Source organism: Sorghum bicolor, chromosome 3 (assembly GCF_000003195.3).
Source record: "Sorghum bicolor cultivar BTx623 chromosome 3, Sorghum_bicolor_NCBIv3, whole genome shotgun sequence".
NCBI lineage: Eukaryota > Viridiplantae > Streptophyta > Magnoliopsida > Poales > Poaceae > Sorghum > Sorghum bicolor.
Genome location: NC_012872.2, coordinates 13,467,205 through 13,539,293, shown reverse-complemented (window position 1 = coordinate 13,539,293; position 72,089 = coordinate 13,467,205). Strand labels below are relative to the sequence as shown.

Sequence of the window (72,089 nt, the reverse complement as noted above, 5' to 3'; positions counted from 1 at the left end):
GGAGTGCAGGCATAATTGCCGCAGGTGATGATGACCTACGTTTCTACAAGTCTAGCAAGTGTGCCGGCGATATCTGTCTTTAAGTTGTACTAACTCTTTTCTTTTTCTCTCGATAAAAAAATGTGCAAAAATTGTGGATTTGATCTAAATCAAATTATATATAGCTTAACTAAGTTTGTACAAAACAATATTGATTATATACACTTTGTAAAAAATTAGTCATGCATTCTAAAGATGGGTTGACTTGGTATTTTCAAGATGGGGGACGCGCTATTTAACTTAACGTGTACTGGTCGACAAAGCTAGCGTCGAAGCTAGCTAGCAACTCAAGCAAGGCAATGTGCTAAGGGTGTTTGTTTGGATATGTTAAAGTTTAACATGTATTATAAAATTTTTGTTTTATTTAATAATTATTGTTCAACTATAGATTAATTAGGTTTAAAAGTTTTGTCTCGTAAATTACTTTGTAACAGTGTTTTTAGTTTTATAAATAGTTTATATTTAGTACGTACTTTATATATGTGTTCAAACATTCAATGTAACGGAGAATTAAAGTTTAACTCCAAACCAATCGGGGCCTAATAAAATGTTCGGTACTAGCTAGCATTGTGTTCATTGGAGCGATCGAAGGATCGGTCCACAGCTCATGCACACAGAACTGAAGAGCTAGCTGCAGTTTTTACTTATTAACAAATAACAACCAAACAAACTAATTCCTTCCCTTGTTATATTACTCCTTCGTTTTCTAGTTATGGTACCGTAGAACCATATATTCGATTATCTTGCACTCAATTATTTTATCATTGAATTGTTGTTATCTCAATTTCAAACTTTCATTTACATTTATTTCAATTTTTTATGTGTTTAATTTAAGAAATTTTTTGTAATAATTGCTCAGTTCGTTATCTAAATAAACTTTTTTGTAATAGGAAATGCTAATAATTTAGATTTATATTTGAGGGCATATTTAATTTTTCTAATATTGAGATGAAAGTTGAGTTATGTAAATTATCAATCATAATCAGAGGACGTCGAGTGCAAATTTAGATATTGTAATACCCGATTTTAAGAATAAAATCAGATATACACCATATGTGAGTTTTAAAAGCCAAATCTCACATATAGCTACAAATAAGGTGTAATATCAAAAGACAATGCATAAATATAGAACATACTTAGTGTAAAAGAGATAACCTTTGATAGCAAACAACGGATAGACAACTCCAAACTTCTGGTATTAACTTCTCTCTACAGGATCCAACTGACTGGTTGATCACAAGCCTAACACTCTTCCTGAAGTTTGGGGAAAATAGCAAGAGTGAGTTCATGTCGAACTCCACAAGTATAACAACTAGATTGTATAGCTCCCACAATCTCATGATCAATGTAACATAAATAATGTAAAGCATTAAACAATAAATACTTAGTATTTTAACACAACAAGAATTATCACCCTTAATGTAAGAATACCCAAGGCCGCTCTTGACCGTAAGCACGGCTAGTATACTAGTTTTAAACACTCTGCAGAGGTTGTACATCTTTACCCATAAGTCATGATTTACCCTTTCGTCCGAGGTCGCGAGTCTCTTAACCCCCTTCTTAGGGAGGTCGGCAGGGATCACTATGAAGCCTTTCAAAGGTTTCGTGTAACAAGTTAGGGCCACTAGATTCAATCGGCAGGCAGATATAGAGCCCCCCTTCCATGGCACATAACCCGCAGCCTATACACACGGACAGAGGCCGCACTATACCCAACGTGTCTAGCCATTCTTACGCCATTTAAGGTAACCGCTAACAAGCTAGAAAAAGGGTCCTCATACTGAGCTAAAGCCAGAGCCATTATAACCCTCATAGTTGCATTGTTGTCCCAGTTATCACTTACAGATAAATCATCAAGTTGCTTAAAAGTCATTTTTATCATTTATTACTTAACATTAACCTAGTCACAGGATCATGGTTACAAAAATAAAACCCAAATACTATACTTGCCTTAATCCAAATGCTCTTGTTGATCCTGCTGGTCTTACTAGTTGTCCAAGGTTCTGATCTTATCACTGAAGCACTCTTGATCACCACGAGTTGCTCACCGTCTAAACTCGATCATCAACACACAAACAAACGGAGACAACATACACGAAGCAAACAAGGCTACAATTAGAACAGTACACCAATCATATAAAAATAGTATGAAAAGTTTAAAAAATGATTCTACGCAGCGCTACGATCACACAAACGTAAAGATCACAAAAATCGGAGCTAAAACGGAGAAAATATAAATTTTCTAAGATTTTCTATAGAAAAGAAATTAATTAAATAGGGTCACAAAATTAAAAAGTTTCAACCTGAGTAAACAATATTACTAACATGTAGATCTTGTGATTATGAATCCAACGCAATTTGAACGGGTCAAATCGGAGTTAAAATAAATATTTTATGAGCAAAAGAATATCAGTGGCAAACTTGTAATTACTGAAAACGTATTTTGAACCAACTCGAGACCTTTTACGTTTTCAAAAGGGGAAAGCGTACTCTTGGAATCTGTTTTGGACCGCGGTTTTTAATATAGAAAAAGACAGGGTCTCTTTAGAAAGATTTACCCTGAAGGGGTAAGTTCTATTTGTGGTCGTTGGTTTTCCATCCGACGGCCGAGATCGATCCCAGGGAACCCGCGGCGAGCCGACCGTCTCCCAGAAGTCCGGCGTGGCGGCGCCATGAGAGAGGCTCGCCGGAGTTGTCGTATTCACGATTCAGAGCGCTAGGGAGTGAAAAAAGTACACCGAGCGGAGGAGGAGCTTACCCCGAACTCACCTATTGTTGACGGTCCTTAATGCTCACATTTAACCATCAATTAATCATAGAAAAGGATCCAAATGCAACCAACACCTAGACTTAGGGTTTTATCTAACAGAATTCCACAAGTTTTGGTGTTTGTCTATTTTTGCAGGGGGTTATCAGGAAATACGGAAGAAAGGCCCACACGTCGGGTTTACATAGAGATATTAACGTGCCGCGCAATTTTCTATCATCTAGAAGACTCCAGAAGCCACGGGAACGAACGGGAAGGAAATCGGGCTCGGAGGCAGGGCGCCCGCCCAACTCTCCTGGGCGCCTGGCTAGCTACAGTGCCCAATCAGGACACGTTTCGCGGATTATGCTCCACCGACCTAAAGGATCAAGGAAAACCGTGCGATCAATGTCGGTTTGATCCGACGGCCCAGATTCATCTGAAAAGACTATATAACCAGACCCCCTGGCCCCTGGAGATCATACCTCTTCTACAGAATCAAAGCTAGGGTTTCAATTCTTCATCCAAGTAGAGAGGATCCCTCTAGTTCTTCTAGTTCTACCTCTAGTTCATCTAGATCTAGTTCTAGTTCATCTAGTTCTAGTTCTAGTTCCTCTAGTTCTAGTTCTAGTTGTAATCTAGAAAATAGGGAGAGAGAAGAGGAGAGCGGAGGAGGAGCCGGATCTGTCGGATCTTCCTCAACATTGTACTTGTGCAGCAACTGGTTCGTTCTTCATCGTTCTCCAGGTTCTTCAATTCATAATTCCTGAGTTCTTTAATTACTTTTATTTACATTCAAGTTATTTATTGGATTCCCGCTTGCATCAAGTGCTCTAGTCTTTATAACGCTAGAGTAGTAATTAATAGATTAGACGTGGTGTTTAGTCTTGCGATTACCTGGAATTGCACCCAATCCTGCGGATTGTTGTGGTAGCCTTAGGGTAGTGACAACCCTAACGGTCGACGTATTCCACCTCGTTCGGATCGGTGTTTGTAGGACCGTAGTCAGACCTTCCTAGCCCCCTTCTCATCTCTTTCTGTGGTTAGTGCTCTGATGTCCCGAAATAGATAATCTTGAAGTAATTCTTGATTCTTAGATCAACTAGAGAACTCTCAGGAAACTTCCTCTCTTCCCACCAAAAATAATTATATAGTTATCCTTGGGCGATCTTGGATCTTAATTAGTACACTCACGTTCCCTGTGGAAAATCGATACTCTAGAATACTCCCGAGTGAAAGCTACATCGGTATCTGTGCGCTTGCGGATTTTTCTGTTTGCGTTTAAAATACCCAACACCTATGCTTTTGGCTCGGCCCGAGAGACAGCGTGGAGAGCTCGCCGCGGAGGCGCTTGAATTCAAGCTCAGCGAGATCTGGTCCGAATTGAAACGGTGGCTAGGGCTCGAGATCGGCGACTTAGAAGTGAAAATGAGGCTGCGAAGAAGTCACGAAGCTTTATAAAGTGCTCGCTAACCGATTAGGCAACACAATCCCGAGTTCAGGGGGATCGGTTTCCTCTGGGAGAGTCCCAGTCGAACCCGACGCTAGGAGGAAGAAGGAAAGGGAGAGGACAACGTTGACTAGTGGGCTCGGGGTGTCAGCGACAGGATCAGAGGGGAAGGGCAAGGATGCGGGCCGGCTGGTTTCTTAGGCCGAACGCTGGGAAGAGAGGGGAGAGAAGCTGGGCCGCGCGCGCTGGGCCTGCGAGGGGAGGGCGCCGAGCTAGGCCAAGTGGCGAGCCAAGGGGAGTAAAGATGTGCATGCAGCCCGTGGGCCCGAGGCACGGCCCGTGGCACGGCAATTCGGCCTGGTCCGAGCACGGCCCAACACGATTGGAAACGGACGCGTGCCGGCCCGCGGCACGTAGCAGGCCGTGCCTGGGCTGATGCCTCGACATGGCGGGCGGCACGACACGACCCGCAAACAACGGTCGGCCCGTTAGCGGCCCGTGCCGTGTATAAGGGCTTCTCCAGTGGCTTTCACCAACCGACTCATGCTCCGACGTGGAACCTGATGAGTCAACTTTTATCATTGGAGAATGCCAACTCATCGAGGAGAGAGAGAGGAGTCGATGCAAGATCTTGCATCAGTTCATCCAAATAAACAAATGAATCGAGTACGCGCCGCTTGAGCCCTTCCTATCCACGACGTTCGCTACGCCGTCGGAAGAAGAGAAAGGGGGAAAGTAGAAGCCGATAAAAAAAAGGATGAGTCAGTTGGTGGGCTCCACACCGTTGGAGAAGTTTTTTGAGCGTATGAGTCGACTTCCCTAGGATTCTGTTTTGGGCGGACGTGGCCCTCTCTCGTAAAAACGTGACTCAACGACTGCGGTTGCCCTAAGCCGAGGGCCGAGGCCGGGGGAGGGGACGCCCTAACCCTAATCTCATTCGGCGCCGCTCCCCCTCCCCACCCGCGCCGCTTCTCCGCACCCTGCTCCAAATGACCAAACCCTAATCTTCGCCTACGCCACCGCTCCCCACCGGCCACCGGTCGTCTTCCTGCACTCCAGTGAGTTCTCCACCGCCGGATCTACAAGATCCTCATTCGTCTTGCACTCTTCTCTGTCTCTGCCGCTCGTCTGCTCCATTTCTTCGTCGCCGGGCTCTGTCTCAACTCTTCCCCATCTATCTGCCACTCTTCTTCTCCATTTCTTCGGCGCCGGGCTCTGTCTCCGAGCAGGTAAGCACGACCGCTCGTCTTCTTCTTACCCTTCTTCGACTAAACCCTAGATCCATCCATCTAACCCTAGTTCGTTTCTCTGTTCGCAGGTCGTCGGCGTGAAGCTGGTGCCGCCGGAGGCATTGAGGAACGGTGCCTAGTGGTGGCCATGGCGAACAACGATTGTGAGGACGGCTACTCGTACTTGCCAACCTTAGCCGATGAGCTCAGGGATTGTGGGATGCCCGGAGAAGACGACAACGACATGACCGATGTCGCTGACCTTTTGTTCGGTGCAGTGCCATCGGCTACCTCTGGTGCTGGTCGTGCTTCTGCTACGACTGGTGTTGGACGTGGCCGCGGCCGTGGCCGTGGCCGTGGCCGTGGTAATGCGGCTGATGCTGGTGCTGCTGGCCGAGGCCATGGTGCTCCTGCAGTGGCAACGCCCGGCGCTCCTGTAGTTGCAGTGCCCGGCGCTCCTGCAGTGGTAGCGCCTAGTGCTCCTGCTTCAAAGACTTAAGATGATTTAGGCAGTGAGATGAGAGACATTAAAAACATTTGAATGTTGGCTTGTAATAACTTTGATACTTGAATCTTTGATGATTCAATATTTTCATGAGCTGGCCCTACTCTTTTCCTTTCTAGGGTTTTATCTCACAATGTGTGAGTTTTACCTAGAAAGGTTTTTAACGAGGCGGCATTGCAGACAGCTCATGGAGATTATTTTGGGTACATCTTGTTTATTTGCTCTATTTGTGTTTCCTGTGATCAAATATGGTATTTTAAAATTTGACATTCAAGCTGCTTTGTCAAATTAGTGGTGTGGGCTGCGGGCTGACCCGAAGGCCTGCTGGGCCGCGTGCCAAACGGGCTGGCACGACACGTAAAACGGCCCACGAACCGTGCCTGGGCCGTTAGCTAGGCACGGTGTCCTGTGTCGGCACGACATGGCGGCACGCGGGCCATGCGGGCCCGTGCCTTAACGGGCCGTGCCTAGCACGGGCCCGTGCCGTGTCGGACCGTGCCGGCCCGTTGCACATCTTTAAAGGGGAGAGGGAGTGTGGGAAGGGTGGTGCTGGGCTGAGGGCCAGGCTTGCCTGCGTGTGGAGCTGGGCCAGAATGGCCAAGGATAAGGTTCTCCCTTCTTTTTAAAAAAAAAAATCAAAACCATTTCAAACTCAGTTTCCAAAGCATTTAAATACATTTTTGAATTTTACGTTCAAATACACTCATCACAACAAATAAAATGCAGAAGCATGAGTGCATAAGAATATTGCTAGGTCCTATGATGAATTTTAATTTAATGAAAAATATTGTTTTCCCTATATTCTATGAGCATAAAAATACAAAATTAAATCATTTTTCACCTATCTCAAGAGTTGTAAATTTTAGGGTGTTACAAATCTACTCTCTTAAAATGAATCTCGTCCTCGAGATTCGAAAGAGACACGGATCCTCTGAGAGAAGACAGAATGAAGATCTTGATAACTCTTTCAACTTTACAACTTACATACCAAAGATAAACTTAAATTTTCCATAGAATGTCTATTATTCGTATTTGATCAAGGTCCATCATGACTACCAACTTTTTGATTTATACAACTCAAGGACATGATAACTTAGCATGGATATGCCTCCTCAGGTAGGAGTGGACCACCTTGATACTTAATTCTTTTCCCTGATGGTGCGGTTAAGAAAATTTTCCACTGGGTAGCATAGATCACTCCTGTGTGTGCACATAGCCATCCATTGCCAAGAACCAAAGGAATGTCGAGTGACACTAGCACAATGAGGTTTACAGTAAAGTTTTCCTTGCTTTTGACCAGATTGATATTTGGGCACACTTGTTCTGCCTGTACTTCTCCTGCTGGGGTTTGAACTAGCAAAGGCTTTCTGGTTAGACACTTCGCTCTCTCGATCGTCTTTACCCAGTTGGCGGATACGAAAGAATGCGAAGCACCCAGGTCAAACAGAGAAAAAAACTAGCACTAAGTCCACTTGAATATATTCTCCACCACTTTGGTGGCTCCTTGGATGTTATTCCTATCCACATTGCTCAGTCTTCCATTGATATAATTTCGCTGCACTTTACTTCCGTGAGCAGGCTTCTTACGGGCTTTCCTTTTTTGCTTTCGTCGTTCTGAATTCTGAATTGATTCGATGCCAACTTGCTCTTCAATATTATTATTTTGATAATACTCAGCTTTGTCATACTCATAACATCTTTCTTCAAAAGCAAGATGATCATACTCTTCCCACATATCCATGAGAGGCGTCATATTGGGCTCCTGATCCATGGGACACTACACTCCCTGTCATTAAGTGACCAACGTCAGTAACACGAGCAAGGATAGATGATCATAACCATAAGATATCTCGTAAGACAATTATCACTTCAAGATAATTTTAAAATGCGTCATCTTGTGATATCAAGGTACTACCCCCTTAAGACGAGGTTGATTGGGCGACACTAGGGACTAGTTCTCCTATCCTTTTTGGACGGTACACATCATAGTCTTTTAAATCCATTGTACCAAGTCTCCTAATCCAAGGTTGGTTTCATCACTAAGTTCCATCTATTGGTACCTTTATCACAGTTAAGTTGTTCCACTCTCATATTGTACATGTAACTTTGTAAACTTTGGTGTCATCTGATCCTCATAAGCATCACTCTCAATCTATGAGTATCAGCCATGACATAAACCTCCAATGATATTCTCCAAGTGGGTTGACATCTTGAAACAAAACCAAATTCACCAAGCGCTTGTGATCCTCACATACGATCTAACACTAGCCAATCCTTTTTATTGTAACTCCTTTATTTAGGCTACCCCCTTAAGAAAGGTCAACTAGGGGACACAAGAAAGGTAGCTTGCACTTTTTCCAGACAAGTTGACTAGCATTGAGACCTTCTCACATCCCAAGGCACTTATGTGTAAGAGAAGAATAAATATCCTGAAACTTTCTCAGGATATGAAAAACACCAGCATAGTAAAATAGACAACTCTTATTCTGTTAATCCAATAGAGTTGTAGCTTATACCGTTAGAAAACTTATGAAATTCTCTACAACTTTCGTATAGAAGACCTCCTTAGATTCTGTATTTAAGCTTAGGTAAAACAACCAAACATAATATCCATCCTAACATCATCATCATTATTATTATTATTATTATTATTATTATTATTATTATTATTATTATTATTATTATTATTATTATTATTATTATTATTATTATTATTATTATTATTATTATTATTATTATTATTATTATTACTACTACTACTAATAATAATATTATTATTATTATTATTATTATTAATGGTGTTTATGTTATAACTAATTAATGGTAAGATATTTCTGATTTTTATGAGAATTTCCAAGATCTATCTTTTGTTTTTCTATCAAGTCTTGTGATGATTAACATGCAGGCTCCAATGGGACCTCTAATTAGAATTTCTAGTATTTATCTTTTCTCCCTAGTGTAATATGTATTTAGTCAAAATCTAGTATTAAGATATATAAGCTCTTGATACAACCCTTTTGTGAAATAGTAAATCTATAGTTTATCTTTCAACTTTCAATCAAGTTCTTGCAATTTTTTCACATGTTAATTGGCAATCATAGTATTCTTTATCTTTTATCCAAAAAAATTACTAAAAGAGTCTAGGTCATAGTAGTATTGTTTTCTATATAAGTTGAAACTTGGCTTGCATCTTGACAATAAACATGTTGAATTTGTTATATCGTAGGATTAATTGTGTGTAGTATTATTTATGTATCATAGTGTGCATAAAATTAAATTAACTATGAAATTTGTTGGCATGGAGTATAAATACAAAGTGTTATTGCGATGTGGTTTGTTAAGTGAATATTTTTTCCATGTTTCATAAGTTGTTAAAATAATTATTTATCCTAATGTATACATGTTTATTTGATATACATGGTGGATAATTATTTTATTTTAGGATTATATAAGTATGTGAATTAGGAATATTATATGTATCGTACTTTATACTTTTTAAATAATATATACTACTATTTATGTGTAGGTTTTGAAGATTTTTGTTTATTTTTTATAATGACTGTACCTACAAAAGCTAAATATAATACCTTATATTATCTTTCATAATGTCATGTAAGGCATTTGTTAAATGTAAACTTAGAAAATTATTTTGCATTATCTTTCATATTGATAGATGTAGATAATTTATAAAATCATTAGAAATTATTTCAAATTTTCTTTCATAATGGTTTATGTGGTAATTTAGATACAATGTTTGAGGATTAAATTATCTTTCATAATGGTAAAGTTGGGTAATTTAGACGCTATGTTAGGATGCTATTTTAAACTATGTTTCATAATGGCCAAGGTGGGTAATTTAGATGCAAATTTAAGGGGTTATTTTGAATTATCTTTTGTAGTGACAAAGATGGGTAATTTACATGCAAAATAGGGGGTTACTTTATGTATTTTTTTTTATAATAGCAGTGGTGGGTAATTTTTAATAAACTACAGATCTAATGGATGTTATCGGCGATGATGACTAGAGTCTACCAAATCAAAAGCTAGATATTTCTTCTTATTATTAAAAATGTTAGGATTTATTTTTTTTCTAACGTGTCTGGGGAGCATTAACGTAATGTCTCCGTTGGTGCCTCTAATCAATAAATAACAGGAAGATTACTTCGTTTGGTGTGAAAATGAGAGCTAGCTCCCGGCCGCGTGCCACATTAAATCGAGTAGTAGCTGGAACTTGATGGAAGCAGCCCGCCAGCCCTCCCAATCGATCGCTTTCCGGTATTATGTGTTTTTGTTTTGCAAAGGATGAAAGGAATCTATATCTATGTGTGTCTTCAAAAGTCATGCACCGGCCGGACCAGCGGACGGCGACGACGAACCTGTCACGAGCTTTGGTCTCAACTCTGGCAATCTTCCCTGGCGTCTTGTGTGCAGTGCAGATCGTTGCCTTTGCCTAATGGCCTTTGGGAGGCCTAGCTTGGACCAAACACACCGTCCGGCCGGTTTGGTTCTCGTGAGACACGCGCGCGTGCAGTGCAGCGATGGCCTTGCAACCACCGCTATCTTGTTTAATTTTGCCGTCCATATCGGCGGACACCTCCCTCCACCAGCCCATATATCTGATCCTGCACGTATGTACTGGCCGTCGCTTTCCCTTCCACGAACACAAAGCCTTATTTAATTTTACGCCTCCTAATTGGGTACAATACTCACCATTGTGGCACCACGCATGTTACCGATCGAGCTGGCCACAGTCTCAATGATAGTTTCATATGAGTTCTACTTATATTAAATAAATTGTTACATAGATATTTTTTAGGCTTTGTTACATAGATATTTTTAATAACATGATAGTAGTATATTAATTTACAAAGAGAGAGAGAAAAAAAAAGAGTTTTATTTCTTGGTATGATTACCAACTCTCTATGAATCTTAAAATTTAATCGTTATAAAACTTTACATTAAGAATGAGTGTTTTATCTTAGTTCAACTCATTATTGTATATGAATGCCTGTCTTGAAAAGAATACGATGAAACTATCCACGAAGACTATTATTCGAGTGTGCAGTTGACTGCTACCTGTTTGAACAAACGTGAGGGATCCGACATGTGAGATGTACGTGTGGCGGACTCATCGATCCGCTGGTTGGTACACACACAGCACAACTAACACACAGGCCAGCCGTGCAGTGTATATATAGGTTGATCGATCATCAATAATGCATGCATGCACGCGTGGCCCTCATCGCTCTCTAGCACATGGATGTCGTCCTTGGCTGCTTAGGAGCACTCACAATGCAGACTCTATCATAAAGTCTAAAGTTATTTATTATCTCGAATAACGTAGACTTGGAGTCTAAATAAGACTTGGAGTCTTATTTTTTCTACCTCTTTCTTCAATAAATATGCTGCCACATCAGCAAAATACTATAAATAATATGTAATTAAGTGTCTTGGACTCTGTGATAGAGTCTAGCATTGTGAGTGTTGCTAATGAAGCTTGTTGTCCGGTCCCAATGCCGTGATAATTGACGAGGTGCGCGCTCGACCCGCTAGTACGTACTACGAATTAGACAGGTGTAGTGTGTGGCCTGACGCTGACCCCGCGCGCTAGCTAACGTGCGTGCCGGTATCACGGGAGATGCACGTCTCTGCATTTTATAATATATACATACACTCTTCCAGCTGATCTCTGGATGTTCCGTACGACGTAATCGTCTCTAAGAGTATGTTTCAGCTCGGTTCAGGAATTAATCCGGCCGGCCTACCATCGACACCAATAATTGTAGTTATCCGTCACAATGATCAGTGCAGCAAGATACGGGCCGGTCTTCAAAAATTTTGCAAAATTTTTCAGATTTTCCGTCACATCAAACTTTTAGACGTATACATAGAGTATTAAATATAGATAAAAATAAAAACTAATTGTATAGTTTGGTCGGAATTGACGAGACGAATCTTTTAGATCTAGTTAATTCATAATTAGACAATATTTGTCAAATACACACGAAAATATTACTATTTATATTTTGCAAAAAATTTTGAAAATAAACGAGGCCACGGTTTATCCGGAAGCTTCACCTGGCGCACATGCATATGTACTATACAGCAGACAACGCCAGCGGCAGATCCGCAGATGGCCAGTCTGTGTATTTGCCTTTACATTTTTTTTAAGGGGCGGACATGGGCGCGTTGTGTTCCACGTATCATATTGTTTTTCTTATTTATATTAAAACTCGCTGCCTTTTATTTCATCATAGGATGATGAGTGAGATCACAGTCCAAGAAACTTAGAACAAAGGTCGGGATGGGATCAATCCAATCCAAATCTGATAATATGGTCAGGGTCCATGGGCAAGTTGATGGGCAACTGAATTACAAGAGCGTGAAACTACAGAGATAGTATTCGACACAAAACTCATATGAAGAAAATCATGAATTTCATGAAAGACAGTCCCTCCTAGAGATTGATCAAAGTAGTCTCCTCTGATGCAGACAAGTTAGGGGCATGCATGTTTGATTGAGTTGTTGTGGCTGTTAAAAAAGATGCCATGAGCTATGCGAGTTATAAATTGTGACTTGTGAGAAACCTGAAAGTCATTTGGTTGGTCGGACATAGCTTCTGAAAAAATTATTGAGCGGATTGATCACATGCCACTTAACTCTCTCCCTCTCTCCATGACGAACGGATCCAAACGCCAACCTGTTCCTTCTAAACATGTGCGCAATGGGAAGAGAGCTCACGATGGCGCTCCGGTCTATGGTTGTGAAGCTTTGACCCTTGAACCATGGTCGAGCTCGCGCCCACAGCGGCCCGCATGCCTGGGAGGCCGAGCATGCGTCTGCGGGGGAACTCATGCTCCCAAGGTCAAGCACACGCTTGGGGCTGGTGGCCCTAGTGGTGGCCCTCGCTCGAGGGCATGTCGGCCTAGGGCGTGCTAGCCTAGGCAGCGATAGAGAGAGCCACCGACTTGGGAGTGGTGGAGAGGGGAAGCCGCTAGCTAAGGAATCCAAGCGGGAGGAAGACGACAGAGGCAGAGAAGGGAAGTCGACCGCTTGCTCGGTTGAGAAGATGCTCGCTCGAAAAAAAATGAACCGGTATGCTTCATAAAGAGTGGCAGGTGGATAATTTGGGTGAAAGTTTCACCTCAAAGCCCGTGCAAGCAGGTTGCCAAGTGTTGCGAAGTTTGTATTGTGCAAAAGGTGATTGACACTAGGGGCACCATTGCCTAATTTTACCCACCAGTTCACCTCATCTCTCAGTTTCATTTAGAAGACATGAAAATGCCTAGATCAAGAAGAGATAAGGTGAGAGGGTATACCTGCCTTTGTGAGACCTCTTTCGGGAGATATTACATTAGTTAGCTCATGAAAGGATCTGGCCAGACAGAGGGTAAATAACCTATTTAAAAAAAATCTAGTGGCCATTAGAGTTTTCTGGTGGGTTCAAGGATAGGCCATTGAAATACACCACCACTTGTAGCTCCATTCACTTCTCGTTTACTCCACCACTTGTAGTCCCATTCGGATGGCCATGAAATACTCCACAAGCGATAGTACTTATTGTTTCATCCGGAGTTTCCACTCCAACAGAGATGCCCAAGGTACCAAATTATGAGATTAATCAAGTCTAAAGTTAGAAAAAGATTGAATTAATTGCATGTAAGGTCATAAGGACCATGTCAAAATATACAAAGGAACATGACAAAATCGACAATAAGTATATACCGAAGATAGAAACAACAATCAAAACAAACAATATGTATGATTATTAAAAGCATAAAAGCATAATATATGTTGCATAACAACAAGACAAGGCATATATCTCATAACAGCGATAAACATGAGACAACATGTGAAATGATGAAATAAAACTACTGAAACAGATAGGCAATGATATACGAAACGACATGACTGAACCTACGAAACAAGCAGACAAAGCATATATCTTATAGCAGAAATAGACACATGATATAAAAAGAAATGACATGATTGAACTTATGAAACATACTCAGGGCAGAACACGAAACAACATGGATGAATTACTGAAACATGTACGATCTGGAAGACGAAACATAGCAAGAAGATGAACAGATCATACCCTCCCATGCACTCCGAGGATCCCGATCATTGTCCAACTTCCATGATGTAGACGATGAAGATGATCTCTCCACCGGGAAGGAAAAATCCATCCGCGCCCGAGTGAGGAAGACGGTGACGGCGCTCGAAGACGACTACAAACAGTAGCAGCGGTTTGGGCAGTTGCGATGACGCTCCCCAAAAACCTAATTGTTGATCCCCGTGCAAGGTCTCGAACAGCAAGGGCTTTGGAGGCACTTGCCCTCTCGCTCCTCCATGCGCGTGGAGTTACGAGATGAGGATTCCTTCTTTGCTACGAAATTGTGTTTTGAGTTGTTCTCTCTCGTTATACCGAAGAGATCAGGGTCTCCTATTTATCCTTGTGGCTAGAGAGGAAAGGAGGAGGAAAAGGGTTCCCCAGTTGGCGGCTGAGGAGACGGGCATCTAATGGGTTTAAGTCGGAGTTAAAACTCCCTTAGTAGTGAGTTGAAACTCCCGCAGAAGTGAGTTGAAACTTCCGCAGTTAGTGGATGCTAAAAATTAACACAATCACACCACGCTTCACCCGCTCGCTGCCTGCCTGCAACGCCACGCCACGCCATGCCCTGTCGTTTTATTAACTTCTTAATTTAAGTGGAATAACTCTCACCATATAAGTCAAGTCAAGGACTCTTGGAATTTTAATCCGATACAACTCATATTGTCCACAATTACACACTATAGAATTTATTAATTTATTAAATCTAAATAAGCCTAGCTTATAGTAAATCCAACAGGCAATCCTAACTTCAAGGTGTAGGTGTGGCTCTCTAAAATATTTATCATTCATAGCTATAAAACAAAGGTGCTGCAAAATTCTGGAGTTAATCCTAGTCCATCTAAACATATCTTTCCCTAGGATGATTAAAAATGGTAGGGAAAGAAATATACCCTAGGGAAACTCGTGGATTCTAGTAGTGAATACTAATCCATCTAACCAGGCCCTCAGCTAGGATAAATGTCCTAATAGCATGATCATTGGATTTTAACGAGGTGTAACAATTATGAGATTTATTTTTTCTTATGTAGGTTTAGTCGGTTAGGCTTACTGGACCATAAATATAAAATGTGAAGATGTTTTTGTGCATGCTAGCTGAACTAATAACTATCAATATCAAGTCTTTTTTTTACTGATATGGCGAATCGAATGGAATGCCGGTTGTATAGGCTGGTGGGGTGGGGGGTATTGAAGACTTCGGCTGCTGCAGCATCTGGTTCTCACAAAGTACTGTGCCAACAGCTAGCACCAGCGCAGGATATGTACGCAGCCAACACAGGCGTCTTGTGAAGATTTACATTTTCATGCCTATATTCGCGTGACGACTTTTTGTTTTTTAAACTTATTACAATGGCTCTAGGGCCTTGACGAGAACTCAGCATAATCGCGAGTTATCATGAGGCTTACAATGGCTGGAATATTATCCAGCCATAACATTGACTAACTCATGTCACACACCATACCTATCTTCGCAAGCTCATGCATCGGCATGTTACAAGACCTTAGTATATTAGAAATATTAGAACATACAAAATGACCAGCCAAGAACTTCAGAATGTATTTAAATAGCATCCCACTGGGTTCTAGGTCTCTATCATTTGAAAGGAGCGCCTCACGAAGACAGGATGAGTCAGTCTCTATTCGGATTCCGGAAATTCCTTGTGGATTTGCAGTAGCCGTTGGGCTTGAGTCAGTCTCTATTCGGATTCCGGAAATTCCTTGTGGATTTGCAGTAGCCGTTGGGCTTTGACACATGCCATCATCTCTGCCATCAGAGCATCATACACAGGGGACAAGGATTAGCAAGTCACAATGTAACTTACCTCTTTCATCCATTCCTCCAAGGCCTTATTTAGTTCCATTTTTTTTTATAAAATTTTAAAATTTTTAGATTTTTCATCACATCGAATCTTACGACACATACAAGGAGCATTAAATATAGATAAAAAATAACTAATTGCACAGTTTGTCTGTAATTTACGAGACTAATCTTTTCCACATGTAATTTGCGAGACTAATCTTTTCCACATGTAATTTCCTTTTTTTTGGCGTGACGACTGGATGAGTGGCATGGCATGATTGCCTAAATGATTTTTTTCCAATAAACCGGTGCTAAAGGGTCCCTGCTCCGACAGCACTGGTTAGTAGCTCGTGTTATAAACCGGTGCTAAAGGGGTCTTTAGCCCCAGGTCGCAAAAGGGACGAGACTTTTGACGATTTTAGACATCGACCAATGCCTCGTTTTGTAGTAGTGAATTGTGTCAGGCCTTGTCTAGTTCGGAGTTGTCATATCGGGTGTCACGTAGAGGTATTGTATGGGGTGTTGAGATCCTAATAAAAAACAAATTACAGAATTCATCGCTAAACCGCAAGATGAATTTATTAAGTCTAATTAATCTGTCATTAGCACATGTGTTACTATAACACTATATATTATCAATTCATGGACTAATTAGAATTAAAAGATTTATCTCACAAAGTAATTACAATTTATGTAATTATTTATTTTTAGTTTATATTTAATACTCTATATATATTCTCTAAATATTTGATGCAATAGAGTGTAAATTTTTTGAGAGGAACTAAACAAGGCCGGAAATTTGGGTTGGGCTTACACGGGCTGACCTGAGACACACGTGTCTATGTCCTCGATTGAACAGACTGAATCGGCCTACCCCGGCACGTGGACCGGGCCAGAGGCACGTCGCAGAGCCGAGGCCCATAAACAGGGCCCAGGTGGTATGTGTCTCCAGGTGCCCGTATTCCTTCTTTGGTAGATTGCTCTGCGTTGGGCCGATGGCCCGAGCTTGCGGGCCCTGCTGTGCTAAGGTCCAAACCAGAATTAGGACCAGCTTCTGAACTGAACAGCCCGTTTGTTCTCTATACAAAATAGCGGATCGGATTGTAGTGCCAAGGACCGTTGTTGCTAACACCTCAAATTGCGAAGTGATTACACATATATAACCGCTTGTTGTTTAGCCTTGGCTAGAGAACCTGGCATGGCATGATACATGCGTTTACTACAACTTGACTTGAACAGAGAACGTAGCTAGAAGAGGGGCACGCAGAATATATGATGGCAGGCAAAGTGACGTGTACACATGGACTGAATGAATGCAAGAAAGCCTAATTAATGAACCCGAGAGTGTGAAACTTAACTTTACTAACCCGTGACCAAGTGACAATAGATAGTTACTTATCACTCACCTGACGCTATCGTACGTCCAGTAGTTCTGGCTCATTCAGGTCGTCCACGTACTCCCACAAGGACGTTCCAGTTTTTACCATTCCCACTCGACGACCTCCTGTGTGTACGATCCGGTCAGGGTCCGGCGGGAAACGAAGAAAGCGAGGCCTTGTGTAGTTCACCCCAAAAATGATTTTTTTTTTAAAGATTTCCATCGCGAGATGAATCTTTTAAACCTACTTAGTTTATGATTGGACAATGTTTGACAAAAGTGCTACAATTTCGAAAACCAAAAAATTTTTAGAACTAAACAAGGCCCGAGTCCGAGACGACAAGCCATTATCCATGCACGAAAATGACACGCACGACGCTCATGAAATCTAGTCTACACACACCACTTTGATTGTTTTTCTTGCTAATAAAGCATAGTATTATAGACTATATGAGTGAGAGACCAACGACGTACACAAATGATGAGAACTCTTGATGACCAAGTGGATTTTTAATGAGTTGTGCTCTGAATTGAAGCAACGCAAGTGCGCCGTCTTCTGTTTTCCCTAGCTACCTGTTACTGTAATGCGTAGTTAGAGACAACTATTTGTCGGAATCGGATGCCATCTGTAGCTGCATGTCGGTAGCTAGCTAGGTTAATTAGTGAGTGATAATTAACACACGCTCGCATAGTGATTTGATAATGCCGCAGGGGAAATTCCGGCACTTGGCAAGCAGAAATGACTCGTGTAGGTAGTAGGCGTTATGGTGTTCCTAGTCCCACTACTATAAAAAAAAGAGGACATGGCTAATGGCTTGATGGCTAGCTTTGCTGCTTTAGTCAGGTTATTAATTAGGAACACCTCCATTATTCCGTCCACAGGGAAGTAGATTCAGCAGTGAATGGGACTCGTACAGTGCTGCCATGTGCCAACCACCAACAGTGTTCAGTGTCTGATCGGATCGGATGGAGCATGGAAATGCATGCATGCACTATATATGAATGAAAACGTCAGCGTCGTCACTCCAATGGATTGAGATGAAAATGACTAGTACCCGCAACTCGCTTAGTTTAATGGTTGCGTTCTCGATCGTATCACCTAAACCGCAGTGGCGAATCTATAAATGAAAGAAGGGATTTCTTCTCTTTATAAATTATTTTCTACATTTAGACTCTATTTAGATTCTAAAGTTTAGTGGCTAAAATTTAGACTCTCCCTGTGGTCTAAAAAACTAATGTCCCTTTTGTGACATAATGAGGTTATCTAAACTTAAAACATAACTTTAGGCCAAATGAATAAAGAGCCACCAGTACACAGAGGTACTATACCAGACGGTTCATAACCTCTTTCTACAGACGGATTGACGAATCACCAGCGCTGGTGGCCTGTGGAAATAAACTTTTCCATAGGCGGGTAACTGAGAACTGCTTGTAGAAATTCATTTCAACAGGCGGTTCAGTTATGTCACCCGCCTATAAAAATCTTTTTAATAGAAAATACAAAATCAGCTTTTAAAAATAGAAAAAAGAGATTTTTTTTAATAGTGAAGGCCCACTGGCTAATCGTCTATATTTTTTCGCGTAAAATCCCGTGCTATGCAGCCGGTGGAATTCGAACCTAAGAACCTCGCCCTCGCGCGTATCCTCTTCTACAACTCCACCTATCACTTAGTTGTGTCAATATTAGAGTTTAGTTCCCCACATATTATCCTAAACCGAGCATATATTGATTATTTGAGGCCCTAAACGGATTTCAATGGAAAAGTTGTCAACTACAAAGTTTCACAACTTTTCAAGATTTACAACTTTTGTATTTGTAGTTTCTCCATCCGAGGTCATTTACAAAATTTGAATTTAAATTTAAGAAATTCAAATGTAGTTTTCGACGACAAGAAAATTTCAAATGAAAAACTTATCAACTATAAAGTTTCATAATTTTTCTAGATCTACAACTTTCATTTTGACGGTTTTTTTTAATGAGGTCATTTGAAAAGCTCAAAAAATTCAATTTCAAATTATTTCTATAGGCGGTTTTCTTAACAAACCGCCTGTAGAAATCTGATTTTCACTGGCAGTTTCTTAGGAGAACCGTCCGTAGAAATATATGATTTCTACAGGCGGTTTTATTAGAAAAACCGCCTGTAAAAATTAATTTTATTTTCACAGGCGGTTTATTAGCTGGGCAAGCCGATTTCTTTCCACATGCGTTGTTTAATTGAAACCACATGTAAAAATTATATTCTACCGCTAGTGTAGTGCTTCTTTGTACTAGTGAGCTAAAGTGTCTAAAGTTTGGTGGTTAAACTTTAGAGTTTAGACTATGCGATCGAAATAAGCCTTTAGTGTCTCTTTTTAAACTTCAATGACTATATAAATTTACAGGATGCTTGTTAGGAGGAGCTCCATGGTTCCGTATGCTGTGAGAGATTAGCAAAAGCAACTGCCGCTGGTCATATTTCTCAATGTTTATGCACCCAAAAAGAACCCCACCGCTAATCTGTAGACTTGATCACAAAAGCGTAGATGAGGGGATTATATGACCCAAAGACCTGAGACCTTCTAATTTGAAATATGAATAATGAAACTCCAACTTCAATTTGTAGGCTCAGCTTGTCGTTTGCGCCAATTTTAATTTGTGGACTCTACTCCAAAGTCCATAGTCCAATGTAGATGCCAACTAGACCATATATGGTAATATAGCCTGATATATAAGTACATGCAAAATTTCACGAAGACTAGAGACGCTGGGCTAGGTTAGAACCTGCATCATGGTTGGTTATATACTAAAATGGCTCCAGCTCCATCGATAAAACTGTTTATGGAGTTAAATCCTCACAAAAAAAGCTTCACTAGTGAAGTGAAGCTGTGTCAAACGAGGCCTAAAGTGTGGCAACCATTTTGAGAACACATAACCTTAGATAAGTGTGATAAATTATATTTGATATATAGTGGTAATTTGTGGCGGTGAACGAAACTTTTTTTTTATAAAGGAAGCTTTAAAACGTCAAAAGCAATACATTAAGATGATACAAATCCTTAAAGAGCAATTTCCAACCTCTGCCTAATACGAGAGGCACTATAGCCAACAAAAGAACTGAAACCTAACACACATTCCCAGGATTATCAATTAGTACCCATGTAGCTGGAAGAAAACTAAAGTTCTTTGGTAAGTATGTAGGTGGGTTGCCAATAGATAAACTAAAGACAAGAAACATATGTTTTTCTTTTAAAAAATAACATCATTCTTGCTGAGCCACACAGACTCGAACATTCCTTTGTGTTTTGGTAAAGAGTAGGGATGAAAGTGATACGGATATTTATTCGTCCGTCCGTTCGACCGAACAAATATGAACACTAATTTAGATAGTTACATGGATATCCGCAATTTTTTCCGGATATGGATATCTAAAGCGGATAACGGATACGAATACAATATCGTTAATATCCACGGATACCGGATAATCCGAAAAAATATTCAGATACATCCAACCTACTAATTACGGATACTATCCGTATTGTACCGGCCAACAAACAAACGAATGGCTTTCAGTGTTGCTGCATGTCCCTCATTTTATAGCTTTCTTTCTACATGCTCCACTCTCTGTAGTCGATGTGGGACAAAAACTTTGGCTGAACAGCTGAACGGCGACACAGACATGGTTGAGTCTGATGCACAGGCCCCAACGCCATAGGCCCACAGGCCACAACCCACAGACCACGACCACGGGAAACCCTCGGCACTTCGACCGTTCGGCGGCGTCCGCACTCCGCACTTCCGCAGTCTGCACCGAAGAAGCTACTGTGGTCGCGCCGCCGTCGCGATGCTGGTTCTCACTCACAATCGAAAGCAAGCTACCCTACCCTAGCCCCGCCCTCTCTGCTGCACGCATCTCGGGTTAATCGGATCCGCGCCGGCGTCTGGACGCAAGAGCAAGAGGAGGAGGAATGAAGCTGCCGTGAAGTACTCGTCGTCCGTTGTCTTGTCTCTTGTGTCCGGCCAGCCACAGATCAGGTAACGCCTCTCTTCTCCTCTTATCCCAACTCTCCAACTCATGCTAGTGTAGTGTACTGATTTAATAGGCTTTCGATTTAATAAGCTTCTAGCCTTCCGCAATATAATGTCAGGCTCACGATTGTTGTTTTTTCTCTTTGAATATGTTGGGTCTAGGATGGCTGCTGCTAGTGCAAGTGAGAGTGTATGTGCAAGCACGGGAGCATCCCCTGCTGCTGCTCCGGTTGGCACAGGTGAATCAGTACGTAACCCTCTACCTCTTGCTACTGTGGCATTGAAAGAAACAACCACGATTGCTGGAGGTGGAGGTCCTACTCCTACCAATGTTATCATCATCAATGAAGAGATTGGAGAAGATGGAACTTGCAGTGCGGGAGTTGAGCCTGCTGCAAAGAGACAGAAGAAGAGTACCTCAAAGGTTTGGGATTTTTACACCAAGATCGAAGAGAAACACAAGAGAGATGATGGAACGATAGAGATACAAGTTTGGGTGAAATGCAATAAGTGCACCTACAAAACTCGTGGTGAGTCCAATAAGGGAACAACAGTCCTTTGGAATCATGTGAATGCAAGGCACGACGTAAAGAAAGGGCAGCAACAACTTAAAGTTGAAAAGAGTGAAGGTAAAGATAAGTTGAGACTTATAAATTTGATCCTGAAGTTAGCCTGAAAAAATTATATCAAGGAGTGGTTATGCATGAGTATCCCTTTATGATGGTTGAGCATGAGTTCTTTGTTGATTTTATCAAGTCTTTGCGCCCTAACTTTTCATTCAAGAGTCGTATAACCACTAGGAAAACGATACTGGAAATGTATTTATCTGAAAAGAAGTTGTTGTTTGACCAACTTAAAACTATATCTTGTCGGTTTTCTGCAACTATGGATATGTGGACTTCCTTTGTGTTTTGGTAAAGACTAAAGAGCAACGAATGCTTGTTAAAAGGGACATATACTACGTTTAATACATGCACACATGCGGTGGTACTGGTACACACAAGCAGTTCTTTTTTCCTTACTAGGTAGGGTGCCCGTGCGTTGCTACGGGATAGGTAACAATTTATACTAAAAACATATAGGTCGCACAATGAGATAACAATATTATAAAAATTAAATACCAGCATTAAAGTGATATTTAATCTAAAAAATAAATTATGAAATTAACATAGTCACGGAGAGCACGGCGTTGCAGGCTCACAACTCTGCTTTGTAGACCTTTGCAGCTATGATAATATTTTATATCTACAGAAAAAAAATCTTTAATAAAAATTTGTTTCGTGCGCTAATAAATCCACAAATAACCTTTGCCGCATCACATATGTGTGTTTAGTGTTCCAATGGTGATAGCACCAGGGCGAGGAAGAAGGAAACTAAATCGATCATCCATCAGCCCACTAAAAGAGAGGACCTTTTTTTCTTGCCCCTTTGCTTATCCTAGTCGCTCATATCAGTATATCACAAAGGCTATTTAGAAAGCAAGAGTCCTGGTAGTTGATACATACTTGCACAGGCAAGCAAGCCACTAACAACAATAAAAATACCTCTGTAGGCTTGATGATGCAGCTTTCCATACAAGAGGAAAGAGTTATTGAGAGCCAACATTCAGACAGAATCTTACAGTTCAGTAATATAATTTTGTAGATAACATTTTACCGTCTCATATATTAGCAAAAGCATTTTCCAAATATTTAGATCTCAATAGCATTGTAATTCCATTTGCAAGTGTATATATATATTTTTAAATACAATTACATGTATATGAGAATGTATGTTTGAAAGAGTAGTGGAGTGTGAGGGATAGAAGTTGGGGATCGGAGCAGAGGAGGGAGGATTGGGAAGCAAGAACACAAAAAAATAGGAAATAGATCAGAGGACGAGTTCTTAGATGAAAGTAGGATTCGGTTTATGCAAAATAGCATATGTTCTCTCCTCCGTCGCGGCTATATGTATTACAGAAACCCAATGTGCACGCACCTCAGCTCAGCCACTCCTTGCCAATGTACTTGGGGTTGGGCCTCGTGTCATCTTGAGCTGCTCCTTCATAGCTTCTTTGGTAGCAAGCACAACTGGATCAACAGGGGCACTGTTAACATGGAGGTCTGCTATGATGCTGTCACTCTGAAATACTTCAGCCCTGTTGCAATGCATACGGGCCGTGTTTTCCCTCTGGAGGTTTAAAAGGAAATACAAGAATATGGACAGTAATGAGATTGGGAAAAAACGATAATCAAAAGAACTACTATGAAATGTTGATAGCAATTTATCAACACGCTCTCTTGGAGTTATAAATTGCCATACGAAAAAGTTAGCTTTGTATTGTCATCCACAAGTGTATCACCGAGACACAAAAAGAAATTAATAAATCGCATAATGCAATTCAGAGTAATAAATAAAATTTAGGATTCAGATTTGAGCATCCAATCGATGGTTCAATATGGGATGGTCTATAATACATCAATTTAAACACCAAGTATACAATAATATTTCTCTCTACAGATGCTTTGTAGAATGGGTTAAACAATCTTAATTAAAGCAGGTAGCTACTCTAAACTTAGAGGTGCCATGTAACCATTGCAACAGACATGATTTTCAATTGGGACAACCACGAATAATCCTTGGTTTTCTTGCTGCTAGACCATAAATCTTAACCCAAAAAGAGAAACTGAATTTCATATATTTGCGAATGAATCAAGCACATTACCTACACGCACATGGGGACGATGACGAATGTAGACCACCACAATCGCCATTGGTGTCCTCCACCTTGTGGTCCCTGCCTCACCAGATCATGCGCCAGCCATTGGGAGTGAATGATCCAGTATTAGATCAGGATTGGAGAGGGCAACGCCGTATCCAGTCCGCCTGCCATGGATCTGTTAGAGAGAAAGATCGAGACTTGACAGAGAGGAGAGGGAGAGAATGAGGGCAACAGAATGGATCGCACCTTATCCTTGCGGCCAACTACCTAGCCTGCTCGCTCCACAGCGCATCGCCCTTGGCCGCCAACGCCAAGGCTCTCCTCCGCACGCCAGGTCGTGAGTGTGGGGGTGCTCTGACGTGGGGTGGACAGGAGGGAGATGGAAGACGCCGTGTCCGTGCGCGAGGCGTTCGCGCTGGCGGAGGGCTCCCACGGCGGGAGGCGCGACTTCTACGGGGTGTTCGACGGCCACGGCTGCTCGCACGTCGTCGAGGCGTGCCGGGACCGGATGCACGAGCTGCTCGCCGAGGAGCTCGCTGTCGCCGCCGACGACGTCTCCCGGACCGCGGCGATGGAGCGCAGCTTCGCGCGGATGGACAGCGAGGTGAGGGATGCGGCGTGGGAGGAACGGATTCTGACCGCAGGTTGACCACGGGAGAGACGAGGCCACGACGGTTGCGTGTGGGGGGAGGGCGATGGGTCGCGACTCGCGAGAGGGGGGGTGGCGATTAGCGCGGGGTGATTACCGCGAGGGGGGGCGATCAGAGAGGGCTGACGATGACTTCCGACTCTTTTTAGTTGTAGAGATACATAGTACATGTTTGTGTTCTCTATACACCATACACTGTTGAAGCCTTGAAAGGAGCCAAGTGCCAGCGACAAGGAACGCTCGCCATCTAGCCGCCGCGCGACGCCATCCATGGCGCTGGCGCTGTCGCGCCGTGTGGGGGTGTGGACACGGCGCCAAGATTTTCCAAGTCGGTCATCGTCGTGACGGCTGGCAGAATGGACGACGTGCACCTTGTCAAGAATCCTCCGACGACCACTTTGTTGAGCTGAGCCACTGAGCCGGCGCCGCTCATGACACCAACCATGCATGCAAGAGGGAGTAGTTGCTGTGTCAAGCTCCATATATCTGTGTGTATCCACTGATGACTCGCTCTCAGGCGATCAATCGAGCAGTGGACCAACAGTAGGCACACTGGAAGCTGATGACTTCCCCGGATCACTCGATAGCTACTGATTTGACACCGTTTCTTGTTCTTCGTCTTCGGGCCTTGTTTAATTACACTCAAATTTTTTTAAAAAAAAATTAAGATTTTTCATCACATCGAATCTTGTGGCACATACATAGAGCATTAAATATAATTTTTTAAAAAAAAATCAGTTTATCTATAATTTATGAGACGGATCTTTTGAATCTAATTGATCTATGATTAGATAATAATTCACAAATACAAACAAAAAAAAATGCTATAGTACCTCATTTGGTGCAGAGGAGAAGTGCAGCACGCTGCACGCGCAGAGTTTTGTTTGAGATGTCTTCCCTGAAACCTCCGGTGACACATCAATAATAATGGGAGGGAGGGACCGGGGCGCGGGGCATCTGGAAATACGGTTAGCGTCGTCACGTCACGCAAGGTCTGATGACTGTCTGATGAGGAGTAGAAGCTTTAAATAATTTCCAAAGAGATGACCCGTGCCGTGACAATGCGAAATGGTGAGGGTGCTCGATCGATCGAGGGGCGACCGGAGAGATTTATTAGTGGCGCTGGAATAACACGCAATATAAACGCTGATGATGCGTGGTTTCATTTTCATTTCATCAGAGTTGCGTTGTGAGTTAGGCATTCATCAGTGTGTTCCCAGTATGCTCCGGCCCCTAACTTCTCCTTTTTGACAAGGAGGACGACACAGATGGCGACTCGATCCTCCGGCCCAAAAGGAGGAGACCCAAAGAAAAGGTGCTCGTCGACGGGACGACGGCCGTGGGCCGATCGACCAGCCCCGCGGCTACAGCGCCGTATCAACTCCACGGCTGGCACTCAAACGCCCATGTCCAGTCGCCGTCTCCATTTCGCATCAGATGAGACTACGAGAGAGAGACCAATGGAGATTGGACAGTGGACACGGACGTTAATCAGGACACAAGTACTACTGCGTGCTGAAATAATTCTGGTTGACCCGGCGAAGCCGGGTGGTACTCAACTAGTACTACTGATACACTACAGTAGACGACTGCACTGCACAGCGCGTGACGTGCAACGATGATTGGCCCCGTCCGTACGGGTTACATTACTGGTACTGCTAATCGTCCTGCTTCTTGTCGCTTACCAGCGTCACGGATTGGATCAGATCGGGTGAACCAGACAGCCGCCGGATATATTATAACCTGTATTATAGGCTACTCCATTAGGGTGTGCCATGGAGTGCCTAACGACGACGGCTGTTAATCATATACCAATCCATATATCGCTTCTTTTCTTCCCCCAGAAAAAGATAGATTCACGTTGTTGTTACTAGCTTACTGAATAGTATGGCATTGCAATCTTGGAGCAACAGTCGTAGAAAAAACATGTTGAGCGTCTTCATCCATGTTTTATTTTCTGTTTCGTTTGGTCAGCAAGTTTAACCTCAGCGCAAGTGCTGTTATTGCCTCTCATCTCATGACACAAACTAAATGGAGCAATAGCTAGCCAAGCCTCCACTCCACCATCAAAATTTTTTTCATTCCATCACCGAGCCGAGCACTGCTTTTACACGCAAAAGGTTGGAGGCGCTGTATTTCAGGAGACGACGCAAATATACAATTGAGTAGGACGGATTCGTCTTGATGAGGGCAGGAGAAGCGAAAAAAAAAAAATCACAAAGAACAAAAGCTCAGAGTTGCTATCTCCACTTCTCCAGACACGCACACGCCAAAGCAGCGGCAGCTTTATTCATCATTCCAAGGGCAGGAATAATCATTAGTGGTAGCGTAATGATCATCATTACAGCAGCAGCAATAACAATAATCTACACTAATTGAAAGAGTGATTGGCATGGCTTTCCATGATTCCAGTCTCAGGCCAGCACTCTACTCTACATGCCCATGATGATTTCACTAATCTTCAGATACAATCCAAAGACATCTGTTCTAGATGTCAGCAACTCAGAATTTTTCATCAGTACCAAAACCCATACCTCTATTAGTCTAGCAGCTCAAAGAAACTACTGTCGTCCGTCCATGGTCGACTAATCTTCACATACAGTACAGTATAGTCCAAACACATGCGATCGAGTAAGGTGCCAGTAGGCATCACGTTGCAAATAGTAGAAACCTGAACAAAAATAGACAAAGTACCCACGCTACGTCCAAAACGGACTAACGATAAGCAGATGCGGATGCAGGGATGGGAAAGCTACTACATTGACTCACGGGTTAGGGCTGGCCATCCTTTTCTCCTCCACCTAACACCCACATTGGCTTGGGGACACATGCGTCGACGTCTTCGTCGGAGTTGGAGAGATATGATCATCAGCACAGAAACCAGAAAGCTTGCGGGCGGCTAACTGAAAACTAACTATTTGAAGGAGAAAACCATGAAAATGACACCCAAAAAAGTTTAGGTGGCGCTGCCACTTTGGAGGCTATTTAGGCGTTGGTTAACACCGTAGCTCCCACTTCATACCCAAAGTATCCTATGTTTAAGTATGCATGCTCGCTCACTGGCCAAGAAACATGCATGCTCTGGATTCATTCCTTGAGAGAGACGATTCCAACCCTATTACGTTTTTACTTGAATTGATCAGTTGTTTTTTCTTGGAGATGTGAGGCATATATAGTAGGAACTGCACAATGTCGAATTTTCAATTTTTTTTATTACTAGTTTCATTAGATCACAAATCAAGGAGTGCTATAAGAAATAAGGTGTGGCAATAGTGAACGGCTCTCTTAGCTTGTCTTTAGCAACAGGCTGCGCCAGTTATGCATAAAGCATTATACCACGTTCACCCAATCCTTCTTCCCATCTTTTTATAAATTTCTCTTACCAACAACAGTTAAGGTGACATTATGAATAAAACATAGTACCATTTGTGTCTTATTTCAAAATGTCTTTCTCATTATCACAGAACCATGTCTCGCAAGAAGACAATTAATGGCAAAAAATTTCTACGTACCATTGGAGATGACACAAGTCAAAGCCACATCTTACCGGATAAACTTCCACTATTATACCTTGATTTGCTATGTTGATGGCTTCGTGCTTATTCGAGCCATATCCTAGTGTTATACGTTCCAAAATGGGTGAAACGATACAATGGCAGTTATTTCCCCTTGATCTGGGTGGTGTTGGCCAATTTACTCACCATTATTGAAATTGTCATATAAGGTTGCGTTTGGTTTAGAGATAAAGTGAGATGGAAAGGAACTGTTCTATTCTAGTTTTCAAGGATTGTTCCATGCTCGTGTTTGGTTGAAGGGAGGGGGACATCCATGTCTTGTGTTTGGTATGAGGCAAATAAGAGAAAGAATATACAACGGTCTCAGATCCGTTAGGCAAACGCTAAATGAGCCTTGCATGTCATTCACCCTACATCTTCTTCCTCGCTATCTCCCACTATATCGTCTCGTGCAAGGGCACCGCCACATAGGACCTAGACCAAGCTTGGGCCTTGCTGCCACATAGAATGAAGCTCCACCTAACTAGGGTGTGCCGGGTGCCGTGCCACGTAGGAGCTCTACAGAAGCAGTATTGTGGTGAAGCTCCAACCCATGCCCAGGAGACTACAGAAGACCACGTCTCCAAAGGACGAAGACATAACTCCAACTTCTAGGGATGAGCTTGTCATTGATCTGAGGGAATATTTCCTTTTGGATGACTATGTCCCTATATAGTTGTCGGTCCAAACTAAACACCGGGAGGAATTGCGAAGCACATGCCACAAAAGCAACGAGGAAAGAGAGGGAAAGAGGTTGTTGCAAGTTGTTGCAACAATAGCATTTCCTAGCACAGCCACCAGTAGTACTTATTATATAAGATAAAATCTTTTATTTGGCACTTGTCAATGCTCTCTAGTTAAATTTTTATGATTGTCCATATTTAGACTTCTCTGATGTCTGCCTCATCACTCCAAAAAAAAATACAATTGTAGGTTTAGATCAAGTCAAACTTTTTTTTAAGTTTCACTAAATTTATAAAAGCAGCATTGTTAATATTTACAACTTCAAAATAGATATACTCTAAAAATATATTTCATGATGAATCTAATCATAACATTTAGTATCATAAATAATATTATTTTTTTAATACATAGGTCAAAATGAGATAGTTTGACTTGGTAGAAAACTAAAATTGCACTTTTCGGACGGAGGTAGTACTGTGTTGCCATCTAACGTTGATGAAAGACCATGAGATATGCATGCGACAATGATGTGAGATGGTCAGATGGCTAGGTATGAATGTGATCAATGTGAAGTAAAAACAAAATGCCTCGGCGCACAAACAAATAACTTTTCCATCTAAAATGAAGAATATCAATTTGGAATACATCATAGAAGAATACTTTAAGTTAATAAAGCAACCCCAAAGCTGCACCTTTCAATACAAAAACATTAGAGAGCACCCAATTCAAACTAATAATCGTTGTCACTTGTCAGTGCTCATTTTGTCAAAAAAGCAATTTAAGGGGAATGGACCAGCATCAGGTTTCGGACGGCAGCACGATTGGACACTGACAACGATCATTTTCAGGTCGTAAGGCGTCTTACAAGGAGAAGAAGCCTATGAATGTGCGATACGCGTATGACATTACCCAACACCGATGACCGATAATCCCACATGTTCGCATATGGCCGTCCATGTAACTTGACAGTTGTGTCCCTGCTATGCGCAATACGATTTGGTTAATCTTGCACGGAAAAATGCAAAGGAATGTATACTCATTTCGTTTCAAATTGTAAGTTATCTTCTACATAGTTTTTTCTATATACATAAATACACATTATATCTAAAATATAGTAAAAACTATGTATCTGGAAAAACTAAAACATCTTACAATTGAAACAGAGGAGGCATATTTTTTTTTGTCATGGCGACATATAGCATAGGGTACCCTATAGAATATAGGGTATGAGCAGTGTGGATCCAACATTCAACTATAATGATAGTCCGACTTTTAGAAAAAAGGACTATAAGACACTTTTGATACTGAGTAAATCAAACCTCACCCCCACCACCCAGTTTGAAGTGGTTTCTACTATGGATTATGCCGATGAGGCATTATGAAGCCGTATGTAAGCATTAGAAGGGAAATATAGGAAAAAAAATAAACTGTATGGGATAGGCTATTGGTAGCTTGTTTATGCAAAGGCTCATAAGGCCAGTCTCAGTGGGGGTTTCACCAGGATATCATGCACATTTATTAGAGCGCCATATCAGCAAAACTGCACTTTTTACATGAAACGAAGAGGAGAGAGAAGGAAGTAGTTTTACCATGGTGAAACCCCACGGGCGTTGTTACCCACGCGGTGAAACGGGATGAAATCCCCACTGAGGGTCAAATCGTTTCACCATCTTGCATGTGATCCAATCATTTTGCAGCAATTAAATGCTCTGCTTAGCTTTGGAAACAACAAAGTGAAATGCTTTATTGCTGGGGTTATTTCATAGATGGTTTCATTTCAATCTTGATGATGTGTTGGTATGTAAAACCGTGCAGTGACACTGTCCATTGAGACTGGCCTAATTGCATATGTATTAGGAGCTGCTCCTAGAACAACTTGTAGTGAATGACTTTTAGTAATAATTTTGAAGATGATCTCACATAATTAATACTCTAGTGTGGCATGTGCTTTCTAATGCCTATACTTTAGATGACACACCCTTATGGCCTTATCTCTCTGTAGGAGAAGTTGTTTAAGATAGAGGGTGAAAAAAGGTTCAAGGGGAGGCTCATGAACATTGGTAGATCTAGAATTTAATGGAAGAGGGGTTCAAGTCATGTTCAACCTCTAGAGCTCCATGTTTACAAAAATTAGGAGATATATATGGAAGGGCTCCATTGTCATGAAGATGATAGGGGACTTGAGCCCTATCCATCCCACCGCTAGACCTATTTTTGTTCATGAAGAGATAACCATGTCTACCTAGTACTCACGAGGATTTACGTGGGCAATATTATAGAGAGATTACTTGTGTGGCCTTTTAAAAAATGCCTCTTATGTGCTGTACTGTGATGCTGTCTAAATATGTATTGTTATAATATCTAAATTGTCAATTTATTTGTTTACTATTACTCAAAATATACAAGAAACAAACCAAACTTTGTGAATTTTTTTTGACACCAGGGGCATTATGGTCTTTTATCCTCCACTTAACACTGTTAAGTGCTGAAAACGGACGGAAGGCCATAGAATGAATGAAAGTTCGTTTGAGGGCCATAGAAGGAAGTTAAAAAAAAAGAGAGGCCATACAAGGAAGAGACATTTTTTTGAGGGCCATACAAGTAAATCTCTCAATATTATATATAGGATAGCATGGACAATAATACCCCACATGGATACATGGAGGCCAAATGGAAAGGATCAAGTGAAAAACGACTAAGCAAGACACGTGGTGAAAGTAAAAGGTAGGAGAGGTTCGATTGTAGGTGGTATAGGAGGACTAAGCAAGACACATGGTGAAAGAAAAAGGTAGGAGAGGTTCGATTGTAGGTGGTAAAGGAGGGTGGGAAGCTATGAGATGATGATTGAAGGCTGTAGATTTGAGCTTACTAGGGTGCTTGAGGGCAGCAGCAACATGAGCTAATGCTGGTATTGGTTTTGGGAAAAGTTGATAGACACATAGCCATGGAGCACGCGAAGTTATTTCTCTTGCAGTGTAGGCCAATGTTCTAGTGAAAAGTGCATTCTTTCTTTGTCAGAACTTTTTCAGCCTTCTCTGTCTTAGCTCTTTGAAAACACGTGCCAGGGTGATGTCAGCATGTGCCACAATTCATACTAGAGCTTGTGCTTGAAACTTTTGTTAGGTGAAGCGCTTGTTGCTTCTACCGGGTGACTACTTTGCTATGTGGAACAATTGTTTCATATGAGATGGATGTTTGCATCCTACGTGGAGCATGGGCTAACATCCACAGTGTTGCACTGGGGATGGCCTAATAAGAAGCCAAGAGATGGAGTGTGAAGGCACATGATGTAGAAGAAAGTGTTTATGCATGTTATGGAATATGTAAATAGTTTGCTTTTATGTATCATTCCATTATACTAGGAAGGTACACGTGAAACAGGAGAATAACAGGAAAGAAAGAAATGAAAAGGGGAAAAAGAAAGAGAAAAAAATGAGAAGAACAAAAGATAAAATAGTTATGTCTTCTCCAGAGGCCGGTAATCCCGGAGCGTTAAAGAAAGTAGTTATGTCTTCCCCACATATGCTCAGTAATAAACAAAAATTGGTGCTAGACGCTTAAACTACTTATGAGTGCCCCGTAGGCCCTCAGCTTAGTTAGGATTTGTTTGCAAACGCACGTGATACTTGAACAACAGGGAAAAGACAGCAGTCACTCCCGCGATTGACCTCATCAATCACTTCAGCGCAGATCACTACTGTCTGAACTCCGAATTTAGACACTCCATCTAACAGCCACTACATCACTAAGTCGGCCGCCCTCCACTGTAACAGTAAGAGGAAAGCGGGAAAAAAAAAACAATGAGAAATATCTTGCACAATGCACACTCGGGGGTAGCTAGTGGAAGAGCAGGTTAAGATAAGCTTATCCCGATGGTTGGGTTCAGGTTGGGTGCGCAACTGGTCATCTGCTGCAAGCACCCAAAAAACCTCCCCTTTTTCACTGCTTTTTCCTTTCCGCGGCATAAAAACGAGCGAAGCATTTTATATTATTTTCACGGTTCCTTGGGGTCCAGTCCAGTCCAGCAAGCTGCAGCAGCACCAGCATGTGCGGCGGCTGCTTCGCAAGTGGCCTCTCACACTTGTGTTCCGATTTCCATCACTCCGATCCGATGATGAATGAAAGCGAAAAAGGCATCTGTTTCAAAAAAGAAAAAAAAAAGGCGAAAAAAAGCGCCACTCACGTGGATCTCGCCCACCAGCCACCATGGCACGCGGGTCCCCCATGCTTTCACGGACCCACTGTCATCGGCACTGAACCCGCGAGTCCTGCCGTTCTCGCCTGTGCTACACCTGTAAAGAAGACGAACGCATGCAAATGCGGAGATGCGCGACGCATGATCGTGATGCGGTGCAGGGCAGGTCCAGTTTCCGGTGGTTCGCTTCGAAAAAGGGCGGCTTCCGGGGCACCCCCCACTACACCAGATCGACGCGAGGAGGATCGATCCGAATTTTAAAATCGCTCGCTCTGGCACGCACGGTTTCGCCGTTTCGCTCCTGCTCCAAATCCAAAAGCGGTCACCTTTTTCTTCTGGGTTGCCGCACACGTTCGATTATTTGGATTTGGATTAATTTCCCGTCGCGGGACGCGTCGGATTTTGGACCCGTGGTGAGAGATAAGAAGAAGGCTCGTCGTCCACGTCCACACCGGCCGGTCACGTATGTGCGCGGCGCACAAGCCACGCCGGCCGTGCCTCAGTTGCCGCTGACACGACCGTCGTCACGTACCTACTACCTAACGATCGCGTCAGCTTGGTTTGGTTCTATCAAACTCACACACACATGTATCAAATATTAAATATGAACTGTTCATCAAACTAAAAATATAGTTAAAAAAATTGCAGAATAAAATTTTTAAGTCTAATTAGTCTATAATATCTATTAAATTTTAACACCTTCAATCAAACATCATTAAATGTGTCCACTGCTCGTGGTGTGTCTCGTCAGTTCTGAAGAAAAATATAGAGAGATATCGTGTGTGGACTACACAAGTTGAACGTCATTGACCTTGGTAGCAAGAAGGTGATTGGTTTAATTGGCATTTGGATCGACTTTTCTTATCATTGCACAACCATTATATATTATATATATTAATATATAGAGAGATTTCGTCGCCGCCAAGCGTCATCAGTCATCACAGTCAAAGCAAGTTTGAAATTTTGTTCTTGCAGCGGGCGGGCCGGTAGCGAGAGCAAATCACAAAATAAATGGAACGGAACGGAAATGACTTGAATTTGAGAAGATATATACGTACACATATACTGTCCAGTTGGACTATAGCTAACAGGATTTTGTGTTCCCGTTGGTGATGAACGGCACGCGTGCATGCATATGGACTTTTCAGGCGTGCAACGACGACTTTTTGCATGCAGGGGGCGATGATTGAGTTAGCTGATCCATCAGACCATCACAACAAAAAAACGGGGAGGATGGAGGCCAGTTCGGAGACAAGATGGGGAGCAACAAAAAGTGGGAGAGATAGAGATAGAGAGTAGCTAGGACACATTCGAGCTGTCGCAAATAATTGCGAGATGGAGGATCGCCTAACAAACCCTTACATGCATATAGGAGTAGTTGTTGTATTATCTCTATCCTTTCGGCATTACACAATTATTGGATTATCTGTATGCATGCTTTAATATTTTCGTCTGACCACCATCGTCAACAATATATAGTATGATGAAATAAAGAAAAGATAGTATATTTAAATAAATAGTGTTAACAAATAAAACAACTTGGCATGAATTGATTGGTAAGTATATATTGATAAATTAAAGAGAAGCTAGCACACCCACCAATTTAAAAAAAAACATGCAATTAGCATGGGTATCATATATTTGAATTTAATGTAGTTTACATTGTCGTTTCGTAGTATGCTATGCACTTTATCACAAGAAGGAAAAAATACCCTCTTTATGTACTACTTTTTTTCAATAGTGTATATTTTCGTTAGTTGACCACCAACTCTAAGGCTGATGTAGTAAACCCAATGCACAAGCACAACGTCCTATCCTCCGGGACCAAGAATTTGAGCTTGTATGCCAAGTAAATGGGAGGAGCATGCAAGTCGTGTAGAAGAGATGGAGTATAGTCGACCACCAAGGGTCAGTAGTGGCGGAGCTAGAAAAAATTCAAAAAGTTACGCTTACCTTATGAGTGCGTAAACTTGTATTTTAAAGATGCGAATATGGTGAAAATTTAGCTATAATTACTGTTTATCTATATTTTTGCGTGGGTATCTACTATAGTATACATCCGCCCATGTGTCAGTTAGGAAGAAGAGAGTACATCAGTCACTAGAACGCTACAGTTAGAGATCAGGAGAGCAAAATAGAACGTTACATACAGTTAGAGAGCAAGAGAGTACCATCTCGATCGGTGGTTGGTCCAAACTAACGTTGCTCAGTTTCAAAGGAAGGAGAGGCGGACGCGCGATCCATCCAGGGGCGCATGCATGGCCGCCCCCGGCCGTAGGACTAGGAGCCAGGAGGAGGAACGAGACGAAGTGGTGGTTGGCTTCGTTGGGGGGGGGGGTTAGTTGCGTTGCCATCTTGCCCTCTTGCTTGCTGGTGGGCCTCCGTCTCCATCTGCACCTGCTGCATCTCCCGTGGCGGTGGCGGTGGCGCTTTCCTCATGCGGCTACCTCAAACCCTTTATCCAAACCCCGGGCTTTGACCCGTGCGTGGAACGGAAACAACGGAGGACGCGGGGAGACACGGGTCCACGGGTGCGTGACCCCGAAGCAAAAACGCCAACCCCCAGACACAAACAACCAAGCAGCAGGAGCAGGCAAACCGCAAACCCAAACCGCGAGCACTGCAGCGCCGGCCCATCGGCACATGTGCTTGCGCATCCAGTCCCCCACCCCATCCCAGGCCATGCCGACACGCCACGGCTCCGGGGGAACACGACCACGGCCACGGGATGGACCCGACAAGGGATTCATTCTACCGGGCAAATCGGGGCGGAGTGTGGTCGCAGCCTGCCTGCCAGGCCGCGGTAGAAGCGACGATGGAGCCGAGACGCGACCGAGACACAATCACACGACGTACCAAGCCCCCAGAAGCTGTGGCGTGCGCGCCATATCCAAACGTCTCGCAACGTATCGAGTATACCACCGTGTGCCGGCAGGCACAACACGTACACGGGGTATGGCCGTATCGACCGTGGTCATTACCAGAGCAGCTGTTATTACTTTAATGAACTTGGGATATACAGTAGTAGAGATTAGGACATTAGTAGGCTCCGTCGCGCCACATGCTATACAAGTCATGCACGTGATCGCACGACAACGTGCGTGCGTCAGCTCTCAGTCAGTCAGAGACCGCCTAACCGGCGCTGCTTCGCGATCTATAGACTCGACAGAACAAGTACGTATTGGTATTCTACTTGTAGTAGCATCAACCTAGAACAGCGCCATACTACAAGCCTGCAATTACCACCGGAGGCAACCGTATCTCTGTTCTTTCGATCCATGCGTGCTCCAGATACTACTCACGTATCACAATTACCATGTACGTACGGAGGGAAGCGTTGCATATAATGTATGGAGTATGGAGGGCGTCTCGTGCAAATATGAGGCCCGGTTCAAAAGAGGCCTACCATCTATTGTCAAAATATACTATAATATCAAATATCAATATATTATAAAGGCAATGTATAAAATATTAACTAAATAAAATAGAAATTGTGCATAGAATTTATACCAGGAAATGATCATCTGGGTCCGATCGTCTAGGATTGCTACTAGGTCTCGACTCTTGAGCGACAAACAACACCAACGGCGAGGAACAAGTCCAAAAGACGAAGCCACAAACTCACAAAGGGTTACAAACTTAATTAACAGTCGTAGACTTTTCTAACTTACGATCATGGACTCAATGTGCTTTCTTTCGAAGGAAGTAGCAACCCATGTTTATTGAGTCCCTGTGACTAATTTACTAATTAAAATAAATCTAAAATTATTATATATACTTAGAGCACTTAGTAAATGTTGGGCCCGGATCGCACGGTCCGCACGGCTTTGGAACGCCCGACTGGTTCCTTTTTCACCTACGAGCAGTTGACGAAAATACGGAGGGAACACATCATGCACCATAAAATCCTCCCGGTCGGTGCACGGCTGTGCGTTACTCGACTTGGAGGCAGTATTGTGTACCACGACCACTCGTACTGAAGGTTCACAAAGAGTGGCTATTCTATATAGCCAACCCAATATTTACTACAGGGTGTGTTTTCTTCAAAGCGTGCACAACTGGACCTCTTCTCCTTTGAGATTGAGAGATAGAAAGGGGGAAATAATAATAATAATAATACTATAAACAAAAGCACGGCAGCGCCATCGTGGAGATCTGCTGAACTGTGATTTGTGAACGGGAAGCCCCACATCTATAAATACCCAGCATCCATCCATCCAGCCAGCAATTACAACCACCGGCTCGGCTGGGACTGGGAGCACGCACCACTGCGACTGGGAGACGGAGACGGAGACGGACAGGACGGGTTCACGGATGCTTTATTCCTGTGCCCCTGCTGCTGCCATGGTGAGTAGTGCGTGGTGCCGTGGTGGTAGCCTCGCCTTGGCCTCCACATTTTTATATGCTTTTGCTCGCCCGCCCGCCATGGATACCAAAACCACCGCAGCGGCGCCTCCTAGTCCTAGCTTTAATCACTACGCGCCGTTCTCTCCGCCTCTTCAGCTTGCTTTTTCCTCTTTCCCCGGTGGTGCGGGTGCTGGAAGACTGCTGGCCTCCTCTGCGTCCGCGCCCGGCGGCAAGTGCGAAAGGAAAGCTGCCAACTTTTTTTCCTGCGCGGTTTGTTCCTTCTCCAACCAGCCATACCACCACGTCTTCGCAAGTTCGCATCCCAACTCTACCTCACAGCACAGCGCCCTCCTTTTATCTCACAACACAAATCGATCTTCTTGCGATTGCTAGGGAGATTGTAGATTCAGATTTGCCCTGTTCTTGTTGTGCTTGTTTGCTTCCCCAGATTCTAGTGCTATACTTATCTTCTTTCTAGCTGTGAGGCACTGAGACGAATCCGCTGCTGAATGTGTGTGCAATTATTGGGCCGTGGTGTGGCAGGTGAGTGAGGCGCTGCTGCTGGTATGCAGGAGCTAGGAGGTGGTAGGCAACAACCATACGAGGGCGAGCAGCAGAGCAGAGGCCCACTGCGCGTTCCGCGCCGAGCAGCAGCACTGCCCAATCTCGCGGCGCGGGGGACGGATTCGTGAGCCGCGGAGGCGCCAATCAATCTTCGACGCGGAGGCGGCGGCGGCGGCGGCAGCCATGCCGGAGTCCTGGAGACCCGCCGAGGCGAATGCCTCCTCGCAGCCGGCGGCGGCAGGCACGTCCGGACCCTCGGCTCCGAGCCCGGGCAATGGCGCCAAGGGGGGATCCCCCGGCGCTGCGGAGGCGGCGGCGACGGCGACGGCGACTCGGGTGCCGTTCCACAAGCTGTTCGCGTTCGCGGACTCCACCGACGTCGCGCTCATGCTACTGGGCGCGCTCGGGGCCGTGGCCAACGGCGCCGCGATGCCCTTCATGACCGTGCTCTTCGGCAACCTCATCGACGCCTTTGGCGGCGCGCTCAGCATCCACGACGTCGTCAACCGGGTGTCCATGGTCTCTCTCGAGTTCATCTACCTCGCCATCGCCTCCGCCGTCGCCTCCTTCGTCCGTAAGTTCACCTCACCCCCGCAATCGCCAGACACTGAGCACGCTCGCCAGACACTGAGCCGGCTGCTCCACTGTTTGCCGTCCGACCAGAGGTGACCTGCTGGATGATCACCGGCGAGCGTCAGGCGGCGCGGATACGGAACCTGTACCTCAAGACAATCCTGAGGCAGGAGATCGCCTTCTTCGACAAGTACACCAGCACCGGCGAGGTCGTGGGCAGGATGTCCGGCGACACGGTGCTGATCCAGGATGCCATGGGCGAGAAGGTCGGCAAGTTCATCCAGCTGGTGGTGACTTTCCTCGGCGGCTTCATCGTCGCCTTCGCGCAGGGCTGGCTGCTCACCCTGGTCATGATGGCGACCATCCCGCCGCTCGTCATGGCGGGCGCTGTCATGTCCAACGTCGTGACCAAGATGGCGTCCCTGGGCCAGGCGGCCTACGCGGAGTCGTCGGTGGTGGTGGAGCAGACCATCGGTTCCATCAGGACGGTGAGCACACAACCGAATTCATCCCCCAATAGATGCAGACCCTGAAGCGCTCCCAACAGATCCATGTGACCATTACTGCTGCTACAGGTTGCGTCTTTCACCGGTGAGAAACGGGCGGTGGAGAAGTACAACAAGTCCTTGAAGAACGCGTACAAGTCCGGCGTCCGAGAGGGCCTCGCCACTGGGCTTGGTATGGGCACGGTCATGGTGCTCCTCTTCTGCGGCTACTCGCTGGGGATTTGGTATGGCGCTAAGCTGATCCTGGAGAAGGGGTACACCGGAGCCAAGGTCATGAACGTGATCTTTGCAGTCCTCACTGGTTCACTGTAAGTTCAATATTCATTTCTAAGCTGCATATGGTTCAATAATTCTTGTACTCCATACCTAATTAGCAGTAATGAAATATATATTCAGTTCCTACACTTCCAGTTTAACAGTAGGTTCTGTAGTTCAGTCATTTTCTTGTACTGCTACACTGATCCTGGGAATATCCGAAACCACTGCATTTGGTAGTTGGCTCATGGTCAAGGTAACGGTGATGGATGTAACCACTGAGTTAATCATCTGTACTTAGAAGTTGTTACTGCAAAGGGTGGTTGCAACAGATAAAGCATTCGTGTTTATGATGATTTGGATGCATTAGGTGGCCATACGTGCCATTTCAGAAAATAAAACCACCTTGTTATCGTGGGAAAATTGCTTAACGGACTTGAGCAGGTTGACCAGTTCACTATTAGGAAACCACTCATGGACCCATCCCTTCTCTCTCAAGTTAGTAGTACATTGGACTATTGCCTATTGGTACCTAACTAACAACTCCTATCGGCAGGTTCAACAGAACCCAAAAGGCCAACCCAAAATACTTTCCTCATTCAACAAAAATAGATGGCATCCATGTAACCTAAAAATCAACTCAGAACTGTACAGTGTGGCCTAAAACGAATTGGTTTCAGCTGTTGAGAATATATATGTTCTTTTGCCTGTCCTCACCCTCCCTCCCCTGACTCTATAACATCCTGAGTTATTTTTCAGTTAATGTTTGATGCTTCATATGATACCTGACATCTTTTACCGTATTCACCAGGGCTCTAGGCCAGGCGTCTCCAAGCATGAAAGCATTTGCAGGTGGGCAGGCCGCTGCATACAAAATGTTTGAGACGATCAATAGAACACCAGAAATCGACGCGTACAGCACCACAGGAAGGAAGCTGGAGGACATTCGAGGGGATATTGAGTTTAGAGATGTCTATTTCTCTTATCCAACAAGGCCCGATGAGCAAATATTCAAGGGTTTCTCCCTCACCATACCTAGTGGCATGACAATCGCATTGGTAGGCCAGAGCGGGAGTGGTAAATCCACGGTCATCAGCCTAATCGAACGGTTTTACGACCCTCAGCTTGGCGATGTTCTGATAGATGGTGTGAATCTCAAGGAGTTCCAGTTAAGGTGGATCAGAAGTAAAATCGGCCTTGTCAGCCAGGAGCCAGTCCTTTTTGCTGCCAGCATAAAGGAGAACATAGCTTATGGCAAAGACAACGCGACGGATCTGGAAATTAGAGCTGCTGCTGAGCTTGCCAACGCTGCCAAATTCATAGATAAAATGCCTCAGGTCAGGATGCTGTTCAAGCAGCAAGCTTTACATCTCCCAGTGTTTTTTTAATGAAGAAACAGGAGGTGCTTGTGCCCCTACTGGTTATATTTTAATAGAAAAATAAAATACAATTTAACTTCTCAGTGGCTCGGTTAGTTATGCAGCATGCATTGAGATCTCTTCTGTTTCTGATATTTTCACAGGGTTTTGATACTTCGGTTGGTGAGCATGGGACACAGCTTTCTGGTGGGCAGAAGCAAAGAATTGCCATTGCAAGGGCTATTCTGAAAGATCCACGAATCCTACTATTGGATGAAGCTACCAGCGCACTGGATGCCGAGTCTGAAAGGATTGTGCAGGAAGCTCTTGACAGGGTCATGACAAATAGGACAACAGTCATAGTTGCACACCGTCTGAGCACTGTTCGAAATGCTGACACCATTGCTGTTATTCATCAAGGAACACTAGTTGAAAAAGGTATTATTGCGAAACACCAATTTCAAAATCATCATTTGCCAGTCTTTGATTGCTCAATGCATCTTTGCTTAACCATTTAACATTTTGGACCAGGTCCACACAATGAGCTTCTAAGAGATCCAGAAGGAGCTTATAGCCAACTGATAAGGCTACAGGAAGCAAACCAGCAGAACAATCGGAAGGGTGATGCCAATGCTCGTCCAGGCAAACAAACGTCAATAAATAAGTCAGCTAGCAGGAGGTCATCCCGTGATAACAGTAGCCACCATTCATTCTCGGTACCATTTGGTATGCCTCTTGGGATTGATATTCAGGATGGTTCATCTAACAAACTGTGTGACGAGATACCACAGGAAGTGCCTCTCAGCCGGCTTGCATCTCTTAACAAGCCAGAGATCCCAGTCCTTATACTAGGTTCCATTGCCTCAGTCATCAGTGGAGTTATCTTCCCAATCTTTGCGATACTCCTGTCAAATGTGATAAAAGCATTCTATGAGCCTCCACATCTTCTAAGGAGGGATTCACAGTTCTGGGCTTCCATGTTCTTGGTGTTTGGTGCAGTGTACTTCTTGTCACTCCCTGTCAGTTCGTACCTTTTCTCCATAGCTGGGTGCAGGTTGATTAGAAGGATCCGACTGATGACATTTGAAAAGGTGGTAAATATGGAGATCGAATGGTTTGATCACCCAGAAAACTCAAGTGGAGCAATTGGTGCAAGGCTGTCAGCAGATGCAGCAAAAGTTAGAGGACTTGTGGGAGACGCGCTTCAATTGGTTGTGCAAAACTCTTCAACATTAGTCGCTGGTTTGGTAATTGCATTTGTATCAAACTGGGAGCTATCCCTCATCATCTTAGCTTTAATACCACTCATTGGCCTCAATGGATGGATCCAGATGAAGTTTATTCAGGGTTTCAGTGCAGATGCAAAGGTCTGTTCTCTTGTACTGAAATGCTTGTGCCTTAGATTTATTGTCTATTGCATCAGACTTATTTAGTTATTTGTGAATGCAGATGATGTATGAAGAGGCAAGCCAGGTGGCTAATGATGCAGTAAGCAGCATAAGAACAGTGGCCTCATTCTCAGCTGAAGAGAAGGTCATGGATTTGTACAAGAAGAAATGTGAAGGTCCCCTAAGAACAGGAATCAGGACAGGGATTATAAGTGGAATCGGTTTTGGAGTTTCCTTTTTCTTGCTATTTGGGGTATATGCAGCTAGCTTTTATGCTGGTGCTCGGCTTGTTGAGGACAGGAAGACAACCTTTCCTAAAGTTTTCAGGGTAAGTACTGATTTTTTTTTAACTTTGTCTGGCTTTCATATTAAGGAACAAAGAAATGCTTGACAGGACGACATAAATGTGAAGTCAAAGCAACTTGGTTTGGGTTATCCTTTTTTTAAAAAGGTGATTTAGAGTGAGTACCGTGTAGCTTCCCAATGAAGAGCTCTAAAAATGTGTCCTATATGCAGGTTTTTCTTGCTCTTGCAATGGCGGCAATTGGAGTGTCGCAATCAAGTACGCTTACATCGGATTCTTCCAAAGCAAAATCAGCTGCATCTTCTATATTTGCAATTGTAGACCGAAAATCAAGGATAGACCCAAGTGAGGATGCAGGGGTGACTGTTGAGACACTACGAGGAAATATCGAATTCCAGCACGTTAGCTTCAGGTATCCAACCAGGCCAGATGTTCAGATTTTCCGGGACCTTTGCTTGACAATTCATGCTGGAAAGGCAAGTGATCTTCTAATGTATAAATCATGTATTGAGTTAACAATGTTTATTATTACGAGTATAACAATTGTAGTATTTATTTTCAGACTGTTGCGCTTGTTGGAGAGAGTGGTAGTGGCAAATCAACAGCAATTTCGTTGCTTCAGAGGTTCTATGACCCAGATGTAGGCAATATACTACTAGATGGCGTGGACATACAGAAGTTCCAGCTTAGGTGGTTAAGGCAACAAATGGGCCTGGTTAGTCAAGAACCAGCTTTATTTAATGACACAATAAGGGCTAACATTGCCTATGGAAAAGATGGACAAGCAACAGAATCTGAGATCATATCTGCTGCAGAATTGGCAAATGCTCACAAATTTATCAGTTCGGCGCTCCAGGTTAGTTTCTTTCATCTGATGTAGTCAAGAAATATTATATGTGGCTTTTCTATGCAATCAACCAAGGACCCAAAACTGTTGCTAAGGGAAGTGTCTACCTTAAAAATGCAGGGGTATGACACAATGGTTGGAGAGCGTGGAGCTCAGTTGTCAGGAGGGCAGAAGCAGCGTGTGGCGATTGCCCGTGCAATTGTGAAGGACCCTAGGATCCTGCTTCTGGACGAAGCGACTAGTGCACTGGATGCTGAATCCGAGCGGATCGTCCAGGACGCACTGGACAGGGTAATGGTGAACCGGACAACAGTGATCGTCGCTCACCGTCTGTCAACAATACAAAATGCAGATTTGATCGCAGTCGTGAGGAATGGGGTTATCATCGAGAAGGGAAAGCACGATGCCTTGATCAACATCAAGGATGGCGCGTATGCGTCCCTCGTCGCCCTTCACTCGGCAGCCTCTTCGTAGCAGGTGATAGTATGGGATCCTGCAAACGTCTGCTAAAACATATATGAACAGAGCTGGCACAACCTGTGTAGCAAGTCAGGTGCTAGTCTCTGTTCCTCTATTTGATGACATACATAATTGCTTATTATACCTAAGCGGGGAAATGTTACAAATAGCAAGGGCCAAATGTAAATGCAAGGAGCTGGTCCTTAAGATAAATTTTTATAATTCATAAATATAATATGTATATGTAGCTTCGAACATAGAAACCAAATAGATGATGGTTATGGTATAACCTCTGATGTTCTTGCTGTCGTTTCCCCCCGTTTATAGCTTGCATGGAACTAATGATGATCATGCTCAGGAAAGAAAGCAGCTCGGAAAGGTTCAATCTCATCATGCGAATTTATTTATCATCCTCCCCTATTAAAGAAGTCAATCGGAATCAAATTAAGAAAAGGCCAAATTCAATCATTAGAATTTAGAAGAAGTATATAAAACTGAAAGGACTAACCATATGGCTGAAAAAACTGAGATACTATGAAATGCTGAAGAATGGCTTCTGCAGGCTATCAGGTTGCAAATTCCATGTGAAAAGGAAATACTAAACCGAAACACAACTTTTTTAAAAAATAAGGAGAACACAACTTAAGGGGCATCGTGATCGACAACTGACTCTGAAATAGTAATCCAAGTGATTTCCATTTGGCTGACGGCACTGACAACCAAACTATACACACGTCTTCCTTTCTCGTGCAAAAGAGCGCAAGAGTTAATTTCTGGCAAATTTTATTGAAACCTATTGGGGGAAAATTTTATCGTAGCCCTCTCAATTTGCATTTTCTACGAACTAGAAACGCGTAGAACTAATCTGGCAATAGCATAAGCGAGTTTGGCTATCACCAGTAATACAGTAAGACTTGGGGAATTTGTCAGCAAGTAAAACAAAAAACAAGACACGATTGCTTAAGCTTCATCGGATCAGAACTCACCTGAAGTCCTGAACCATGGTTGATTAAGGATGAACGCGGCAGGGAATGGCTCCGACGTCCCTTCCTAATTTTTTCCCCATCAACAGCTCGGTCCCGTTGACAGAGGGCGGATCAGGACCGTCCGGATGTAATATGGGTCTCTCGTCGCCACGGAATTATGGAACCACAGGCCAAAACCGAGGAACAAAGCTCAAAGCAGAACGAACCGAACCTCATCGGCGGCGCGGCTAGGTTGTGAGTTGTGACCGCCAGATCTTAGCGCCGGCGGCCGCCATGCTCTAACGGTCACCGGCGCGCAGTTCTCCGGAAGTCCGGAGAGAACCTTGACCTGGAGAAGAAGAACAGCGCGCAGCGTTGCGGCCGGATCTCTCTCGCGCTCTCTATCTCCCTCCCCTCTCCCGTGTGCTGCAAGGGCAGTAGATGGCGTTGGGCTAGGAATTGTGTTGGTGCCGAGGAGCGTTGACATTGTCCGCCTTGTTTTTGATCGAGGAAGATGAGATGGCGGAGTTGTTTTGACTTTGCGTGAACGGATTCGGTGGGTTGGAGTTGCGAACGGCGATGGCGCCTTTGTTTGCTGCAAGTTGCAAGTTGCAACGGGCGGCAGCTGGCCATGCGGCGGATATTATACCATCTACTGTCATCCTAAAACCCAAAACTTTTCAAAACAGAATTACTATCTGTCAACCGGTTGTTCTAGCTCCCTCCGGTAACCGAATTCTGGGCCGTTAGATATGGCACGTGTAGCGTGCTGCGACGTTTGATCTCGCGCTTTCTGTTTGGCCATCGCTCCTTGGGTCTCCGTGACTCTGTCATGTGGGGTCTGCGCATCCGAAGTTGGAGCGCCCATTTCCCCCTTTCCTCATTTCTCATTTCGTCTCTTCTCCGGGCGACTCGACGTTCCCCGTTGTGGCGGCCGACATTTCTAGGGTTTGGCGAGCTAAGTTGTTTCTGCTCCTTGTTGTGATAGTTTCAACCGTTGCTAGGGTTTGTTCTCGTCAGTGATTTGGGTGTGGTGGTTTATCTTCATTTCTTCTGAATCTCTGATTTCTAGGGGTGGTTTGATGTCTTGTTCATCTCGGGTTTGTCGCCGGGTTTTTGATCCATCGAGGATGGGATTACGCCGGCATGCTCTGGGGATGCTGCTCTTGTTGATTTGGTGTTTGTCGCTGTGGATTTGCTCTAGCGCCGATGCAGCCTCTGTGTCCTTGTTTTTTTGATGTGTTTTGGTTTTTTGGGTAGGTTGTCGAGGTTTTGTCCATTCAGGATGCGGGATCTGCGTAGCCGTGTTCTGTTGTCCCAATGGTTTTGTTCTAGCATAGATGCGGCCTATGTGTCATCATGTTCTATTGAGAGATTGCATCGAGTGGCACTAGGTGTTCGTGTTGCAAGCTGGTGGTGCTTGTTACCCTTGGAGGTTGCCACCTCCTAGACGGCTTGGTGGCTTGTGACTCCGTCGAAGCACGCAAGGAGATTGTGCGGTGCTCCGGAGAAGAGATTGTGAGGGGTACGGTGCTCACCCCGCGGGGATCGCGAAGAGCAACTCTAGTTGAGCGAGACGTGAAGAGCGACAAGTGGTCCGGCTGGGTCAAGTGCTAGAGCTTGTGGTAAGCACTCCACGTGGGAGAGTGTGACTTGTGGGTCACCACTAGCAAGAGGACCGGCGGCAACCTTGGAGCTTGTCTCAACGGGGACGTAGCTTGGTGGCAACCAAGTGAACCTCGGGAGAAAATCATCGTGTCAACATTGTTCTTCCCGTTGGTTTGCAAGTCTCTAACACAAGCAAGTTCTTACGTTCATATACTTGTGCTTGTGTAGTTGCTCTTGTAATTAGTTAGCTTGTGTAGCTTTGTAGGATCTCTGGACGTACATGAAGTGGCCTAGAGGGGGGGTGAATAGGCCTGTTCAAACTTTTTCAGCAAAGTTTATCAGTCACACAGGCAAGGGCGGCAGTGAGGCCCTCCCAGGGCGGCACTGCCGGCCTCAACAGAAAAACAGACAGAAGCTTAACTGAATTGATTCAAACTTTACCCAGGGAAATTTAGATCGACTAAATTTCCAAGCTTCCTGCAAGATGTTAGAGCACAAGTATGTGGCTAGAAAGTGTTGGAGCCTCCCCACCACGTAGATCGGCCTCAAATCCTAACACAAACTCATACACAAGTGAAAGCACACAAGACACACGATTTTTACCGTGGTTCAGCTGTTGTCACAACAAGGCTTGGCCTACTCCACGTTGTTGAGGCGCCCACACTAGGACCGGCTTAGCCACACAGGCTTACCTTCTCCTCGTTCTCAAAGCAAGGATTTTACCCCTTGCAAAGAGTAAAGAATGTATTAGCTGCAAGGGTAACCTTACAAACCTTCCCTTGGCTGCCACACAAGTTGGCAAGCTCTAGGGCGACGCCTAGCCGGCTAGGAGCAAGCTCCAAGAGTAACAAACTCAAGGCTGCCGGCCAAACGTGAACCAAAAGCTCTTTTTGACGCTGGGAAACAATGGATCTACTCTCCAATCGAAGTTTGCTGCATTTTCCCTCAAGTTTTGATGGTTGGAATCAAGGAATGGCTTGGGGGCTTGAGGAGCAACAATGGAGGGAGAGAGAAGTGAGCTCTGGTCAGTTTGCAACGGTTGGGAGCAAGGAAGATGAGCAGGTTACCGTTTGAGACGGTCTGAAAGGGTATTTATACCCAGCTCTCCAACTGTCACAGAGTAGGGCGGCAGTGCCGCCCTTGCCTGAACCAGCCTGAAAACACCAAAGTGTAGAGAGAAAGATATGCTGGCTAGGCTTGGGTCTGAGGATGTTGAGGAGCTTTTGAGCCTTTGGTTCACAATTTGATCAACAAACTTAGAGTCCCTCTTTATAGTACGGCTTTTCCTATACTCAAATTCAAACCGAAAATGAATTAAACCTCTTTTGGAGCTAGGAAAACCATCCTTTAGAAATGGGGGATCCTCCATGGTATTCAACAACCTCTTTGCTATATTCCCTGCTTGTCATCTCAGCAAATCTCATTAGTTCCCTAATTCGGTGGTCATCAACGCCAAAACCCACAATAGGCTTGATTGCACTTACAATCTCCCCTTTTTTGGTGATTGATGACAACCAAATTAGAGCTTACAAATAATAATAATCATAACTGAGATTTAAATGGTCATGGGCATAGGAGCTCCCCCTAAATGTATGATTGGAGTTTTGAATACTCAAACTTGACATGAAACTCAAGCTTCATACATTTAGCAAGTGATGGAGGACCTCCCCCTATGTCCATGACCTCTGTGGGGTGCAACAAACTGTGTCACAAAATAACCGTGTATGCATATGACAGTTTATACAAGCAGGACAGCATGCTGCTGTAGTAGAGGGCCTCACTGCCGCCCTTGCTACACCAGCAAGCTGACAGAAATTTCAAAAAGCATTACACCACACAAACAGGTTAACCAACAGAATTTAAACTAATATTTAAGCCTGACAAGCAGTTCACAAGTACATGTTCACATCCGAAGCAAATAGAGACAAGGAAGTAGCAATATTACAACTTAAAAATAGTTTTTGAAGAAGCACTCAGCTCACAAACTAACAAGTAACACTCTCAACGGATCTGAACATGAAGATCTGCAGCTGCAGTGACGAAGTCCAGTCGAAAGAATTGACCCCTCTAATTTCTCTAATTTTCTCCCCCTTTGGCATTGAAAGAGCATCTAGGCCCCTAGTGGTTTCGGTGATTAATGACATTGTTGATTACTATGACTAACGTGTGTTTTGCAGAGGCAAAGTCATAGGTAAGGTCATGGTAAATAGGTACTCGATGAACAGGGACGTACATGCCTACTTAATAGTGGAAATCGTTTCGGTTTTCAAAGGACGGATGGACATCGTCAAGACTAGACTAGGTCTAAGTGCCATATGGTGAAGAAGGGCACTTAGAGTAGTTTAGGACTTTGTTTTCCTTTGACCGTACTATTAAGAGGGGCTTTGATCTAGTAGCTTGACTTAGGCAAGGCTTTAGGTTTAGGTGTGGTGCACACTGGGTAAACCTAGCACTAGGCAGCTCAGAGTTAGTCCTTAGATCGAGAGGAACCTACTTCGTTTTGGAGCGATCGCGTTTCGACGAAGTTTGGGTGCCCAAAGGGGCACCGGACGCTCTGTGAGTGCGTCCGGTGAGGTCCTTAGCCGTTAGAACAGTGCCGTGCTTAGGGTTAGGCACCGGACGCTAACACCGGACGCACCGGGTAGCGTCCGGTCCCTTACCCAGGAAGGTTGCAAGCCTTCCCTGAGCACCGGACGCACCGGGTAGCGTCCGGTCCCATGCGCAGGGAGCATGTAAAGTTTCCCCGAGCACCGGACGGTGCACCGGACGCTGGGAGTTAGCGTCCGGTGACCTGTCAGAGAAAAGTGCAGGTAGCCGTTATGTCACACCGGACGCTCGGTGCAGTGCGTCCGGTGCAACATAATGTGCGTCCGGTGACCCCGTTTTCAGTGGAAAACGGTTGGCCGACCTTTGGACTTCGTGGATAGTATTTATACTCCACCACCTCGTCCATGAGACCTCTCTTGCCCATTTGAACATCAGAGAACCTTGTTGTGGAGCAAGAGAGTTGCAAGAGCCTAGAGAGGATTGAGATTTGAGTGATTTCTTGAGAGAATCCTCCTCTAGTGAGTTCCAAGAGTCAAGTGTGCATCCACCACTCTCTAGTGCCTTGTTTGGGTTAAGTGAGAGTTCTTTGCTTGTTACTCTTGGTGATCGCCATCACCTAGACGGTTCGGTGGTGATTGACGGCACGAAGATCACCCAGAGTTCTTGTGGGTGGCTCGTGTCAAGCTTGTGAGCGGTTTTGGGCGATTCACCGCGATGGAGTGTCGAAGAATCAGCCCGTAGTGAGCACTTGGTCCTTGAGCGGACCAAGGGGGAGCAAGACCCTTGCGCGGGTGCTCCAACGAGGACTAGTGGAGAGTGGCGACTCTCCGATACCTCGGCAAAACATCGCAGGGCACTTTCTTCCACTACTCCTTTACTTTCTAGCTTTTACTTTGTGCTTTTACATTCTTAGAATTGCCATGCTAGAATAGGATTGGAACTAGGTTGCAAAACTTTTATCCGGTAGCTCTCTAAGTCACACTAGGCACAAGGGGTTGAATTGGAGCTTATAGGTTGCTTAAATTTTTAGAGAAGCCCAATTCACCCCCCCTCTTGGGCATCTTGATCCTTTCAATTGGTATCGGAGCCTAGTGCTCATTATTTAGGCTTCACCGCCTAGAGAAAGATGTCTAACAGGGATGGACCACCACCCATGTTCGATGGGGATGACTTCCCGTATTGGAAAATACGGATGGAGTCATACCTTGAGGCATGCGATGTAAAGTGCCTAAAAGCCGCGACCGAAGGGTTTGCCCCTCCGGAAAGAGCCACCGCTCTTACTCCACAAGAGCAAGAAAACGAGAAGTGGAATGCAAAGGCCAAAAACCACATCTTTAGAGGTCTTTGCAAAGAGGTGTTCAACCGTGTTCGGAGCCACAAAACCGCCAATGAACTTTGGAAGGAACTTTGTGCGCTCCATGAGGGAACTAAGAGTGAACGCGAGGAACGCTATCACCTAGTGATGAACAAGCTTAATACATTTGAAATGCTTTCTAAAGAAAATGCTAATGAAATGTATTCTCGCTTGAATGTCATTGTAGAGGAGCTAAATGGACTTGGGCTTACACAAATGAGTACGGCGGATGTAGCAAGGAAGATACTATGTGTGCTTCCCATTGAGAAATATGGGCACATAGTAATCGTGCTTCATCAAGGCAATCTTTCCACCGCTACACCAACCACCATATTGGGGAAGATCAATGCTCATGAGATGTACATGCACATGAACCCTCAAGATGGCTCCTCATCGGCCAAGAAAGAAAAGAAGGACTTGGCTCTCAAAGCTTCTCACAAGGGCAAAGCCAAGAAGATTGAAGTTGAGTCATCAACTTCAAGTGATGATGATGCATCTATTGCCCTTTTGGTGAGAAGAACCACCAAGATGTTGAAGAAGCTCAACAAGAATGGAGTCAACTTTGACTCCAAGAAGAAGAAGTTCTTCACAAGTAGCAAGAGGAAGCCCATCTCCGAGATGGATTGCTACAATTGTGGTGAGCTTGGTCATCTTGCTCATCAATGTCCAAAGCCCAAGAAGGACAAGTACAAGAAGAAGAACAAAGACCAAGATGACTCAAGTGATGATGAGAAAAATGACAAGAAGCAATACAAGAAGAAAGGTGGCAAGAAGAAGGAGCACTACAAGAAGAAGAATGGCAAGGCTTATATTGTTGGTGATTGGCTCACCGACATTGAAAGCTCAAGTGGTGACTCCTCCAGCAATGAAAGTGATGATGAGAAGGTTGCCGCTATCGCCATCGATGCTCCATCACCATCATCTTCACCACCATCTACATCCTCTACACACCTATGCCTTATGGCCAAAGGTGACCGGAAGGTACAAAGTGAGGATGAGAGTAGTGAAAGTGATAGTGAATATGAATCACCCTCTTATGATGAACTTGTAAAATTGCTAAACAATTTCACAAAAGTCATAAGAAAGACTAGAAGTGAAAATGAAAAGCTTGAACTTGAAAATGATACACTTCTAGCAAAGCTTAACTCTAGTGATGAGCTTAGAGAACAAAATGAGATCATGACCACTAAGCTCAAGGAGCTCAAACTCTCTCTAAAAGAGCTCAAAGAAAAATATGATAAACTTGAGAGTGTTCATGATGAGCTTATCACTAGATATAGAGCAATGAAAGAAGAACTAACAACTCTAAAAGCAAACTATGACAACCTTGAGATTGCTTATGAACTTGCAATTGATGAAACACATGTTGCTACTAACAATGTTGCTAAGCTTGATGTAGCCACATCTTGTGATGACTTACTTGTGGATAGCACAAGCAAATGTGTTGATTGCAAGGGCAAGAAAGTGGTAGTGGCCGAGAGTTGTGAGGACACTATCAAGCTCAAGGATGAGATTTTCATGCTCAAGAAAGAGTTGCAAGAACAAGCCAAGCACAAGACAATTGTGATTGAGTCACTTGATCAAGATAAGAAGCTTGCATATGAGAACAAGTTACTCAAGGAAGAAAATCAATATCTCAAGCTTGGTTTGATGTATGACAAGCAAGAAGAAGATGAGACATTCATCTTGGATGAGTTAGCTAGCAACAATGACCCAATCATCAAGAAGCTAACTCAAGAGAACAACAAGCTCAAGAAAGAGAAGGAACACCTAACCATGGGGTTAGCAAAATTCACAAAAGGGAAGGACCTTCAAAGTGAGCTTTTCATGAACACCGTCATGAAGATGGACAAGAGTGGGATTGGCTATAAGGCCCATCAAACAAAGCTCATCAAGTCTCTAGCCACTCATGATCAAGCAAGCAAGCCAAAGCCAAAGAGATGCTTTGAGTGTGGTCAAGAAGGACATTTTGCTCATGAGTGTAAGGCACCACTACCACCACCCTTGCCCAAGCATGCAAGACCATTTGCCTTCAATGCTCATTACATTGTAAGGAAAGACAAGTGTGGCAAGGTCAAGGTTAGCTTTATGGGGCCACCAAACAAGCAAAGGCCAAAGAAGATTTGGGTGCCAAAGCAACTAGTAGAGAAGGTCAAGGGCCCTAAGCAAATGTGGGTCCCTAAATCTCAAGCTTGATCTCTTGTGTGCAGGTGAACTACAAGACCGGTGGATCACATTGGGTAATTGATAGTGGTTGCACTCAACATATGACCGGAGATCCCCGGATGTTCACCTCTCTTGATGAAGATGTTGACAACCAAGAGAAGATCACATTTGGTGACAATTCAAAAGGGAAAGTCAAAGGACTAGGAAAGGTTGCTATATCAAATGACAACTCCATCACCAATGTGCTCTATGTGCAATCTTTGAGTTTCAATTTACTCTCGGTTGGACAATTATGTGATCTTGGATTTGAATGCCTATTCAAGAAGAAGGAAGTAATTGTGACCAAGGAAGATGACAATGAAGTGATATTCAAAGGCTTCCGGCACAACAACTTATATGTGGTTGACTTCTCATCCAATAAAGTTAATGTCAAGACTTGCTTATTCACTAAGACTTCACTTGGGTGGTTGTGGCATAGAAGGTTAGCACATGTTGGAATGGGCACACTCAAGAAGTTGATGAAGAAAGAATTGATTAGAGGCTTGAAGGATGTGACATTTGAAAAGGACAAACTTTGTAGTGCATGTCAAGCGGGCAAACAAGTTGCAAACACTCATCCAACCAAAGTCTATCTCTCTACTTCAAGAGTGCTTGAGCTACTTCACATGGATTTGTTTGGACCAACCACATATGCTAGTCTTGGAGGCAACAAATATTGCTTGGTCATAGTTGATGATTTCTCCCGGTACACTTGGACATTCTTCTTGCAAGACAAGGCCGAAGTTGCATCAATATTCAAGAAGTTTGCAAAGAATGCCCAAAATCAATTTGATGTGAAGATCAAGAAAATTAGAAGTGACAATGGAAAAGAATTTGACAACACCAACATTGAAGAGTATTGTGATGAAGTGGGAATCAAGCATGAGTTCTCCTCAACATACACACCACAACAAAATGGGGTTGTAGAAAGAAAGAACCGGACATTGATCACCTTGGCAAGAACAATGCTAGATGAGTATAACACTTCGGAGAAGATGTGGGCCGAGTCAATCAACACGGCATGCTATGCTTCAAACCGGCTCTTTCCTCACAAGTTCCTAGAGAAGACACCATATGAGTTGCTCAATGGGAAGAAGCCTGATGTCTCATTCTTTAGAGTGTTTGGATGCAAGTGCTACATCTACAAGAAGCGCCAACACTTGGGAAAGTTCCAAAGAAGATGTGACATTGGATACTTGGTTGGCTATTCATCAAAGTCCAAAGCATATAGGGTCTTTAACCATGCCACAAACATGGTTGAAGAAACATTTTATGTTGAATTTGATGAAACTAATGGCTCCCAAGGAGCAAGTGATAATCTTGATGATGTAGGTGGTGAACCATTGAGGGATGCCATGAAGAACATGCCGGTGGGAGACATCAAGCCTAAAGAAGATGATGATGATGTGCAAGTCATTGAGCCACCATCCACCTCACAAGGTCCACAAGATGAAGACAAGGATGTGAGAGATGCTCATGAAGACACCCAAGTCACTCATGAGCAAGAGGTGGCACAAGCACAAGATGTTGATGCTCCCCAACCAACCCCTCAAGTGGCACCAAGAAGAACATCACATCTCCTCCAAGATCACTCTCAAGATCTCATCATCGGGAGTCCATCACGTGGTGTAACTACTCGTTCTAGACATGCTTTATTTATTGAACATCACGCTTTTGTGTCTCTTGAAGATGAACCAAAGATTATAGAGGAAGCTCTTCGTGATGCGGATTGGATCATGGCCATGCAAGAGGAGTTGAACAACTTCTCTCGCAACCAAGTATGGACACTTGAAGAGCGACCCAAAGATGCAAGAGTGATTGGAACAAAGTGGGTCTTCCGGAACAAGAAGGATGATCAAGGCAAAGTGGTGCGCAACAAGGCAAGACTTGTGGCAAAAGGCTTTTCACAAGTGGAAGGTCTTGACTTCGGTGAAACCTTTGCACCGGTGGCAAGACTTGAAGCAATCCGTATCCTACTTGCATATGCATCTAGTCATAACATCAAGTTATTTCAAATGGATGTGAAAAGTGCCTTTTTAAATAGTTATATTAATGAGCTTGTCTATGTTGAGCAACCCCCCCGGTTTTGAAGACCCTAGGTACCCCAAGCATGTCTACCGGTTGTCCAAGGCTCTCTATGGTCTCAAGCAAGCTCCTAGAGCTTGCTATGAGAGGCTTAGGGACTTCCTCATTGAGAAGGGCTTCAAGATTGGGAAAGTTGACACAACACTCTTCACCAAGAAAATGAATGGGGAAATCTTCATTTGCCAAGTTTATGTTGATGATATTATTTTTGGCTCTACTAATGAAGATTTTTGCAAGGAATTTGGTGATTTGATGTCCAAGGAGTTTGAGATGTCCATGATTGGCGAGCTATCCTTCTTCCTTGGATTTCAAGTCAAGCAAATGAAGGAAGGGGTCTTCATCTCTCAAGAGAAGTACACTCAAGATCTTCTCAAGAGGTTCAAGATGATGGATTGCAAGCCAATCAAGACTCCCATGGCATCAAATGGGCATCTCGACTTGGATGAGGGAGGTAACCCTATTGACAAGACTCTCTATCGCTCCATGATAGGAAGTCTACTCTACCTCACCGCATCTAGGCCCGATATAATGTTTAGTGTGTGTATGTGTGCAAGATATCAAGCAATGCCTATGGAATCTCACTTGATTGCGGTCAAGAGAATTCTTAGGTATCTAAAATACACACCTTGCCTAGGCTATTCCGATTCGGATTATGCCGGGTGCCGGATTGATAGAAAAAGCACATCCGGAGGGTGCCACTTCCTAGGTAGATCACTTGTCTCTTAGATGTCAAAGAAACAAAATAGTGTTGCCTTTTCAACGGCCGAAGCGGAATACATTGCCGCCGGTGCTTGTTGTGCACAAATACTCTACATGAAACAAACTTTGCTAGACTATGGAGTAGTACTAGACAAAGTACCTTTGTTGTCTGACAACGAAAGTGCCGTAAAACTTGCAAACAACCCGGTTCAACACACCCGCACCAAACACATTGACATCCGCCACCACTTCCTTAGGGATCATGTTGCTAAAGGTGATATATCCTTAGAGAATGTGGGAACGGAAAATCAATTGGCGGATATCTTCACAAAACCCCTAGATGAAGCTAGGTTTTGTATGTTGAGAAATGAACTTAATGTGCTTGACCTATCCAACTTCACTAAAAGATAAAAGTTGTGTGTTGAATCTTGTAAATAACTTTTGCTTTGCATTTCATGCATACTAAAACTAAAATCCAACTTGCATGTAGGGCTTGTCTAACATGGTTAAGATAACCCCTTGTGTGTGTGAAAAAGCTTAACCTTGGATCAAACTTGACAAGCATTAGTTTACTTTCAAGTATTGCATTACAACTCATATCATATGCATGCTTGTTAATTGACCGTTTCTTTTTCGGTTATTTGTTGAGCATCCGCTGTGTTCGTCCATAGATAGGGGGAGCATTCAAAGCTCATGGTGATTCAAACCCCTAGCTTTATGGCCATATGTTGCTCCTTGGTGTTTTTTTTCTTCTCGAACTATTTTCATAAAAATCTACTAAGCCTATGGCTAAATATTTGTGAAAATTTGAGGGTTTGAGAGAAGTCACTCATACTAGTTCCATTTGGTGTTTCTTTGTGTGCATTTGAAGATGGAACTTGGTTGGGTCAAAGTCGGACGTGGTGCTTCGTTGAAAAAGTGCTCAGAGGAGCACCGGACGATGCACCGGACGCTGTCTCTGTGCGTCCGGTGCGGTGAGTGTGCCAGACTGCACTCACCGGACGCAGGAACAGTATCCCTGCTGCATCCGGTGCGGTGCGTCCGGTGCTCACCAGGCGTAATCCGAAGCACCGGACGCTAAAGCCAGCGTCCGATGCCTATCGTCCGGTGCAATGCCGATTTGCAAACCTCTCTGCGCATGAGTCCGGTGGTCACCGGACGCGTCCGGTGCCACTTTAAGTGCGTCCGGTGACCCCGCGGAGGGCGCATAAAGCCCGCGCCCAGGAGCTTCGCGTGACCGGTTTCTCTTCCTCTTTCTTCGATCTCGCCGAGCCGCGCCCTGCTCCTCGTGCCCTAGCGCCGCCGCCGTCGATCCTCGGCGAATCCGCGGCGTCCTCGGTTCTCTCCCGCACCAGATTTGTCCCAGATCTGCTTCTCTCTCCTATCTTCGCGAGTTTCTCTAAATCCCGTAGAGATTCAAGGGTGTGGGTGAGTTCTCTGAACCATGCCACCAAGGTACTCGAGTATTTGTATCAAAGGCTTTCGATTTAGGTTTTCATTCCAATCTTGATGGTCTTCTCGTTGCAGCACCATGAGGAGAAGATTCGTGGTCTCCGGAGGTTTCCGATCGCGACATTTAATCCGGAACGCATCTCGTCCGTGGATCCACATTAATCTCCATTGTCAGTCAGTTGTTTGTCGGACAGTTGTTTTGCAATGGCTCGTACCAAGAATGTTAGCGGTCCGACAGCCGGCACTGGAGGTGCCTCAGGTGGTGATGGTGGAGGTGATCCTCCCCGTCGCTTCTCAGCGGCAGAGAAAGGCAAAGGAAAGAAGCTGGCCACCAAGAAGCGCAAGGCCAGTGACAGAGATGCAGAGGTTGCAGAGGCCGCAGAGAGAGGTGGTCGAGCAGGTGCTTTGAGGATTGGGGATGATCTTACGCCGCGACAGAGGCGTGCAGTGCTTGAGGCAGAGGCATTCCACGGATCCCTTCCAGGCACCGTGACGATTGGAGGACAGAGGATTAGGCTTGTGGTCAGGGATCCAGCTCAGGAGGATCCAGACACTGAGACAGAGACCCAGGCAGAGGGTCCAGCACAGGAGCAGGAGCAGGAGCAGCCACTCAGGAGGTCGACTCATGCTCGTACCCAGGCCGTTCCTCGGACCGGCACGCTGGGTCAGTCCACTTCCACAGCTCGTGCCACACCAGCGAGAGGCACACCAGCTTCACGCCCGAGGCCAGTCAGGATCCACAGGGATCTCTCTCTTGTGTCAGCCAGAGAGATCCAGCAGCTGAGGTTCGTTCCGTTTCCCACCTGGTTTCCAGCTGCCAGGGATCCTAGAGCCGGTGCCAGGTTCTACACAGTCGTCCAGGAGGACATCTACGAGGCACTGGTTCGCACTCAGGCTCAGTTCAGAGAGCACAGAGTGATCGACCTGGAGATACTGGGGAACGTGGTTGGAGCAGATATTCGTCAGTACTTTACCTACCTCCACGGACTTCCAGAGTTACTAGCACTCCCCGGCACTTACTGTGAGCAGTGGGTCAGAGAGTTCTATGCGTCAGTGTGGGTTTCTCCAGATCACAGTTACATCCACTATGCACTAGCAGGCACGGACTACAGAGTGACAGCTCAGAGGGCTAGAGAGGTGCTTGGACTGCGAGCCTCTCCCACCAGGATTCACCAGCTGTGCTACGGGAACGTGGATCCCCCTCGTCGTCCTCACGATGGTGAGATCCCACCGGTTGACTTCGTGACTCCCTGTTTCCGTGCACCTTTTGGGGAGGGCTCCAGCAGGACAGTGGAAGATTTGACACGCCCAACCAGAATCCTCGACTTTGTGTTGAGAAAGACTCTTCTCCCCAGGACAGGCTACAGAGACGGCTTCACTCGTATGCAGCAGTGGCTCGTCCCTCACCTTATCTCCCAGACGCAGTTTGATTTGTGGGATCTGATCGTCTCAGAGATAGAGGACACCATCTCAGAGAGCTTCAGGGGACGGCGTCAGTTGCCGTATGCACATTGGATCACTCTGCTTATTCTACGTGCTAGGCCACTGCCCCTGCCAGCTCACTTGCAGAGGGAGTTGACAGAGTCGGACACCGTCTTCCCCCACTACGACCCCAGGCAGATGTTGAGAGCGCACCACAACCTCAGAGGTGCACCTCCTCCTCGTGCTCCACGTGGGCCGGTGCCCCCACCTTCTCCTAGGGGCACCCGCAGTACAGCTGCAGTTGCAGAGACAGAGGAGCAGCAGGATATAGCTATTGGGGCGTTTGCAGATGCAGAGGCAGAGGGCGAGTTTGATTTTGCCTCAGACAGTTCAGACGACGACTATCAGCCGCCAGTGACTGACCTTCCTCCTAGAGCTCACGACCACGAGGCAGGCTGTTCTTCGAGTGCTTCAGACCCCGCCCTGCTTGCTATCTTAGAGGGGATGAGGGCAGATCAGCGCCGTGCAGCTGAGGAGCAGGCGAGGCGCGACAGGGATCAGGCTGCCATCAATGCAGCCATGCAGGCCAGGCAGGATGAGCTCCAGCGTCAGCTTCTCACCTTTCAGGAGCAGCAGCTTGCTTTCCAGGCCCAGCAGACTGCGATGATGGCCGCTCTCATGGCCGCCTCCGGGATTCAGCTACCGCAGATACAGCTCCCAGGCACGTCGTCCGTCAGGCCCCCTACTCCAGCGCCCCAGACTCAGAGCCCGTCACAGCAGCCGCTCCAGCTACTAGCTCAGAGTCAGCCGTTTTCGACGCCACAGCACCAGGTCTCCCAGGGTGCTATCTCTTCAGGCTTTGAGCAGGTACCGCAGTTTACCCCTCTCCGCTCAGGTTTCACCCCTCAGTCAGCTTCAGCATCACAGCTTGTGTGGGACTCGCAGACAGATCCGCACCTCAGCTTCACCTACAGTGCTCTGACTGGTGACCCTACGCCTCCTCCTCTGCAGGCTCCTGCAGTCTTTACGGCGCCAGTTACCACTACAGAGCTTCTGTCATCGTCAGTAGCGTCGTCCGAGCAGCTTGCACCGTCTACTACCGTACCAGAGACAACAGCTACAGCGACCGAGTCCGTGCCAGCTTCGTCAGCCGGACTCGAGCTGCCAGCACAGCCTGTGACAGCTCCAGAGCAGACCCGGACCGCTTCACCAGCACCTGCAGCTTCAGAGGGTCACTCCACCTCCTCCGCCTCGACGGCCGATAGTTCAGATGATGCAGCTCGTTTCGTGGCCGCGCCGAGGGACTCTTTTGCTCCGTCTCCTCCGCCGTCTTCTTAGGTTTTTGGCGCTTGATGCCAAAGGGGGAGAGAGTGCGTATGAGAGAGTTAGGTAGTTAGGGGGAGCTAGAGAGGGAGTTTATTCTTTTCAGATTCTTTCTATGTGTGCTATGTGTGCTACTTCATCATGCATCATGTTTACTTTTATGCATTGCACTTGTGTGTACTATGGTTGTGAGACATGACTTGTGGTTTTTATGATATCTTAATGTCATGTGTTTTGGCTCACATTACCTTTGCTTCCGCGTTTCTACTCCGTTGTAACTATGAACCTTATGTTTATATCCTGTCATATACCACTCACATATTTGGATGCAGGGTATTGGATTTGGTTGATATAAGCATGACTAATCCCCTTGTTCTTATTGTAATATGCTTATTGAAACCAAGTCACTTTAAAAACCTCAACTCTCTTTATACACGAAGTTGTCATCAATCACCAAAAAGGGGGAGATTGAAAGAGCATCTAGGCCCCTAGTGGTTTCGGTGATTAATGACATTGTTGATTACTATGACTAACGTGTGTTTTGCAGAGGCAAAGTCATAGGTAAGGTCATGGTAAATAGGTACTCGATGAACAGGGACGTACATGCCTACTTAATAGTGGAAATCGTTTCGGTTTTCAAAGGACGAATGGACATCGTCAAGACTAGACTAGGTCTAAGTGCCATATGGTGGAGAAGGGCACTTAGAGTAGTTTAGGACTTTGTTTTCCTTTGACCGTACTATTAAGAGGGGCTTTGATCTAGTAGCTTGACTTAGGCAAGGCTTTAGGTTTAGGTGTGGTGCACACTGGGTAAACCTAGCACTAGGCAGCTCAGAGTTAGTCCTTAGATCGAGAGGAACCTACTTCGTTTTGGAGCGATCGCGTTTCGACGAAGTTTGGGTGCCCAAAGGGGCACCGGACGCTGCACCGGACGCTCTGTGAGTGCGTCCGGTGAGGTCCTTAGCCGTTAGAACAGTGCCATGCTTAGGGTTAGGCACCGGACGCTAACACCGGACGCACCGGGTAGCGTCCGGTCCCTTACCCAGGAAGGTTGCAAGCCTTCCCTGAGCACCGGACGCTAGCACCAGACGCACCGGGTAGCGTCCGGTCCCATGCGCAGGGAGCATGTAAAGTTTCCCCGAGCACCGGACGGTGCACCGGACGCTGGGAGTTAGCGTCCGGTGACCTGTCAGAGAAAAGTGCAGGTAGCCGTTATGTCACACCGGACGCTCGGTGCAGTGCGTCCGATGCAACATAATGTGCGTCTGGGGACCCCGTTTTCAGTGGAAAACGGTTGGCCGACCTTTGGACTTCGTGGATAGTATTTATACTCCTCCACCTCGTCCATGAGACCTCTCTTGCCCATTTGAACATCAGAGAACCTTGTTGTGGAGCAAGAGAGTTGCAAGAGCCTAGAGAGGATTGAGATTTGAGTGATTTCTTGAGAGAATCCTCCTCTAGTGAGTTCCAAGAGTCAAGTGTGCATCCACCACTCTCTAGTGCCTTGTTTGGGTCAAGTGAGAGTTCTTTGCTTGTTACTCTTGGTGATCGCCATCACCTAGACGGTTCGGTGGTGATTGACGGCACGAAGATCACCCGGAGTTCTTGTGGGTGGCTCGTGTCAAGCTTGTGAGCGGTTTTGGGCGATTCACCGCGACGGAGTGTCGAAGAATCAGCCCGTAGTGAACACTTGGTCCTTGCGCGGACCAAGGGGGAGCAAGACCCTTGCGCGGGTGCTCCAACGAGGACTAGTGGAGAGTGGCGACTCTCCGATACCTCGGCAAAACATCGCCGAGCACTTTCTTCCACTACTCCTTTACTTTCTAGCTTTTACTTTGTGCTTTTACATTCTTAGAATTGCCATGCTAGAATAGGATTGGAACTAGGTTGCAAAACTTTTATCCGGTAGCTCTCTAAGTCACACTAGGCACAAGGGGTTGAATTGGAGCTTATAGGTTGCTTAAATTTTTAGAGAAGCCCAATTCACCCCCCCTCATGGGCATCTTGATCCTTTCAGGCATCAAGTACCAAAAATAGAAAAGAAAAGAGAAAGAAGAGAGAACAACTCACTCATCATCGTCGTCATCGTCACTGGAAACCACGGCACGACCAGCCCTATGAGTAGTAGCTGTGAAGCGAGAGGCACGCGTGGAACGACGAGGAGCAGCCGCTGAAGTACTAGCCCGCCGCTGTCTAGCATCATCCCTGAACTGCCGATAGACACTGCCTAGTGTCTCTTGAAGATCTGGATCATCATCATATCCCTGGTGCTCATCATAGCTGCCATGTACTTCATCAGACTCCGTGTCAGACAGGTGAGGAAGGTCTGGAAACTGAGGAGGTGGAGCCACGGGTGGAAGAAGAGGTAGACCCTGAATCTCTCTAGCTGCATTTATTGCATGCCTGCTCTCCATCCTGTCATCATACTGATTTTGTGCCATGTAAGAGCAAGTGCCAAAAATAGCCTTCACCCATTCTGCCAACTTCTGAAAGCGCTTCTTCTTCCTTCCATCTCTCCTCTGTGGCACACTGTGGCCTCCCTCACTATGGTATGAGCTCTCTACTGCAGGAGGTGGGGCTGTTTTACCACCTTTAGTTTTCTTGATGTTATACACAGTGTGGCTACAATCCTTAGGATATCTGATTCCAGTCACTCTCTCAATCATAAACATCAGATAAGGAGCATAAGGAAGTGACCTCCTCCCATCATCCATAGCATATGCCAGCTCTACCCATATGAACCTTGGGATATTAAATTTATCCCCTTCTGGAAATCTGGACAGCACATTAGTAATATGGCCATTGAGATCAGTGGCATTGTCTTTTGGGTTGAGTGTCATTTTGATAAGGTTGTTCATCACATAATAGAAACTCTTCAACCCAGTCCTCCTGTTGTTCACTTGGGTTGGATCCTCCCACATAAAACTCACCTCATGTGGCTCAAACCTTCTCTCATTGTGAATTCGAGAGTAGGTTCTATGGTCATTTCCAAAACCCAATATCCTGCAGAAAGTAATGAAATCAATCCTATAATGTGTGCCATCTGTCATCCAATGTACCTCATCATTGTCTTTGTTCCAGAAGTAGGTAGCATGAAACTGGGCAAGTATCTCTCTATTCCAGTCATATTTAAAGGACATGAGAGTGGACAGCTCAAACTTATCACATACTTTAATTGCAGCATCAAAATCAGGCTCCTCTTTTGCTTGCATAGCATCAAAGTCAATGAAATGCATCTCACAAATCTTTCCCTTTCTAGCTGGTAGAATAGCAGTGGCATAGAAATTTGAATGAAAAACATTCCAGAAACGATAATCAACACCACTTATCTTGCTGTGAGCATAGGGATCCATCTCTCTAGCTTCCTCCACAGCTTTCCAGCTTGCTGCATAATTGACTAAGGGATGATCCACTGTGTCATTTGGTGCCTTGAGTTCAAACTCATCAGTGCTATCCCTCATGTAGCTGTCATCAAACTCTATAATGTGCAGGGGAGTGTTAGGACAACCTATGGGAGAGATGGTGAAACCAGCCTGCTGCAACATTTCTTCTTGCTGAATATATTGCTGCCTTGCTGCTCTATCATCTCCAAAGAATACTCCAGAGCTGCTGCCTCTGCCCCTGCCTCTACGAACTTGTTGCTTGGTGGATATTTTCCTCTTTCCTCGGTCCATCTATGCCAAAATTGAGCCAAATCAGAAACTGTACATCTGGCATATAGTAGAGCATATGTAGAGTCAATTGATCAAGTGAGATGTGTAGAATATGGACTGTGGGAACTCCCCCTAACCAAACTGGTCAGGTGAGGGCGGCACTGCTGCCCTGCAGAGTTTCTGCAGTCCCTACTCTACACTTCATCACTTATTCAACTTACACACATGTGCACCACTGTCCATCATACAATCTCTAAGACAGTTCATAAGCAGACTAAGTCTAGATGAGCATGAGCTTAAATAGGATGAACAAACAAACTAGGATAGATTTAATCTAATGAACTTTAATCGATTCACTTTCCCTTTAACGTGTTGAAACTGCAGAAAAGCAGTTGCCAAGGCCGGCACTGCCGACCTTAAGCTCCGGCACTGCCGGAGGGCATCTTTCAATATGTCGAGAGAAACCAAATCCATTTAAATCCATCCACTAAACCTCTTACTAATTCATCATCCATCCCCTAGAAACTGAAACTTTTGCCCAAAAAGAGACATTGCATAGATCGGGATAGATTAGGGTTTCACCTTCCTTTGCTCCCTTGGATTGAGAGGATGAGAGAAGAATGCCCCTCCTTGGAGAGGGAGCAGCACACCCAATGCACCACTGGAGAAGACCAGAGAAGGCCTTCCCCTCTTCTCCTTCTTCCTCACGGCAGACAAGAGGCCGATGGGGAGAAGTCCCCTGGAGCCGGCGTGAGGGAGAGAGAGAGAGAGACAGAGAGAGAGAGGTGCGGCGCAATGAGGAAGAGAGGGGATGATCACGGGCACGACCAGAGAAAGAAAAGAGAAGTGGGCCCGAGAGATCCAGTCCAAGGCAATTTAGCCTGAACCGCTTAGGGCGGCACTGCCGGCCCTAAAGGGCGGCACTGCCGCCCTCTTTGACAGCAGAGGAAATAGAAGAAAATAACTTTTCTCTATTGCTTTAGATATAAACACATACAACCCAAACACCATGACTAGACACAAGAAAACAATCAAACTATAGTCATGATATTTGAGACAAATTTTAAGAGGTTTTGAAAGACATAATTAAATCTTTTCGAGCATTTTCTCCTATGCATACTAGTTAATCAAACAAGGTGTGTGCTGGAGTTCAAACCATGTTACGAGAATCCAAGATATTCAGTTCACTACGCAAAGCACAAAACCTTGTCTCGTCTAGAGGCTTAGTGAAGATATCGCCTAGTTGCTTTTCGGTGCTCACATGGCGAATTTCGATATCTCCTTTGGCTTCGTGGTCTCTCAAGAAGTGATGTCGGACGTCTATGTGCTTGGTTCTTGAGTGACTTACAGGGTTGTTTGCAAGTTTTATGGCACTTTCATTGTCACACAAAAGTGGGATTTTGGTGAATTGACATCCAAAATCATGAAGGGTTTGCCTCATCCAAAGTAATTGAGCACAGCATGCACCGGCTGCAATATACTCAGCCTCAGCTGTGGAAAGGGCTACACAATTTTTCTTTTTAGAACTCCAAGACACTAAGGACCGTCCAAGGAATTGACATGTCCCCGAAGTGCTTTTTCTATCTACTTTGCAACCGGCATAATCAGAATCTGAATAGCCAAGTAGATTGAACTTGGAGCCCTTAGGATACCATAAGCCAAGGTTAGGAGTGTGTACTAAATATCTCAAGATTCTCTTAACAGCCACTAAGTGGCATTCTTTCGGATTAGCTTGAAATCTAGCACACATGCACACACTAAGCATAATATCAGGCCTAGATGCGCACAAATAAAGTAAAGAGCCGATCATGGAGCGGTATACCTTGATGTCCACGGCCTTCCCTTTATCATCAAGATCAAGATGTCCATTAGTTGGCATGGGAGTATTGATAGGCTTCGCTTTCTCCATGTCAAACTTCTTCAGCATATCAAGGGTGTACTTGGTTTGACTTATGAAAGTCTCTTCCTTCAATTGCTTGATTTGAAACCCGAGGAAGTACTTCAGCTCACCCATCATGGACATCTCAAATCTCTTTGTCATGATCCTACTAAATTCCTCGCAAAACACTTGATTAGTACTACCAAATATTATGTCATCGACATATATTTGGCACACAAATATATCATTGCCAATTTTACGAGTGAAGAGAGTAGAATCAGCTTTGCCTATTGTTGACGGTCCTTAAGTATCAAATTTAATTATCAAATAAACAAAGAAAAGGATCCAAATGAAATCAACATCTAGACTTAGGGTTTTATCTGACAGAATTCCATGAGTTTTGGTGTTTGTCTATTTCTGCAGGGGGTTATCAGGAAATAAGGAAGAAAGGCCCACATGTCGGGATTACATAGAGATATCAACCCACCGCGCAATTTTCTACCATCTAGAAGACTCCAGAAGCCACGGGAAGGAAGCGGAGCCCGAAAGGGGCCAGGCCCAGGGCGCCCGCCCTGGTAGCCTGGGCGCCCGCCCCCCTGTTGGAGCCAAATCAGGACTCTTTCGCTCGGGATATTCCACCGACCTATTGGATCAAGAAAAACATAGTACCACCTCGCCTATCGACCCAAAAACGCATAGAAGGGGAGGACTATATAAGCAAGGCCCCCTGGCCCCTGGAGGAGACAAGAAATTATCATAGAGATTGAGGGGTGCCCTCGAAGGAAAACCTCTTCTCTAAATAATATTTCTTTTTAGGCTTAGCAACCAATGTAAGTAGAAATAGATCTTCTAGTTTCTACTAGATTGAGAGAGATAGAGTGGAGGTGTAGATCGGAGGAAGGCCGGCCTGTCGGTGACTACTCCGAGTTGTACCTGCGGGATCAAGTCTCCTAACCCGAGGCTTGCTTCTAAGATTCTTCAGTAATTTGACTTCTAATTCTAGTAAGTTCTTGTTTTATTGTTCTTTGGTTTCTGAGTTTACTTTAATCCTCTTCCGGTTGAGTATTAGAGTAATCACTTGTTAGCGTAAACGTGGTGTTTAGGCTAGGGTACTCATAGATATCCCCTGACTAGCTGGACTGTGGTAGTAGCGAGGAACGTGACAATTCCGAGTTACCTTTGCAGATCACATCTTGTTAGCAGGACGGGTAGGGTTATAGGTGCGGGTCGAACATCCTTTGTGTTGTCTAGATTCCGTGAGCCTCCCCAATAGAACAATAGATCATCCTTACCAAGGTTAGAACGAGACTACGGTTGCAGTCTTCTCTATACATCACTCACATCGAGAGACATTCTTTGTAGCCTAAAGGGATAGTAGCGATAGATTTGGTTAGTCAGATGCACCCTTTCTCCCAGTGGTAAAAATATAAATACGATAACTCTGGATAACCTCCCGGGTGAAATGCTCACCGATATCCGTGCGCTTGCGGATCATTTTCTAATTGCGTTACCAAATATCAACAAGCATTTCTGGCGCCGTTGCCGGGGAGAAAGACTGTTTGCTGAGATAACTTTGAATCTTGCTATTATCTTGTATTATACTTTTATACTTTTATTCTGTTATCTTTTTATTTTTATCTTTATGGATAACTTAAATTCCATACCTATTATTGAATTCTTTGCACCTTCGGAGACCAGCCATAGACCATGGGAGTCAACACGTTCTGCCCCTAATTATGATCTGTGTTCGGAGTTGATTGCAATAGGTCAAAACCAACCCTTTTCTATAGCCGAGGTCCTATCTTTTAATCAAAAAGATAATGCACTTTTAGCTACACCTAGGGAATCTTTTAATCTTTCTACAAATTCTGGTTTAGACCTAGCCCTACAAGACCATGTTTTTCCTAAATATTTTCACATTGGTCTTAATCATATAACCTTTGGTAGAGTCCTTCTTTCTTTATCTATTAGTAAAGGAAGGTATGTCTTCATTCGTGGACATCCTTCTTGTACTAGTCTTCATAGAATAATCTTAGAGATAGAGAAGGAATCATCTCCCAGACGAGGAAAGGAAGTTTCAATAGCCGATTTCCAAACATTCCAATCCCATGATTCGGCTATCCATCCCATCCTTGAGCTTAATAATTTCTACTCTCTTGAACCTCCCGATAATCCTATGAATCTATCTAGACATCCCATGCATAAGAAGGAGGATCGAGAAGAGCAACATCAATGGCTAGAGGGCATTAAAAATCCATGTGCTGTCACCATTGAATGGATAGATAAAACAAACTTGAGAGACAATCCTAGAGGAATTTTAAGCATTCATGAAGAATCATCCTTGGAGTTTGAGAATGAGAGAAACAACAGTGAGCATGGAAGTTATTTCATAAATACCTTACCCAGTCCTTGCTCATATAAAACATCTCTCCAATCAATTAGTCTCTCCATCCTTATCACATTTGAGATCTCCAACCCTCTCTTCTTTTCTATTTATAAAAACTTTAAAAGAGCGGTTGTCGATGCATATGTCTATAATAAATATTGCAGATCTCGTTGAATAAATTGATGGTTTCCCAAGCACAAGCTTAGTGTTCTAAAACAAGCACTTATCAGATCATAACATGAACTTTTAATTATTAGCAACATTGCCTTGTGTATTGAGCATATAAAGATAATTGTAGAAATATTCCTTCAGGTATTCGTGTCACTAACCTTTCTAGGATTGGAGCAAGAAGATCCGACGAATGACAAGCGCAAGGTATGCCCAACCAATCATCATGCAACATTGAATTAAATTCATCCAATCTTGAATTTTGCAAAATTCAAGCTTGGGGGAGTACTTTACATAAAACATCATTTGCCATGTTGCTACGTTGGTTGTCCCTACCTTTGAGAGATGCTCAATTTGTTAAATACTAATTACACTACTTCACCTCCGCTTGAGTAGATCTCTATAAGTGCTCTCATGCTACCTTTATTTGCTTTAGTATATGTCTAGGTTTGGAGTAGTTTCATTTATCTCTTAAATCAAGCATGGTGCTTAGTTTAGGAATGATGATATTACTTCCAAAGGATTTTTAAATTAAGCATGGTGCTTAGGTTAAAATGCCCTCCTAAATCAAATTAGACATGGTGTCTAGGTTGATTTTTGAGCCGATAGTATGCTATAGTAGATATGGAATATTTTGTTGGACTAATCCCTGGAGGAAAACTTTCAATATCAACCTGGGAAGTCCTGAGATACAAACTCATTGGAGATAAAGGAGACACATGAAGTTTAACAATTTGCACAAGAAGGACATAGCTCATTCATCATAAAGAGATGATCCATGGAGGGTGCCACAAACACGATGCACAACCGCTAAGAAAGGAAAGCTTCCACAAGGTGATACTGTACCGTCACTCTTCAAGTAAGGTAACATTTTAAGGTACTTGACTATCACTTTTATAAGCTTCTCCTTGGTTCTAGCGTTCACATAAAATAAAGAGACAAACATGTATGATTTGTAGCTCCAAATTAATCAACCCAATTAATTCAACATGTTTAGTCCTTTAATCTTTGTTCTTAGTACTACCTTCGTGATCCCACACTCCTAATCATATAAGCTAAAATGTTGCACATTCAATCTTTGGAAGATATAAACAAAACATAAATATAGATAGATTATCTTTCCATTAGGTTGAGCCATCTGATCTAACAAATGTTTTAAATGCTACACTCATGATCCATCAACTTTGTCTTGCTCACTATGCTTAAGGTTAGAGAAGAACAAATACACTTTTGGTTTTGTTGGTATTTTCCACCAACAGGGCCCATGCACTTGATCTCTGCCTTGTCTCTATGAGCAGGTACACTTCGAGCAAAACCTGAAGGAGTTTTACAACTCCTAGATTCCGCCAAGTAAAGAACCAGGATCTACGAGCACAAACACAATGGAGATCAGACATTTAGTTTCCCAAAGGAAATATTGAAGAACCTTTGTGTCCGAGTTGGTACCTCGTACGCTCCAGCAGACTTCGTGGTGATAGAGACTGGTACTGAGGAGAGGGCACCCATCATCTTAGGGAGGCCATTCCTAAACACTAGAGCTATCATCTACGCTAATGCTGCCAAGATCAGTCTCTACATCAAGGGAAAGAAGGAGACTTTCCTTCAAGAACAAGACTACACAAACTTCAGAGCCACCCCGACATGAACCAAGGAAGAGGACCAACAGGAGGAACAGGAACAAGCAAATGTGGACCAAGTCAGCTAAGATGGTCACTGCAGTTCAAGGAGGTCAAGATCGTCGACTCAAGTCACCTTTCTTGATCAAGAAGGACGACCCTGGTGTTCTAAGCATTGAGTGCACAATCAACAGATACTCTTTTCAGAAGACACTCTACGACATCGGATCTAACGACAACATAATGGCCGCAGTCACTTGTCAGCTCCTGCATGGAACCATGCCCCTACAACCAATATACATTCAGCTCCAGATGATTTTCAGAACATTGACATGGGAGAAGACGAGTATGATCCACCCACCATCCTTGGAAGACCGTTCCTCACTATCAAAGCCATCATGTACATTGGAACCGGAGAAGTCCACATACACTTCTCCTCTGAGAAGGTACGCCGCTATTTTACTGACCCTAACTATATAGTTGAAGACTCTAAGCAGGTCAGGACAAGAAGAAGACAACGCAACCGCAACCAGAGGAGGCAAATTATCAAGGACGGACGGGTAGACTACGAAGGAAAAGTGATAAGGACTGAACCCATACGGCTTGAACAGAACTGTCCTGAGGAGACCGTAGCACCGAGTCAGGTGTGGAAAGAGAAGATAGTTATACACGAAAAGGAGGCGCCACCGGAATCACCGACTACGTCATCCAGCGAATCCCAGGACGACTGAGAAAACGGAGAGTCCCGTTCGGAGGACTTAAAAACACCGAACGCCTTACCAAGAGGTAAACTTGGTAGTTATCTTTTCCCTTTTAATTATTTCAAATAGTTTACTTAGTTAATCATGTTCGTATCATCCTAGAAAGAAAATAAAAATGTGAAAAAAAACTATAAGCCCCATGTGAGTAGACGAGTGGCATAAAACCCATAAGTACATTCACTGTGGTGGCATAAAAATAAAATAAATATTTTTCTGCTTTATAAAAACAAAAATATAAAAACAGGGAGTAATATTTATTAAGGAGTCTCAACATGATAAAGGCTAGATATTTATGCTAACACTTAATCAGTTCCACAAGCTTTGTTGTCTATCTGAGCTCCACAGAATTTAAGAATCAAGAAGACTAGCAGACGGAGGACATTCTAATCGCTGTCAAAATACTGCTGACTTTCAAACACACCTCTGCCACCTGCTAGCTACATCAAGAGAAATTACGTCAAAATCCAGCTTGGGGGAGAGCACCCCCATTTATCTTGATAAGTATTTCTATCTATCTTTATACTTATACTATATTAGAATATAAATACACATAACTATAAAAAACCAAATAAAGATTTTATGCTTATATATATTTTGCTTAGTATGTTTAATAAATAAATAAAGTGGCTATGCTAATCTATATCTAATAAAACTTAAGCATGGATATGATGAATAGTTGCTCTGCCTAATTTGCAAATTTGAAGTTCTCTCTCAAGTTTAGATATAACTGTTATAATTTAAGGCTTGCTCTAAACCTAAACTTGTGGAAAGAGTACTTGATCTAAAGTCTAAGTCGTTAACGGATATGATATGGGAAGGTTGAGCTGCTGTTTATCTGTTCCTAGAGATGCTAGAATTCAGGAGAATTTTATCTTTGAAAAATCTTTAAAATATCACATGATGAGTTCCTATATGATGAGAGTTTAAATTCCTACCACAGCCATATATACATGCTTGCTAGACTTTGAGCCACATATTTACTTTTTACTGCTTATGAGCATTGAGTGTGGTCAAGCTGTGTAGACCCTAAGGAGCTTGTCATGTGGTTAAATCAAGATTCACTTGCACATTCACTCATATATGCTACTTCTACTCCGGAAGTACCATCCACATATATCCATCCATTTCCATCTCCAGAAACACCCAAAAATATTCTACTCCTAATCCAGGAGAGAATAACCAAAAATATTTATGTTTCCCCTTGTGAAATAAATGCTCAAGTTATCTTGTTACTACCACTTGCTATATTATCTCAAGAGATGAATGCTCTGAAAAAAAAAGAAAGAAAGAAAATAAAAAAAAAGAGAAGAGAAAAAGAAAATAAAAGATACGAGGAAATAAAAAGGAGCAAGTGCTCGGAACCTCAAAAGAAAAGAAAAAGAAGAGCATCTCATTCTCCTCATAAAGTTTCAAAAGCAAGGAAGGTATGTATCCCCTCAAAGAGCGAAGTAGAATTAGACTTCCACCACCATTGTTATCACCATCATCACCATACACCATTCATTCGCCACACATGCACATCTTGATTTGGCTTATTGATTTGTTTCTTTGGATCCATGGTTTGACTATGCAATAAATGTCTTGTAAGTATGTATACTTTATCTCCCACCTATGAGCTCCAGATATTAAAGCCTTATTAGAGTAGGGTGAGAGAGAAGACAATGTCACTATGCTTCATACCACAAATACTACATATCTTGAGAGAAGGCATATACCATCACTGCCTTGGTAAGGATCCAGAAATACCACAAAAGAGAGACCTGAGAGAATCATACAAGGAATTTCTGAGTTTTATTTGAAAATCTGCAAAAACCCCAGAGCTATAGCTGATCAAGAATAAGAGACATGGCACTTGGCTAGACTGTTCTATCTTTTAACCACTCAAGACAGAAGTGACGGTTACAAGTCCTATGGTGTAGGTAAAGTAAGTAAATTTTAAGTCTTAACAGTTTATTCTAACTCAGAAATGAGATCTTGCTTAAATGTGTGTGTACTTCTAAGAAATGAAACCACTGCAGAAACTCTTGAGTTCATCCTTGCTCAGGGACGAGCAAGAGGTAAGCTTGGGGGAGTTTGTTGACGGTCCTTAAGTATCAAATTTAATTATCAAATAAACAAAGAAAAGGATCCAAATGAAATCAACATCTAGACTTAGGGTTTTATCTGACAGAATTCCATGAGTTTTGGTGTTTGTCTATTTCTGCAGGGGGTTATCAGGAAATAAGGAAGAAAGGCCCACATGTCGGGATTACATAGAGATATCAACCCACCGCGCAATTTTCTACCATCTAGAAGACTCCAGAAGCCACAGGAAG

At 44.1% G+C, this 72,089-nt stretch overlaps 2 protein-coding genes and 2 long non-coding RNA genes across 6 annotated transcripts; 2 read left to right on the top strand and 2 right to left on the bottom strand.

Moving 5' to 3' along the window:
• On the top strand, positions 21,131–22,186 carry LOC8078150. Its single transcript, XM_002457658.2, has 2 exons — positions 21,131–21,273; positions 21,430–22,186. The coding sequence occupies exon 2, from the start codon at positions 21,431–21,433 to the stop codon at positions 21,941–21,943; it is 513 nt and encodes a 170-aa protein (XP_002457703.2). The 5' UTR covers positions 21,131–21,273; position 21,430; the 3' UTR covers positions 21,944–22,186.
• On the bottom strand, positions 22,904–24,737 carry LOC110433406. The gene is made up of 3 exons (XR_002450818.1): positions 24,215–24,737; positions 23,972–24,132; positions 22,904–23,436 (listed from the first exon to the last, which is right to left on the bottom strand). It is a non-coding gene; the product is annotated as an uncharacterized LOC110433406 (long non-coding RNA).
• On the top strand, positions 37,264–44,009 carry LOC8060300 (ABC transporter B family member 21). 3 transcript variants are annotated; one of them, XM_021455909.1, is made up of 12 exons: positions 37,275–37,397; positions 37,554–37,667; positions 37,941–38,535; positions 38,625–39,022; positions 39,110–39,348; positions 40,107–40,632; positions 40,818–41,091; positions 41,185–42,020; positions 42,103–42,369; positions 42,558–42,821; positions 42,908–43,201; positions 43,313–43,666. In XM_021455909.1, the coding sequence occupies exons 3-12, from the start codon at positions 38,145–38,147 to the stop codon at positions 43,664–43,666; spliced, it is 3,843 nt and encodes a 1,280-aa protein (XP_021311584.1). In that variant the 5' UTR covers positions 37,275–37,397; positions 37,554–37,667; positions 37,941–38,144. The 3 variants fall into 3 exon arrangements, with proteins under 3 accessions (XP_021311585.1, XP_002457701.1, XP_021311584.1); XM_021455910.1 differs by lacking the exon at positions 37,554–37,667 and having other exon boundaries at positions 37,264–37,397; positions 43,313–44,009; XM_002457656.2 differs by lacking the exon at positions 37,554–37,667 and having other exon boundaries at positions 37,272–37,397; positions 37,970–38,535.
• LOC110433547 lies at positions 43,833–45,237 on the bottom strand. The gene is made up of 2 exons (XR_002451014.1): positions 44,638–45,237; positions 43,833–44,068 (listed from the first exon to the last, which is right to left on the bottom strand). It is a non-coding gene; the product is annotated as an uncharacterized LOC110433547 (long non-coding RNA).

What these genes read in the sequence shown, in the direction of transcription:
- LOC8078150 (XM_002457658.2), top strand. Translation starts at nt 21,431, where the DNA reads ATGGCTGCTGCTAGTGCAAGTGAGAGTGTATGTGCAAGCACGGGAGCA.
- LOC8060300 (XM_021455910.1), top strand. Translation starts at nt 38,145, where the DNA reads ATGCCGGAGTCCTGGAGACCCGCCGAGGCGAATGCCTCCTCGCAGCCG. An exon ending in CCATCGGTTCCATCAGGACG is followed by an intron (nt 39,023 to 39,109) that starts GTGAGCACACAA and finishes CTGCTGCTACAG; the next exon opens with GTTGCGTCTTTCACCGGTGA. An exon ending in GTTTCAGTGCAGATGCAAAG is followed by an intron (nt 42,021 to 42,102) that starts GTCTGTTCTCTT and finishes TTGTGAATGCAG; the next exon opens with ATGATGTATGAAGAGGCAAG.